Source organism: Amblyomma maculatum, chromosome 1, assembly GCF_055883805.1.
Source record: "Amblyomma maculatum isolate TAMU_Amacu chromosome 1, ASM5588380v1, whole genome shotgun sequence".
Taxonomy (NCBI): Eukaryota; Metazoa; Arthropoda; class Arachnida; order Ixodida; family Ixodidae; genus Amblyomma; species Amblyomma maculatum.
Window position 1 is genome coordinate 417338562 of NC_139344.1, and position 60948 is coordinate 417399509.

At 48.9% G+C, this 60948-nt stretch overlaps 2 protein-coding genes across 5 annotated transcripts in view; both read right to left on the reverse strand.

Annotated features, from left to right (window-relative positions):
- LOC146208999 (uncharacterized) overlaps positions 1-21756 on the reverse strand; it is a 190752-nt gene extending 168996 nt beyond the window's left edge. Inside the window, exon 1 of the mRNA XM_084579752.1 lies at positions 20952-21756. Within this exon, the coding sequence (XP_084435878.1) occupies positions 20952-21756 (805 nt within the window). The remainder of the gene's footprint in view (positions 1-20951) is intronic.
- An 8739-nt stretch (positions 21757-30495) lies between these two features.
- Positions 30496-54970, reverse strand: LOC146209000 (putative phosphorylase b kinase regulatory subunit alpha). Of its 4 annotated transcripts, none has more exons than XM_084587352.1 (6): positions 53654-54970; positions 50527-51888; positions 49133-49361; positions 48516-48538; positions 41674-41874; positions 30496-30852 (listed from the first exon to the last, which is right to left on the reverse strand). In XM_084587352.1, the coding sequence occupies exons 1-6, from the start codon at positions 54968-54970 to the stop codon at positions 30496-30498; spliced, it is 3489 nt and encodes a 1162-aa protein (XP_084443478.1). The 4 variants fall into 4 exon arrangements, with proteins under 4 accessions (XP_084443478.1, XP_084443480.1, XP_084443479.1 ...); XM_084587354.1 differs by lacking the exon at positions 48516-48538 and adding an exon at positions 43554-43563 and having other exon boundaries at positions 49123-49361; XM_084587353.1 differs by lacking the exon at positions 48516-48538 and adding an exon at positions 45418-45427 and having other exon boundaries at positions 49123-49361.
- Positions 54971-60948: the final 5978 nt, after the last annotated feature.

Consider the following 60948-nt stretch of genomic DNA (forward strand, 5'->3'; position numbering starts at 1 on the left):
ACGGTACTGTGCCACTATGTTATGCTACGTAACAATTATTTTTCTTATTTCGTTCCCATACTATACTCTATTGTCACATAGTCAGGACAATGTCGTTGGCGACAAATGAGGAGGCTTGAGATTCACTGGAACAAATTCTTTATTGGGGCTTACTTGCACCCTCAAATGAACTACGCAATCGGCGGCGGCGATGGCAACAAATGTGCTCGGCGGTCATCGATCTACAAATTCCCGTTTCGGGCGTCAGCGCTCGTTTTAAAGGCTACGAAGAAAGATCGAGATAAAACTGCAACGGGGGACTAGAAAACGCCGTAACATTGTAGAAACACACGCTAATGGCGGGAAATCTTCGAGATGTACCTCGGCGCATCTTTCGCGATACACAGAACGATAAGGGCACTTCTCGCGACAAACTAAATAAACAAAACAAAGAAACATAATCGATGCGTGCGCTGGAATCGTAGTGAAATATAAGGTCGCATGCCAGTGGCTGTAGGAAAAAGAAGAAAGTTTTGGATAGTTCACGGCATTACTCCCCCCTTAAAAAACACCACCTCGATGTTTTGAAATAAACAGACATGAGTTACCATAAACATCAGAAAGTAAACATGAATAGCCTTTAGCGCGCGTAATCTGGCTTAAGGCGTACAACATGCACAATTTCTGGGTGCACTCGGTGGCGCTGAGACACTGTCGTGCCGTCAGCAATGGCTTCGTAGTTCAATTGTCCTAGCCGACGAAGCACCTCGTTTGGGCCGAAGTATCAGCGTAAAAGCTTTTCGCTCAGTCCGCGGCGGCGAATCGGCATCCAAACCCAGACTTGATCTCCCGACTTGTACTGAGCATTCGTCTTAAGTTGTAGCGCCGGGCGTCGGTTCGTTGCTGATCTTTAATGCGTATTTAGGCGAGTCTTCAGGCTTCCTCTACACGTTGAAGATAGCAGGCGACGTCAAGGTTCTCCTCCTCGGATGCGTGCACGAGCATTGCGTAGAGCGTCGTCGTGGACTCCCTGCCGTACACAAGGCTGAACAGGATCGACTTGATTATCTCCGGGGCGGCGGTGTTATAAGCGAAGGCGACGTAAGGTATAATGGCGTCCCATTTCATGTGTTCGGCGTCGATGTACATTGCAATTGTGTCCGCAATCATTTTGTTGAGACGCTCCGTAAGTCCATTTGTTTCGGGATGGTACGCAGTAGTTCGTTGATGGCTTGTATAACTGCATTCCAGGATGGCTTGTGTCAACTCTGCCGTGAATGTCGTTCCCCTCCGTGATGAGCACTTCAGGAGGGCCGTGTCTCAAGAGAATTTGTTCGACAAAAAACTTAGCGATTCTTCCGCAGTACCATTGGGCAGTGCTTTTGCTTCGGCGTAGCGGGTGCGATAATCGGTGGCCACGATTATCCACTTGTTACCCGCAGATGAAGATGAAAAGGGGCTGAGGAGATCCATTCAAATTTGTTTAAAAGGCGCGATTGGGGGTGGTATCGGGTTCGGTAGCCCAGCTGGCCTCATCGGCGGCGTCTTGAGTTACTGGCACTCACGGCACGTTTTTACTTAATGGGCAACGTCGGCAGGCAGTCGCGGCCAGTACTACTTCTCCTGGATTCGACGCAACGTGCTTGTAAACCCGAGTTGCCCTACTTTTGGCTCGTCCTGAAACGCATGAAGAATTTCCTATATGGGGCTTTTAGGCACGACAAGAAGCTGTCCTGTCTTGTTTGGAGCGAAGTTCTTCTTTAAGGGGACGTCATTGCTTAAGGCGAACGACGACAACTGACGCCTAAACACAGCAGGAGGAGAAGCTGTCTTGCCTTCCAAGTAATCAGCTGAAGTCTTTTAGCTGAGGATCTGATCGCTTCTGTTGTGTAAAGCTGCTGGCGCTTACTGCTCACAGAAATGCGTCATCATCGTCGTCCTTCGGGGCAGCGTCGACGGGATCGCGGGATAAGCAGCCTGCATCGGAATGCTTGCGGCCTGACTTATAAGCTACAGTCATGTCAAATTCTTAAAGTCGTAAGCTCCATCGGACAAGACGACCGGAGAAGTCTTTCAAATTAGCCAGCCAGCAGAGCGCCTGGTGGTCGCTTAACCCCTTGAATGGTCGATCGTATAGGTATGGACGGAACTTAAAACTTGCCCAGATGATCACGAGGCAATCTTTCTCTGTCGTCAAGTACTTTACTTCAGCTTTTGTGAGGAACCTGCTAGCGTAGGCGATTACTTTCTCCTGTCCAGCACTGTTCTGAGCAAGAACAGATTCTATAGGCCCACACTGCTTGGGTTGGTATAAATTTTGGTATAAAACAAAGGGCCAAGGACAGAAGAGGACTGTAGGCGGCGCTTAAGTTCGTCGAAGGCTTCTCCTTGTGGCGCTTCCCATTTAAAAGGTACGTCAGCCTTTGTAAGCTGCGTCAATGGTTCAGTGGTGCGGGAAAAGTTTCCGACAAATCGTCAATAGTAAGCGCACAGTCACAGAAACCTGCGCTCAGCTTTCTTGTCGGCACGCGTGGAAATTGGTGCGATTGCAGCTGTTTTCTTCGGGTCTGGGCGAACACCATATTTGCTAACAATGTGATCTAGGAACCGCAGTCCCTCGTAGGCAAACTGGCCCTTCTCTGGCTTTAACGTTAGTCCCGACGCCTTGATGGCATCCAGCACTGCCTGCAGTTCTTTTATGTGGTCTTCAAAGTTTGACGAGAAGACAATCACGTCAGCTAAATATACAAAACAAATTTGCCACTTCACGAAAGCCAGGACTGTGCTCATTACTCGTTGAAACGTGGCTGGTGTGGAGCAGAGGCCAAATGGCATCCCCTTGAACTCGAATAGGCCGTCCGGTGTGATGAATGCGGTCTTCTTGCAATCTCTCTCGTCGACCTCAATTTGCCAGTACCCGCCCCTCAGATCCATCGATAAGACGTACCTTGCATTGCAGAGTCGGTCCAGTGTGTCATCGATGCTAGGTAGAGGATTCGCATCCTTATTCGTTATGTTGCTTAACGGCGGTAATCGACGCAGAAACGAAGAGTCCCCTCTTTCTTCTTTCAAGCGACTGGTGCCGCCCAGGGGCTTCTCGATGGCTGGATCAAGTCAGCACGCAGTATTTTCTCATCTTGATCGCGTATGACATGGTGTTCCGCGGCGATACACGACAGAGGCTTTGACGTAGCGGTCGAGCGTGTTCCTCCGTGATTATGCGATGCTTTGCTAAAGGAGTTTGCCACAGCTTCGACAGTGAAGAAAAAATACCCGCTGTAGCTTTCAAGAACAATGTGAATCTGGTCTTGTCTGTCTTGGGGTAGAGCTGCGTTGTTTCGAAAGTGGGCGGCTTTGCTCGGTTGGTTGCGTCGTCTTCATGTTGGCTGGGGAGGGCGAAGATATGTCGGGTGTCCGCTAGCTCGTCTAGAAAAGCTGTTGTGGTGGCCTTGTTCAGGTGCCGGCATTCTTCTGTGAAGTTCGTGACGAGCACTTGAGTTTGTCCATGACGAAAATGGGCGACGCCTCTTGCGATTCTCAGTCCACGCTCTAAGAGCAACTGATTGCTTCCTTCGACGACGCCTTTGGCGATTTCGAAGTCTGGATTGCCCACGCAGGCGACGACACTTGATCGGGGCGGCACGATGAAGTCTTCGTCGAGTACGTTAAGAGCGATGTGATGCCTCGATGTTGTCGTTCAATGTATGCTCTTGTCCGTCGAGTGTTTGATGCGTTTTGACCGGAGGTCGATGACCGCCCGATGCTTGTTCAGGAAATTCATGCCCGAGATCACGTCACGCGAGTATTGGTGTAGGGCGACGAAGTTAGTAGGGTAGGTACGTCCTTTAAATGTAACCCTAGCGGTGCATCGACCCGATGGCGTTATGAGGTTACCGCCATTAGTACGGATTACCGGGCCATCCCAAGTAATAATCACCTTCCCGAGCTGGGCATCGAACGCTCCACTGATGACAAAATAGTCAGCTCCGGTGTCCACTGAGGTGTTCACCATGCGACCATCGACAACAGCTTCGAGGTCACTCGTTCGCTTCGTCGTATTGCGTTTTGGCTTTGGTGTTCTATCTCTCCTTTCTCTTGTGCTGAGGTCGCGGCCGGGGCACACCGTCGTCCCGTCGCTGGGTGGTGGTGTCAGATTGGAGTCTGGTCGCGTCGTCGTGGATGTCGACGTTGTGAGTAGTGGCAGTGTCACTGTGAAGTCTGAGCAAGTCGTCACCGGCGGCGGAGGATCTTCTTAGTTCCCCGTATAGCAGCCTCACCTCCAGCGGTTGCTAACATTAGTTTACCCTACGGAGGCTTGGGGACCTTCCTCTCACATTTTCATCGTAGGTGCGGCCTATAGACGCAAAACGGACCCTCTACAATGATGGGGACTTGAACCGACGGCTTGGTGGCGCAACCTAACCATTACGCAGGTAGTTCTCGATTTCTTGCGGTCGTTCACACCAGCGGGGTCGTGGGGCGTCGACTGCAAATTCGCGGAGGTCAATTCATCGGTATGGGCAATGACATAGAATGTCGGCCGCATCGCCGTGGAAGCATAACAGCCGGTTATTCGCAGTCCTCCAGAAGTCGCACTTTGTGGGGCTTGGGAGAAGTCGCACTTCATGGGCTTGGGAGGTCATTGATAGGCTTGGCGGGCGGGGGCCAAGGGGCGGCTTTCAGGAAGAGGACGGTAGCGGTGAGGGCTGGGAAACTCACGTCGTGGCGCAGGACAACGTAATGCAGCAGTGTAGTTAATCGCTGTTGTTTCTTGAGCTGGAGCCGTTGGAGCCATCACTTGAGAAGCACCCAGCGCCTGCTGGACTTCTTCGTGGACGACGTCCGCGAGAGTCCCTACCTGAGGTTGTTGGAATGATGGCAGTGATCGGCAAAGTTCATCTCGGACGATCTCACGGATGACGTCCCGAAGCCTTTCTCTGCTCGTAGAAGCGTTGCTGTAGGGGCTTGCGCTGACCTGTTGCAGTGGTCAATCTTAGTGGCACATCCGTATATGCATCGTATTCTCGATAGTCGACGCCTCACTTTCAAATTCGTCCACAGTTTTCGGCGGATTTCGGACAAGTTCTGGAAAAAGCGACTGTTTAGCGCCTCGCATTAGCAATTTAACTTTCTCACCTTCTGTCATGTTTAGGTTGGCGGCTCGGTGGAAAACACGTTTCATTTCCTCAACATATGCGAGGATAGGTTTGTTGGGGAGCTGAGCTTTGGACTGAAGGAGCTCCGCTCTTTCGTTCCTTACCACACTACCGAACTGTTTTGAACAGCTCCTTCGTGAAGTCCTCCCACCTCGTTAGCGAAGACGCGTTGTTTTCGTACCACGTCCGAGTTCTGTCAAGAACGAAGAACACGTTTCGGAGCTTCAAGACGTCGTCCAAATTGTTTAAAGCGGCAACTCATTTGTACTAGTCTAGCCAGTCCTCTGGATCTTGACCCGGGTTGCCATTGAAATGGGGGACTGTCGGTGCTGCTGGATGACAACCGGTACCATATCCTGGGCCAATGTAAACGACAGGACTTTCTTCCGTGGTCGAACAGGATCCGACAGCAGACCGTGTTCTGGATGAAGCCCTTGAAGTCTGCGGCTAGCTCGGTGATCTGTAGGCTGATCGCCCAGGACGACAGTAACAGGCTGTGGCCTTGGCTTGAAGAGGTAACCTGTACATGAAAGGCAGCACCTCCATCATATTTAATCTAAGGGTGACAATTCCGTTGGCGACAAATGATGAGGGTTAAGAATCACTGAAACAAATCATTTTTTGAACTGGCTTGCACCCGCGAAAAGACTAAGCAATCGGCGGCTGCGACAGCAACAAACATGCTCGGCGGTCGTCGATCTACAAATGCCCGTTTCGCGCATCAGAGCTAGTTTTAAAAGTTACGAAGAAAGATCGCGATAAAACTGCAACGAGGCGCTAGCATACCCCTGAAAATTGTAGAAACACACGCGAATGGCTGCAAATTTTCTAATTATATCTCTACACCTCTTTCGCGATAAATACCGCGATAAGGCTACTTCTAGCGACAAAATAAATGAACACAACTGAGAATACATATTTGATGAGTGTGTTAAAATCGTAGTAATAAGGCCGCATGTTGGCGGCTGTAGGAAAAAGAAGAAATAAAGTTTTGAATGGTTCGCGGCACTATAGAGAAAAAGGAGCGGCCGTGGGCAGTTACAATTTCTCTCTTCTATCAGTTAGTGTCTTTTTTGTGTGTGATAGGATCATACAAGAAATAAATGGCTGCAACCCCCTTCACTGAGGGCGTCTGACCTCCCGTGTGGGACGAACGGAGCCCTGGCCAAATACAGCATGAAGGTCTTGAAACGAGAACTAGAACATAACTGAAAGCAACGCCTTTCGCAAGTTCCATGACCTATAGGGGCGTCACCAGAAATCAAATATGGCTGCCCAAAAGGCGGTCCGTTTAGTTGACGGCAGCGCTGCGCTGGCAGAGGCTGCAGTAAATATATTGTAAGGGTGTTGTATTTTGTCAACAAAGCTTTATCGATCTTTTATCGAGCAAGTTCTCACTGTTCAAGCATTCTGTGTGCTTGCATTTCAGATGTGGTAGAAACAACCCGATGCAGGGGTGACTAGTCTGGTAGGAAAGTATTCAACTACTGATGGCATGGAGCGGCAGGTGCGACTTGCAGTGAAGCAGCTGTAATTGCGGTAATTACGTTTGCAGAGGCACATTACCCCAAACCAACAGAAACACAGAAAATTTACGGCTCTTATTCTATTCGTGGTATTGGTGGACGCCCATATTCCAACATCGAGTGCACGTTCTCGATATTATAAACGTACGTTTATCCCTTGTTCAGTGGCCTCGCTTTTTCACTTGATTTAAGCCTATACGTCGTTGCCCATTGGTGCCTAGACAAGTAAAATGCACAGATTCATGGTCTGGAAGGTGCCAAAGATAGTCTACAGGACTCATTTCAGTCCATCCTAATTTCTGTTAGAGCACCAGTGGAAGGCATCGGTTTTGAATGACGTACATTGTGGATAGGCTCAGGCGAACGTATTTTTCAGCACTGATCGCTTGATAATCAGAATAATTCCAACTTATAAAGAGAATAGAGACATCTTCCTGGGTACTACAAAGGTGACTACTAATTGAGGATGTCCCCCACGTCATTGTAAACTTCCATAGAAACTCCAAATTTATTAGCTGTTGGTTGCAAGCATTGCACCTAATGAATCATGCGGGAAATATCGATTTGATTTCTTGCGAAGCACTTCTACAGTCTCTGCAATTACGGTCGTAGCTGCCGATAAGAAACGTTGTCCTCAAGGGTAGTTCCCAATTCACAGTCAAGGTCACTGCTTCCTTGTGGCGTACTATACAAATTAACTGGAGCCCAAATGCGTGCAGAACACTGTCACAGCCTAGCTACGAAGCTTTTGGATGCTAATTAGCCTTGGTTAAGCAAACACTGATTAGTAAAGGAATACGAAAACAAGCAGCTCAAGTCATGTCGTTTGCATATTTATTATTTATGTTCTTTTCACACAGCTTAAAAATTTCACGATGTCTAGAACAGGCTCGCCACCACGAATATCTGTAATTCCGCTCCTTGAAGCTATAATTTTAAGGAAAATTTGCCTTTTTAAAAAAATGTGGCACCCTCTGGGAGTGGTTGAAAATTCGTCTGCTACTGGTTGAAAACTACCTTCGCGCCAAGAAACCAAGGTGTGTGTTCTTGACATCTAACGCCATCTATCGCATATGCCTGTCAAGAATACTAACTAAACATGGCCTCCGAAATCAGCTACGGCAGCGCCGATCGCGTAGGTCAAGAACTGCGCATGCGCAGCTGGGGCTGATGGTTTGTTTTCAACCAGGGGAGAGGCGCGCATGCGCAGAGCGGCATTCTGAAAAAGGCGGATTGTGTATGCAGGTTTACGTAGTCTTTGGCCACCCAGTTAGATTGCTGTGTAGAAAAAAAATTAAACTCGACACCTGAGTTTACTGTTTACCTACATGCATTGCTGGCCGTAATAACAACGTGACTGTGCTGATGGTGAACCGCTTTCAGGGACTGCATTTTCTGACAGCTTTAAATCCCAATTCGCTGTCAGACCGAACAAAAATGCGTCGCTAAGTCTTGTTCCATATTTCCTAAAATACAATGCCTCCGATACCATATTCTTGAATCCTACAGATGAATCAGAAATGTATCACACGTTTTGGAACTTAAAGAATAGTAAATCACTTGACATTGAGAACATTCACATTAGACCTATAAACTATGTCCTCGATCTTATACATCCGTTTTTAGTCGATATTTTCGCCATCACGCTCGCATCTGGCACTTTCCTAAATGACATGAAACGTGCAAATCTTTCGGTCATATATAAAGGAGGAAACAGAAATTACTTAAACAACTGTCAATCCATGGGTGTAATTCCAATATTTTCCAATGACCCTGAGAAGAATATGCTCACGAGCCTCGGCCCCTTCTTTAGCAAGCACAATATATCAGAACGCCAGCATGGCTTTCGAATGGGTAGGCCTATAGTATCAGCCCTTCTATTGCAAAACTAGCTCATAATTAAAAACATCTAAGCTAATAAATTAATTCTGAGAGTTTTTTCTAGACTTCAGTAAAGCCTTTGATTCACTATGCCACTCACATGTTCCTAATAAACTATATCAGTATGGTGTCCGTGGGCTAACACACTCTTTTATAATCGCACTTCACCTGCCGATATTAGTGTGTTGAAGTTCACACTTTTTCAGCTTATCAAGCCGATCCATTTATTGTAGCTATTAGTTCGTTGTTCGAACTTCTATAATGGCTCGTAGTAAACAGTCTACAAAAAAAAAACGAAACAAAAATTAAATTAATTTTACGTGTTTCTAAAAGCAAGTCTCTGTCCCCTAGTCACGATCTAAAGTTAGGGCGTCATCAAATATAATGCCACCTGGTTTACCAGTTGGCAGAGAAAGAAGAAAGAACTCACCCAGTTGGGAGCTACGAGCGCTGACCACAGGGATGTCTCTGTCAACTGAGCTGTGTCTAATTTAGATATTTTTGACATATTTGGTGGAGGAGCCGGTCCAGTACTTATGTCCCTCATTCCTCCTCTCGACCTGGACTCTACCTCAGCTCTTGTTGAGACACTGATCCATGATGTTAGCCGAAGGAATCTCGGCCTGCCACCCGAACACGGACCTTTGGAGTCAATCTCAGCGCCTGCCCTCCGAGCAGCCATGCAAGGTGCGGTGCCGCAGCAACTCGAGCCGGTCGCGGCAGCTGCCCCTCAACACCCTGCGCAAGGTCCTCTTCCTTACACCCTGCACACTTCGCGAGTATCGAAGACAATCAATGGTAAACCAGAGGAAGGTTTAGAAGACTGGCTCTCCCAGTTCGAGCGAGTCGCTGCTCTTAATCACTGGTATGACACCGCGAAGCTTATATACGCCTTCTGCGTTCGCACGTGGTACGAGAACCGCGGAGCGATTTTGTCTTCCTGGTGTACGTTTCACCGTCAAACTCTCGAGGACTGCATTGGTCCAGACCTCCCAGAACTAGCTGAGCGGGCAGACCAGTTTTGTTTCCAGATGCCAAATGAAACCGCCACAAAATGTATGTTGAAGATTTGACGCGACAGCTCCGCCGTGCTGAGCCCACCATGTCGGTGGACAAGAAACTGCGCCACTTAATGCGCAGGGAAAAAGAGCAGCTGTTTGCTGGCCTTGTGCGCAGTCATCCGGCCACAGTGGCTGATTTCTTGTTAGAAGCATCGAGAATGGGGAAGGTTCATCAGCAGCAGGCCAAAGCTCACAATAGACCATATTTTGATATATATCACCTATTGAGTCCCTTCCGGCTTATGGAGGCACCGGGGAATCGTTCCGCGAACTCTCAGCGGTGCGAGATGAACTGCAATCCGGTGTGCCTCAACCGCAGACTGCTTTATTTGCTGATATCGTTCACGATGAGGTACGTCAAACCATCAGACCTCAGTGACTGGGTGATGACCCAGCAGAGTGCCGAGCAGAGTGCCGAGTTCCAACATACGCGGATGTTTTGGGACGTTCTGTCCCATCATCAGCGCCACTTGTCCCTGTACGACAAGCTTCAACAGAGCCTTTGTCTACTGTACCAGCTCCGGCGTCGATTTCTCCTGTATCTCAACATCCTCTGTCATGCGTGCAGCCGGCATAGTACACTTCAAGTCAACGACCGCCTCGGCTAAGATCAGACATCTGGCGTACTCCCGATCGAAGTCCCCTCTGTTATCACTGTGGCGAGCCTGGTCATCTCTTTCGACAGTGCACCTGTCGTGAACTAGGCCTACAAGATTTTTCCCCACCGCGCGACGACCACCCTACGATCAATGACCCAGGGAAATCGAATAGTAAGTCGCTGAACAGCGTCTGTCTTCTCAGCGGCGACTGTCACGCTCTCCTTCTCGCCGCCTCTCCGCATCATCCCAGACTCTCTCACCTGGGGCACCTGAACAATCCCCTAGCCCCCGCCAGGGAAACTAAAGATCGCGAAAAAAACATAATATTCGAGGTGTGGCATTCTCAACGCAGCTGGTAGTAACCCAGTCACACAGCAGAGTTCTGCTCCTCATATTACCTAATTAACTCGTATATCTCAGAAGAGGTATGATCTATAGCGATCACCCTGCATGAATAGAGCTAAAAACAAATAACTATGCTATACAACAAACACTAACGCACACTTGTTTTCAAAATGCGCACGCATATGTTTTTGGAACCTTGCAGCGTTCTTGATCTTTGGTGATTGATCTTCTTGATCTTTGGTTTTTGATATTTGGCAGTGTGATTGATCTTTGGCATTATGCAATCTGACAGGTCCTGATACACCAGCATGCCGTGTTTTAACCGCTGCACAGTAGCTGGCAAGATTTGTCATGATAGTACAAATGTCATAACTCCGACGCAAAATAAGTACGAAGCGGTGCGATGCTTTCCAAGTACGTTTTCTACTGCGACAACCTCAGAGGTGCAAATATATTAAAGCATTTTCTTCATGCCATGATCATAGCGGCATAATCTCCAGCGCTTATCAGTTTCGTGCTTCGCGCTGCAAACGAATCCACATTTAAGAAGCAAATTACTAAACACACACACGCGCGCGCACATACACACACACACACACACACACACACACACACACACACCGCGCCGCGCCGCAATATCTGAGAAAACTACCCCAACGATCTCACTTCTTGATAGCTTTTGTTGTAATGTCAAGTAACACACCTCAAAAAAAAATGCCTCAGCGACCGCGTAGAACCGCTATAATTACACCCAACATTAATGATCCTCAATCTAACCCTTAGTCGAACACCGCTCAGACAATTAACTCACTTGCCAGTCATCATAGACTCGCCTTTGCTTATTTGTAACGATAGGCCAGATCCTGCAACGGTTATAGACCGCAGCATGCCATGGATGGAAAAACTTTATTTTCGTCAGAGAGCATGTATGGATGGTTCCGTGTTAGATGGCCATCAACCCATGGCTGACGGCGACCTGGGTGGCCCGCTCCACGGCCCTGGTCTGGACGACCGGGTCTGAGCTGGCCAACACGGCCTCCCACTGCTCGAGGGAAGGATCACGCATAATATCCGCCGGTGGCGGTGCTATGCTACAGCTCCATAATATGTGGTCATAGGTTGCCAATTCCTGACACCATTTGCACTCCGGCTGAATGTCCGGGTAGATTTTGCTCAACACGTATGGGTTGAAGAAACATCTAGTCTGCAATCGTCGCCAGACGCATTCCTGCGCCTTCACCAATTGCTTGTCCTGGGGAGGGTAAATCCTCCGCTCAAGTCTGAAATGATTAGTAATGCCATGAAAGGATACCAGCCCATCTCTCGTGGACCTTCCCGGAACGTCCGGCTCACCTACTCGGCTGACGAAACCTCGAGCATTCATGTGAGCCGTCTCTTTCCCAGGATTCCCAGAGTGTGCTGGTACCCAGACAATTTCTGCCTCCGTAGTCCCTCACCCCGTGGCCCGATTCAGCAATCGCGCCGCTGTGACAGATATTCTGCCCCTCGCCAAATTTCGGATGGCTGTTTTGGAATCGCTGAAGATCAAGTCAGCATTGCTACTAGTAATAGCTAGTGCTATCGCCGCTTCCTCTGCAGTTTCTGGGGAGCGGGTTTTGACTGATCCGGAGGCGATTAAGCGTCCCCGCCCTTCCACCACCACAATTGCAAATGCGTCCTTGTCCCTATACTCGGCGACATCTACATAGACTGCCCCGTTGTACTTCCCGTACTTAACATGTAAAGCATTGGCTCTTGCCTTCCTGCGATCCTCGTGATGTATTGGATGCATGTTCTTGGGGAAAGGTTTTATGTACAAGCCCTTGTGCATTTCCCGCCTAATCTTTATTTTAGTGTCACCAGCTGGAGCGTCAACTCCAATGCCGATCCTTTCCAATATGTCCCTTCCTGCTTTTGTTTTTGAAAGCCTACCGAGCTGCATCACCAAGTGCGCCTCCCGTAGTTCTTCTAGGGTGTTGTGCACCCCTAATCCCAGCAGCCTTTCGGTAGACGCATTGTGAGGCAACCCAAGGGCCGCTTTATATGCCTGCCTAATCATAGCCTCCACCTTGCCTTTTTCCGTCGCGTCCAACTTCAAATAAGGCGTCGCATACACTATTCTACTGAGCACAAACGCCTGCACCAGCTTACACAAGTCCTTTTCCATAACACCTCTCTTACGATTAGCGATTCTGCTGATTAGCCTCACGGTAGCATTGACTGTATATTTAAGCCTTTTCAAGGACTCGCTATTTTTCCTGTTAGTCTGCAGATACATACCCAGGATCCTGATCGTTTGGACCTCAGCGACCGATACGCCCCCCACTTTGACCTCTAAAGGCGGTGACGGCACATAGTGCCTCGCATGTATCCCTCTTGGCTTGTCCCTCAGCACAAAAACCTCGGACTTGGGCTGAGAGCACGAGAGTCCTGCTTCCCCTGCTAGCTCCTCAACAATATCCACCGCGTGCTGTAGAGTTTCTTCCAAATGTGCGTCACTGCCTCTTGTTACCCAAAGAGTAATGTCATCCGCATAAAATGTATTGTTTAAGTCCCGATATCCCTTGCAGCCTGGGTGGTATCTTGATCAATGCGAGATTAAATAGGAACGGCGATAATACCGACCCTTGCGGTGTCCCCCTGCCCCCCAATGGTAGGGATCCGATTTCATTTCTCCGACTATAATCTCCGCAGTCCTACCCTCCAGAAACGATCTGGTGTACCGGAAGGTTCTACCCCCCGGTCTTATGTCCGATAGGTTCCTCAATATTGCCTCATGGGTAACATTGTCAAAGGCCTTAGTTAGGTCGAGCCCCAAGATAGCCTTGGTGCCCGTGCCGTACCCAGGATCAACCACGTCTTTTTTTAGCTGTATCATGACGTCTTGCGTTGATAAATTAGCCCTGAAACCAATCATTGTTTCAGGTATCAACTCCTTGTTCTCTACATAACCCTGAAGCCTGTTCAGGACCACATGCTCCATCAATTTGGCTAAACACGACGTTAGCGAGATGGGACGCAGATTCTCAATGCAGAGCTTCTTCCCTGCTTTAGGAATAAATGTAATCCTAGCATGCTTCCACACTGGCGGAATCTCCCCGGCCACCCAAAATTTATTCATCAAATTCGTGAGTGCCCCTACTGACTTGAAATCCAGATTCCTCAGCATCTTATTAGTAACCCCGTCCGGACCCGCTGCTGACGTGGTACGAAGCTGACCCATTGCAAACTCCACCTCCGCCACCGTAAAGTCTGCATCTAATTCAAGGTTTTCCTCTCCCGAGTAATCCGGCAAGCAACCGCCCGCCTCTGCGTTTATGTAACGTCTTCGGAGTTCATGTATAAACTCCCCAGTCGTGCCTTGATACCGATGCACTAACATAGCCATTTGCCCCTTCTGCGCAGATTTGGTTGCCGTCGGGTCTGAAAGGTGCCTCAACAACTTCCATGTTTTTTTTTGCATCCGAATTGCCCATTCATCCGGTCACAAATCTGCCCCCACTGTTTGCACTGCAACTCCAATGTGTACGTTTCGATTTCTCGTTCTAACTTGGCCATCTTTCTACGGAGCACACCATTATGCCTTTGTTTCCTCCACCTCCGAAGGAGACTCGCATGTGCTTCCCACATGTGTAACAATCTGGAGTCAGCCGTAGAGCCCTCCTCCTCCGCTGGAACCTCTTTTGTGGTACTCTTCATGGCCTGCTTGAATGCCTCAACCCAGGCTCCTAAGTCCTCGATTTCCCCGGTCACTGTATCATTTCTGACTTCCCGAAATCGGTCCCAGTCCGTCACTCGAGTTCCTTTCACCTTGTCTTTGTGCTTAGCAGCACTAAATATCGTGGAAAGGATGTAGTGATCACTTCCCAGTGGCTGTCCCGTGTTTACCCACTTTGCATCCCTGATACCATTCACAAATGTGAGGTCTGGAGAGGTGTCTATGCTCACGCTGTTGCCTATCCTTGTATGATCTAGCGGGTTGTTCAAGATCGTCCATCGCAGGTCCTGGACAACCTGCCAAAGTTTATTTCCCTTCGGGCTGGCTCGGATGTAGCCCCACTCCGGATGAGGTGCATTGAAATCCCCCACCACGATGAGTTGAGACCTGGCCGCTAGCCGTTGCGTCTTTATCAGGAGGTCTGGCAAGCCCACCCCCTTATCTTTTGGAGAAGAGTATACATTAAGAGCAAAGAGACTCTTATCGCCTTTTCTTTTGGGTAAAATCTCTAGCAGGACGTAGTCCTCCCTGCTGCTATCTATGGTATGCTGAATCACTGTGGTGTTACGATGGACTAGCATGGCCGTAAAGACGCTCGATACGCCCCCTCGATCAATCTCTGGTGGTGTAAATGTCTTAAATCCCGGTAATTTAACCGAGCCGCTAGCCTCCTGCAAAGCTATAATGTCCGGCTTACTATCTAGATTTTGTATGTGCAACTGCAGGTTCCCCCGCTTGCGACCGAAGCCCCTGTAGTTCCACTGCCAAACCTCAATTTGCTGGCGAGGGGCCATGGTGAGGCACTAGGTTCACTAACATCGGCTCCTGGCCGACTACGGGAGGCAATCTAGCCTCTAGCATAGCATTTAGGTGTTTAAACATACCCATTACTTGGGTCTGGAAACCCCTTAAGTCATTGGTGAAGGCGTCAAGACGCTCCTCAATCTTGCCAAGTCTGGCTTCGATCTTGTCGACCCGACCTTCCAACCTATCCTGTCTTTCTTCCAGTTTTCCTACTCTCTCCGCAAGGGTAAGCATGTCCCTCCTAAGACTAGTGACTTTAACTACTGGCTGCGGCGTGTCCGCCACCGATGTTTCTGCTATTCTCTTTGCATGAGCTCCCTCATCTGCCGGTGGCGGCCTTTTGACCGTCCCCCGATTCTCCACTTCCACAGCTGTACAGTTATTGTCCACGCTAGAAGCGTTCGCCTGCGCCGCTTTCTGTGGGGCCTGGGCCAGCGGCGTCTGTACCCTTTCTACTCTGCCGGTTTTAAGCTCACGTTCCATCTCTGCCATCCTAGCTTCCATCTTTTTGATAGTTTCGGCTTGCTGCAACACCTGCCTTTGTAGCTCCTTCTCTCGAGCAGTCTCATTTTGGGAGCCCGCGTTTGGCCAGCTCACCTTTTTCCTTATGGCACTTGGACTTCTTTCATGACCAGAACCTTGCCCTCCTCCTTTGCCAGGCTCGTGTCCGGGCAGTGACGGGAAGGAAGCTGACCGTTCCCTTCTCTTGCTATCGCCTCTCGCACCGCTAGATGACCGCTTCCTGGGCCTCGAACGCCGCTCTTCCTTGCCAGTTTGGCTCTTGTCCTCGTTGCTGTGCTGCGAACGCCGCTCTTCCTTGCCAGTTTGGCTCTTGTCCTCGTTGCTGTGCTGCGGACCCGTCGGCTGCTGACGGGCTAGACGAAACTTGCAGTTGCGGCTTCCCGTGCTGTGCGCCCCATGGCACACGATGCAGTCCGGCGTGCAGGTCAGCGACTCTCCGTCCGGTGGTGCAGGATGTTCCTTCCCGCAACGGCGACACAGATTAGTCTTCGGACGATAGCAAACGTCCGCCCGAGGTCCCACTCATCTGCAGTTATAGCAGGTCTCGACTAACTCTCTATACGGGATCACAACGTACAGACAGTTCCAATAAATAACTTGCCGGGGAACGCGCTTCCCGCCGAAAGTGATCTGAATCGCCTTTGACTTGCCCAAAGGTCTGGCATCCAAAATGTCCATGTCTTCATTCTTCTTCATGAATCCTGCGCGAACTTTTGCCAATGGGCATCCGTTGTACGCATTGTAAATTACTCCGCGCACAGAGTTCTCCGGCGCCGCCACGTACGCCGAAACCTCAAGGTCACGACCGCCCAGCTTGAGCGTCTTTACGTTCGCATATGCCCCACTACGATTCATACACGGCGTGCTCACCGTCATCGTGTTGTTTGTCTCATTGACCCGCACCAGGTCTCCTTCCACCGCAGTCGCGTTCGTCAGCTCCGCTGCCGCTCTCAAGGCACATCCGAGCTCCCTCGGCGTCACTATACTCAAGTCCCAATTCTTGGGCCGGCACAAAGCCTTGAAATCCTTGGCTGGCATCTTCAGAAACGGTCCTCGTTTCTTCCACACCGGCGCTTTCCCCCGCTTGACTTGGGCTGCTCCGTGCGTCTGGCGCCCGTCGCTGCCCGCCTGTTTCTCGGTAAGCCTACTCTCGGAGTGATCCCCGTACACAGACTTCTTGAATCGATCTTGCGCCTTCAAAACCCAGGTCCATTCTCCTGCCTCGAACTCTTCGGGCGTTATAGATTCTCCCCCAACGGAGTACTCCATTGTCTTCAGCCTCGCAAAGGCCCACAACCACAAGTCACAGCCCCGGAGCCCGGTGCCGCAGGCGTCGGCTCGGCCTAATGATTAGGCCTGATTTGCCGCACCGTGGTCGAGTACAAATCGTGAAAAAAACCCTAAAAGGGGGGAACACTTGCCAAAATATGGTGTCCACAGGTACAGGGCAACTGCCTGCAGACGATTCCACAAAAAGCAAGTCCAAGGCACAGCGCGTTCCGCCGAAAATCGGTCTCAAGGCGGGAGCTCATGCGGAACACGTCCGCACAGCGTCCGCTCTACAACAGATCTCCCAAGACGTCGCATGAAATGGCGCTCGGGTCAGAACCAAAAGCCTCCAACTACATTGTTATGTCTGCCGTCAGCGCTGCCTCAACTGCACGAGTCCCACTTAATGACTGGTCGCTCGAACGGATAGACACGATTAACACTTTAAAGGACAACTCCGCATTTTTCCACCTCCTAGGATTATAATGACATTTTCCAGGTATATGCATCGTTCCCGCTCATTTACAGCAATCTTTGCAGCGGTTCGGTCTTTTAATGCAAAATAAATCATTGTTATAATTTTTCAATTTCACGGTCTCAGTCGCGGAGATTCCTACGGGGAAGTTTAATCGTGACACCGGATGCGCTGCTCTCTATATTCGCTCTGCGTTTGCTACAAGCCTAAATTCAGGTATTGCTTTCCTCCATTTCAGACAGAGGCCGCAGCTCAACGGATACCCCGGCTGGTCAAACTACCTTGGCTGCCAGTCAACGCACCACCGGCATAGAAGGTAAGGGCTGCCACTGATAAGCTAGCTTCTGTTTATCCAACTCGAGCCTTGCAGCAATCCTTCAGGGTGCATATCAGACCAACAACAGTGCAGACCAACAGTGCAGATTTATATCACAAAGATACCCATCAGAACTATGCATACAGTGATAGTCGCAACACTTGCTACCATAGGTTAGCAGGGGTTTGTAAGCCACACGGCATCTAACGCTGTCACAGTGCATTTAGCCACACTTGTAGATGCACGCAAAATGAGCACAGTAACAAAGATTCCAGTCACTGCAGAGGAGTATCTTCCTGTCCAGACTTGCGTCACGTCCAAACACTCAGTGCTGTGTTATATATGACCTAGGCCTACAAGATTCCCCGAAGACGGTAGCCAGAGACCTCAAATCAGGAATACATACTGTGTTAGCCGCACGTCATAAGGGAAACAGAACTTTTCTGATCACATTACAGGGACCAGACACTCTTCTGGCCAGATTCTACTATAACGGCCGAACAGTGCGACTCAAAATGTACAAACCTAGGCCTCTGCAATTTAACAGGTGCTACAGAGACGGTCATATGCAAAAATGTTGTCCATATAGAGTTAACCTAGTGTCGCCCGTTAATAATTATGAGGATTATTAACGATGCGCCCTTAACGGTGCGCACACTCCCAGACACCCTTCGACTGAGTGGGGGTCCCGGTCGCAAAGGAGATGCCCTCGACCTGCGTGGCAAGCTCAGCCGCAGTTCAGCTTGCCCTTAAGGGCTCGTATGTCGTCTATGAACAAACCGGGGTTATTGCTTTCCACATCGATTAGACGCTGTAGATTCACGTGAAGGGACCTTTCTTCGGCCCTTTCTTGTCTGGCTATAGCGCTCGATCTTTCCAATGCTGTCATTTTGACATTCTGTTTAAAAACCTCCCATTTAGCCCCTAACTTTGTTACGCCTTTGTCATTCATATTTGCTATATGCCTTTCAACGTCGGCTTGGAAACTGTCATCAGATAATAATTTTGAGTTTAACTTCCACATTTGCCAGTCAAATCCTTGACTTTTAGTTTTGTTCCCAGCGATAGTGACGATGACCAAGCAGTGATCGCTGAACGATACTGGCTTAACGTGGTATTCGTGGCATACAGGCACCAGATCAAGAGATATGTACATCCTATCGAGTCGAGCGTGGCTAGAGGCCTGGAAATGAGTGAACTGAGCAGCTCGTCCACCCTCCAGACATCCAGCCACATCAACAAGGTTAAACTCATTTACCAATTCTGCGAGAACACAGGTGCTGGCATCACTATGCGGCCTTCTACTCGTTTTATCTGATGCGGAGAGTACACAATTGAAGTCTCCCATTATCACAGTTAGCCTTTCAGAGTTGCGATACTGACGAATACCTTCAAAGAAATCGCGCCTTTCGCCAACGCTGTTCGGTGCATAAACACAAATGATGCGCCATTCGTATGAATACAGCACGAGATCGCAAACAACGAAGCGGCCATACGCACAAGTCGTGACAGCTTGAATTGTGACACCAAGGCACTGACGCACAAACAGCACAAAACCAGCCGCTGCTCCAACTGCATGACTTACAACGGCATTAATTAAGGGGAAATGAGGGTGCTCGTTATAATACATGAAGGAAAGAAGCCAACAGTCGGCGAGGCCAAGGAAAGCGTTGGGGATGGTACTTTATGTCTTTTTTTTTAATGTTTACTTGGATAATTACAGATATTAGTAATGTAATCTGTTTAGGGGAAAGATAATTAAACACAAAGTAGAAGAAAAAACAACGTACCGATGGTGAGATCCGAACCCACGTCCTCCGAATAACGCGTTCGGTGCTCTTCCAACTGAGCTACATCGGCCGCTGTCCCCCCTGCTACTTTCTTGGGTATTTATGTTGTCTGTATACGAACCTTGAGAGTGTTCACCAGCGCCACCCTCAGCCAAGGCGGCGGACGTGGAACGTCCTTTGTTACCGCCAGCGTCACGTAGAACGTGACCAAGAGCGAGGGCGGAAGCTGCGCTAGAACCCTCTTACGCTACCTATGGCTTCAAGACTGCCAGAACCGAGACCCCCGTAAGCTACAAGCAGATCAATTAATGGGAAATGAGGGTGCTCGTTATAATACATGAAGGAAAGAAGCCAACAGTCGGCGAGGCCAAGGAAAGCGTTGGGGATGGTACTTTGTCTTTTTTTTAATGTTTACTTGGATAATTACAGATATTAGTAATGTAATCTGTTTAGGGGAAAGATAATTGAACACAAAGTAGAAGAAAAAACAACGTACCGATGGTGGGATCCGAACCCACGTCCTCCGAATAACGCGTCCGGTGCTCTTCCAACTGAGCTACATCGGCCGCTGTCCCCCCTGCTACTTTCTTGGGTATTTATGTTGTCTGTATACGAACCTTGAGAGTGTTCACCAGCGCCACCCTCAGCCAAGGCGGCGGACGTAAAACGTCCTTTGTTACCGCCAGCGTCACGTAGAACGTGATCAAGAGCGAGGGCGAAAGCTGTGCTAGAACCCTCTTACGCTACCTATGGCTTCAAGACTGCCAGAACCGAGACCCCCGTAAGCTACAAGCAGATCAATTAAGGGGCCTCGCCGACTGTTGGCTTCTTTTCTTACAACGGCATTGTATCTTGAAGTAAAAAGGCTAACCATTCTCCCGGTTTCTTCTTCACCATCAACTTTAGTTTCCTGAATCGCGATGACGTCCAGCTCCAGCTCGCTAACCAAACGAAACAGTTGACCTTGCTTGCGCCTTGCTGCGAGTCCTAGAACATTAATAGTCGCGAATCTAATGGCTTTGTCTAGACAAATCATTGCTGATGAACGAATACTCGGGAGCATGGTCATACCTTTAGTGATGTCTGTGGCCGAGCACCCCTCCATGGTGGCAGGTGTTAAGTCTGAGGTAGGAGCGGTGCAGCCACCCCTCTTTTCTCTAACAAGTTCGGCCTAGGCCGAAAGGACGCCCGCCGTACCGCCGCGGAAGTCTTTGTCGGCGGTCATCGACGTCTGCGTTCTCGTGACCTGGTGTTCGGTCCTCCGTGTCGTCGTGTGTCCGCTTCGCTACCGCTGCCGAGTTCGCTGCCTCAGATTCGACCATGCTGTCTGTCTCGTGAATGAACACTGTGTTGTGACTGACCTCCTTGTCCCCAGTTGAGTTGCTGCTGCTGGCCACCTTAGCGGCCGCGACGCCGACGGAACACGCTTGCAAATTCTTGACACCCTGCTCCTTGACCTCGTCCGCGTTTGGGGAGGGGGGAGTGACCGTTGTTTTTGCTGAGCTGGTGCCTGTCTCCTTAGCTGCTTCTTCCGCATCCGCCTCGTCCATGAGATGTTCCGACATGTCGTCGTTCCTCACGGGCCCTGCGACGTTTGCATACGTCTTTACACACTGCGGTTCATCGTGGCCGAAACGACGACAACGAGCGCAGCGCGGAACCTGGCACTTCTTCCGGATGTGACCCGTCGTCTTGCAGCGAAGGCACAGAGGAGCCCTGCCCGGAACGACGACGAGCGCTGGCTCACCGGCAACTCTCAGCTGGTGTGGGATGTCGTCAATTTTCACCCCTGTCTTCAGCTTTAGGGACACGGTGCGCGTAGTTGACCCTTTGTCGGTGACGCCTTGTGCGCGCCACATTTCTCTTGCGATGTCAGACACCGTCCCATACGGCAACAGTGCGGCTCGCACGTCTTCGTCAGGAACGCCATGCAACAGCCAGTGAATATTTAATCGGACGCCCTGGTCGTTGGGGTCGACGATTACACAGCGATGGTCCTTCATTTTCACATCATTGACAGCGAGCAGCTTACGTGTGGCCTCGGCGTCTTTAAACGTCACTGCCCAAACGTGGTTCATTTGGTACGCCCCTAGGGCGACCACCTCTGGGAGCAATCCAAGACGAACCAACGCGTCCCTGAAGTCTTCAACTCGGTACGGTCGCGCCTTCACATCACCATGCATGAAAACAGTATTAAGCACAATGCGCCCGGTTGGCAAACTTGGCAGAATCACCTGATACTCGTCAGCCGAAGCGTCAAAAAACCTGTTTCGGCGGCCGGCCTGGGCCGCAAACGCCGCTCCGCCGGAGCTCATGCTTCTGCGTCCGTACACGCCGGTGGCCGGAACTAGAAGTGAGCACTCAGCCACGAGTTCGATGCTTGAAAGCGGTACAAAAGCGCTTCTAGTGAATGCGGTGTTGCCTTAGAAACGTCCCGTAGAACGTTATACTGCGGTGTATATCGGTAATTATGAGCATGTTACTTAAGGCCCGTTTACACTAGGCCGACGCGACGCCGATGCCGATGCGACGCCGACGTCGGTGGTCGGCGGGTCGGTCGGCCGATCCCGTCGTTGATGCACCGGTCAGTCCCACTAGGCCGACAACGACGCCAGCACGACCAACGACCGCCTGTCGTCGTAGTGTGACAAGTTCCCAGACCAGCGACGCCGACGAAACGCATCGGCCGGCGGTCGCCCGATCAGTCCTCGGCAGATCGTCGAGCAAGCTAAAATGAAAGGCCGACGAGCGACATACTGTGCGCGGCTGCGCTTCCCTGTGTCATATACATTCTAAAATATAGGCAATGAAGGATGGCGGTTCATATTATCACACTTCCACACTCGCGGGTGTGCTTTTTTCGTTGAACATGAGTCGACGCCAGCCCCGTTGAAGGCGAGTAGGCCTAGCGAGCCCGCAGGAATCGTGTGTGTGATTTCGACGATCGTGGGGAGTAAACTATAATGTTTTAACGAGTGCAAATGATCATCGAGGGTAGGTTTGGTTATAGTGACCTAAGACTGACGTTTGCTTTTATCACGGGACGCCGGTACAGAAAGCGTAAAGCGCCGGCGTAATCCGGTCTGCCGAGCAAAGTTGAGGGCGGCTGGTAGTAGTCGGCGGCACTCGCGGGACGCAAATAACACCATTTTAATTCATGAAAATGGTTGCCGAGCATACTTCCGGTTAAAAGGAATCAGAATCGAGCACTGATGGCATCTAAGAAAGCAAATACAATTAGCAGGAAGCGCCGCTCTCGTGCGATGTCAACAACCAAATCTCAAACATTTCTCATGCGGTATATCGCCTCATCGGTGGTTCTTGCGGAGTTATCGCATTGCGTAAATGCGTAATGTGCAGCCATAGCACGGGAAGAGAAAATACCCGAGTAAAGTATAGCCCGGCAGGCTGTTTATTGAAATGAAAACGAGCAGCGTGTGTGTATGCACACATATGTAAACTGCAGCAGCGATGGCATGCACTCGTCGTCATCGGCGCATTCCCGTTAAAATTTCTAGCTCACACGGGAAATGGCAAAGCGTTTACTATTATCATGAAGTATTCATTTAGCGAATGCGCGCGCTTTTTGGTGAACAAGTAGTAAAAAGCGAGAAGCAGGTATCGAAATCAGTAGCCTCGGGGTCTGCAGCAGACAAGAGACGCGGCTGTGGGCGGGGCGAGGTGAAGGCAGCGAATGCTATTGGTCGGCGCGGGTAGTGAGGCATCGCGTCGTCGTGTGACTAGGAAATCGGCCGACGGCAGCCCGATCGCTTCGCTCTCGGCGTCGGCCAACCAACATCCCCGTCGGTCGGCCATCGGCGCGCTGTCGGCGTCGGCGCCGTGTGACAAGCACGACGACCACGCAAAAAACGCGCCTGGCGATGGTCGGCCGACGTAGATCGGCCTAGTGTAAACAGGCCTTTACAGAAGTCGCAGTTACACGAGTAGCGAAGTACGTTTCCGCTACATTTCTTCTGCGCTCTGCGCACATGCAGAGCCATCTTGCGGCAAACACAGAACCCCTCCTCGCAATGTGCAGCGCTGCCCCGACACGTGGCGCGCCACTCGCCCCTGACGTTTCGCCGTGCACCCTCACGGGTTGTAGAATCAAGCGTCTTTCCTTTCTTTAGATCACTATCTTCGCTCACCCGCTTCTCCCCTTCGGGCCGCGCGGGTACCGGTGCGAGGATGCCCCAATACCCTTGCGTTTAATAAGTTTTCTCGCTCTCTCCCCTTCAAACATCCAGCGTGCGTCACTCGAACAGTGGTGTTTAGGCGACGCGGCTCCTCTTTCCGCTCACAGCGCGATTGCTAGGTGCAGCGTCTGATGCTGGACGCCTCTGACGTGATCACTGCGCCGTAGCGCTTCTGCTGGGAAAGCGTCCCCTGCGATGTGTGCCGAGCTGCTTCCGAGGAATCATGCTTCTGCGTGGTGCTCCCAAGCGAGATAGAGGACGATCCCATCAAGGCGTCAGCCCCATGATCGCGTCCGCCTTCATGGCGCGTCGCTTCCCGGCTTTCGCCCTCCGACATACTCAGTGCTTGTGAACGCTAAAGGTACACGGGAGCAAGAAACGTTGTAGTGTGCACAACACAGTGCGATAATGTAGATTGTGAGAAGCACTTGTTTGAACAAATAATTAGAAAAAAGTTGTACAGTGCACCTAGAAGTGTTGAGTATGAAAACTATGTCTTTGTGTGACTCAAGAGCATACCGAGCGAATGAGTGGGCGGTGCGAACGAGGTGCAAAACGCTATCGCGTTCCACACTTGAAGGCGAAGCTTAAGCGTCCTCCAAATTTTTCTCCAACTTTGTGGAACCGTCCATGCGGCGCCGCGGGGGCCTCGCGCCGCGCCGGCTTGATAAAAATGTGCGCCGATTTCGTGACACCTAGAATGCATAGCTGAATCGGGAGAGGTGAAATTCAAATGCGGCCTATGCAAATCTGATGATCACGATATAGCTTCCGCTCAGTGTCCGACAAAAACCAGAAAGCTTGAATTAGCAAGGGATGGGCGACGGAAACAAAGTGTGCCGGTTGTGATTAAAAACCTTTTTTCAGCTCTGGCCCAAGAACTGTTTCATAATCCTGCTGAAGAAGAAGAGCCTGTTGCGGTGGTTGCACAGAACAGTGCATCTTTTTCTTCTACGCTGAACAATAGACGACACATAAAACGGAGCACAATGGCAATCACTGCTGATGAATTTCCGTACCTTGAAGACTGCACAAGCCAGCAAGGTGCAATATAAAAAGAAATTGCGATGCTTTCCGCACAAATTGCACAGCTGCGACAAAAGAAAGCGGATATAGCCCAACGCTGAAAGAAGAGTTCCGAAAAACAGAAAGAAACGCTTGCAGGCAGTAAGACAGCCTGGTTGATGGATTCTCCGAATTGTAAACCTGCTTCTAACACAACAATATGGGAGGCGGTACTGGACATACTTACGCAACTGACACACCTCATTCAGAGCAGCATACATCATGGATAGAAATAGCCGAAACAAATAGCAAGAGATTACCCAATGGAACTGCAGAGGGCTCTCTAATAAAGTTTGGGAAATCAAAACAAAATTATTGTACAGCAAGCTGCATTCATGACCGTTCTTGATGTAGGAACATAATAGGTTATATTCAAGTAGCAGGATATTTAGGGTACCAGTGTCCTATCTCTGATAAACGTGCAAGACCAGAGACCGAACGCCAGGAAAAGCTGCCGTCTATATTGTTGCAAACGCCAGCGGCCGGCGTTCGCCTGCCAACGGGTCGGCGGCGGCGAACCCGTTAGAGCCCAACGAGACTGATGGCTGGGGCAGAAAGAACTGGGTTTATTGTGTGGCTTGGGTTTTTATACCAAGCCAAAGAAAAAGAAGAACGAAAGGAAAGCTGCAAGCAGAGGCTGCCGTGACGCTTGGTGATGACGAGCAGAGCGGAGGCGGGCACACGTGGCGCTGACGAAGCATTTAGCAGTTCGCAGCATATATTAGCGCCAACGTTCCTCAAACGTCACTTGACTTGAGCAAGTGGTGCAACATACAGCAGGAAGTAACTGCTGTACTCACGCGTCCAAAGAAAACGCCTTTGATATTAGTGTCCGTGTACGTACGTACAAGAAACACAGTACTTAATCTTGGATGGGTTAAGATATTCGTCATTCATATCCTGAAATTGCGATACTAATCGGTGAAAATTTTAACGTTCCGCACACTATATGAGGATACGATTATGATTCTAAAAAGAGTGATAAAGTTCACAGTGCCTTCCCAGAAATGACATTTACACTGCTAAATCATCCATGAGTCGAGACATTACCTGAACACAAACACGCTCACCAGATTTGACGTGATGGAAGGGCCCTGGTGCACCACAGTGACAGGCGGAATTAGATGCGCGGGGTAATGACCATGCCCCCTTTAGTATTGGTCTTAATTTGGGACATATGAAAATTCGAAAGGAACCTTGCGACAGGTAACTCTGACTCATTCAGTTAGTCCGAATAAACTTATTACCGCCCTTCAAACGGTACTCAAGCATCACACAATTACAACTACAGTGAACGAAGATCAGCCAACTCCCAACCTTCACCAACTAAAACTTTGAGCACGGTTAAAACGGGCCGACATACAGGCTGGTCGGCATACTGAAGACGTGCAAAAAGAAATTGAGGTATAAAAAGTGACGGCACAGGTACGCCGATATAAAAGACAGCTGGCTTATAAGAAATGCAGTTGAGCCTATAGTAGGGAACATCAATTACGGCATAGAAAAAATAACAACGCAGGGCCAAACCATAATCTTTTGCTGGGTTCCTAGCCATGTTGGGATAGATGGTAACGAAGTAGCCGACTCATGTGCTGCACAAGCTCGAACAAAGAAAATAAAGAAAATACCAATTCCCTACAAGGATTGTATTAAGGTAGTAAAAAGAAGCCTGATAGATAAATGGCAGAAAAAATGGAATAACGAAGAGCAAAATAAACTACACACAGTAAAACCCAAAGTAGGAGAATGGAAATCATGTACACAGAACAAACGCTTCAGTGAGGTGATTTTGTGCCGTCTTCGAATCGGACATACACACTTGACACACAATTTCTTACTGAGAAAAGAGCAAAAACCATTATGCGAAGAATGTGGAGTTGAGTTCACCGTGAACCACATTTTGATCTCGTGCACAGAACTTGAACAGTTAAGGAAAAAAAATTTACTCCATTCTATAATGAACGCATCCCATTCCACCCCTGTTTACTATTAGGAGACAACCCGCTTGTTGAAATTTCAGCTGTTTTTAGTTTTCTTAAAGAGTTAGGGATTCTAAATCAGCTGTAATTTTCTAAACTTTTCATTTTCACTCATAAAGAAGCTCAGCAACCTAGTGTTTGGCGCATGATGGCCATAGTTGCCTATGTGCCAAAAAAAAACCCAACCCAACCAACATAGGAAATTGAATGACTGGTGCAGTCGCTTGGGCTCAGGAACGACCAACAAGGCCCTCTGGAGGACTTTACAAGGCATGAAAAAGAGGCGGCAGGTCAAAGATCATGCGGAAAGTCTTAGAATCGCATTACAGCTCACACCAGAGAAGTTTACAGGTCAGGCTGCTACCCTTTTCTTCCCGAACGGTGCACTTTATCCGGCGACTTAACCGACAGTGGATGAGGTAGATAAAACAGGAATAACATCACCATTTACCAAATTGGAGTTATTGGCTGCTATAGAAGAAGCGAATGGCAAAACTGCGCCTGGACATGACAATGTTTCTTATGAAAGGAACCGCAGGTGACAGCTTGTTGGATGCGATAAATGAGGTATAGCAAGGAGGAGAGATTCCACTCGGCTCAGTGGTAGTCCCAATACTACCAAAGACTGGGAAACCTCCCACAAGCCTAGAATATTTCCGGCCTATCTCGCTAACACCCACAATTTGCAAGATTTATGAAAAGATTGTAATTGTAGTTGTAAAGATTGTAGTTGTAATTGTGTGATGCTTGAGTACCGTTTGAAGGGCGGTAATAAGTTTATTCGGACTAACTGAACGAGTTAGTTACCTGTCACAAGGTTCCTTTCGAATTTTCTTCATATGTCCCAAATTAAGACCAATACTAAAGGGGGCATGGTCATTACCCGCCTGTCACGGTGGTTGGAAAGTAATAAAAAATACCATGCTCGACAAATTGGCTTCCGATCAAACCATAGCACAGACAATGAACTGGCTATGCTGGCTGAAGAGGTCACACATGTGTCGCCTTATAGCCACCTTGTGCGCACTGTAGTGGCTACCGACGTGGCGAAGGCATATTACAACGTGTTACATGTCACGATTCTTAGCAACATGGAATGTATTAGCATCCCTTGCAGGTCATAAGCAGTACATAATCTGCTGAAGGGCAGGACGTTTTCTATCCGGATAAACTGAAAATAAAATTCGCAATTATACCTCGAACAGAGGCGTGCCACATGGGTCAGTGTTTGCACCTTCGCTATTTAATATCGCACTGATACCTTTGGCATGGAAATTAGCTAAAATATCAGACCTGCGGTTCATGGTATACGAAGAATCTGTATCTGCAAGAAGCTTTAAATACCATAGCTGAGTAGGTCCAAGATGCAGGTCTGAAATTGTCACCTCAAAAGTGCAGCTACATTCATGTTGCAAACAAGAATGGAACAAAACAATCGAATTGGCAGCGTAAAGAGTCACCATAAAGATTAAATATCAGGCCTTGCAAGAGGTGGATGAGTTGAGAGTTCTTGGCCTAGAAATTCAGAAATCCGGCAAAGGAAGACAATGGCTCCATAAGGTGAAAAAAGGTACCTGCGACTTCCTTAAACTTAATAAAACGAATTTCATCTAGGAGAGGAGGAGCTCGAGCGGCCAAGCCAAGACGTCTTGTACAAGCGGTGTTACAGCAGAGGATACTATACCAGGGCCAATTCCAAAGACTCATGAAGCGGAAGTGGGTGAAAATGGGAACAATAAATAGAAATGCAATGCGCGCAATCACGGTCTTACCAAAGAAAACCGCTATCCCTATTATCCGAGCATTTGCACAGCTGAATACGTTGACAGCATTAATTGAACAACGAAAGGCAACAAGGAATATGAAGCGAAAGTACGTTACGCCCATAGCATCCTTGTCTGACGAAGTGACAGCGCGAACACCAACAATGGCTGACCCCCCTCCGTGGGAATTCACGACTATTACGACAAACAAAACTACTCGGCTTCGTCATAAAGAAAAGCTGGCAGCTCGACCTCTGGTTGATGTACTTTCAGGTACCTGTATAGCATATACGGACGCATCGATTACAGAAAATGGCAATATAACAGCAGCTACTAGCCAAACACACAGTGAACTAAAAGTGCGTAATGAATATGTATCGAATACCCGGACCCGCTCGTGATGGAACTGTATGCAATCCGCGATGCTATAGACACCATAATTAAAATAAATTCCATAACAGAAACCCACATCTGTACAGACTCCTTAGCCGCCATAAAACAACTGAAGAAAGTGACATAGACGCTATGTGTACCCCAGTACATCCACGCACTCAAAAACATAATTTTGCATCCAGATACATTGGACAAAAGGTGATGCTGAGAACGCTGAGCAGAGAACAGTTGACCACCTCAAACACGAAGTTCCAAACACTAATGCACCCCCACCAGACTTCCTTTTGATGCCGCTCTTAACGATGTCATCCAAGAGTCTGGACCTGCTGCAAAAACAGTTAAATACGGATGCCAGGCTGCGTCTGCACAACCTGCCGACATTACTTGCCAAGCGGAACTTCTGTAAAGCGACCCGCTAAACAAGTAGACACCATACGAGAATGAAGTGCAGTTGGGCAAACAGGGAAATTATCATTAAAACGCCTAGATAGGCAGAGTTCTGCGGCATCTACGAGTGCATCAGCTGTGGGATTCAGCACGACTAATCGAGTGTCTGCAGCTTTCGCTCGTGTCATTAGAAATAGCAAAGCTAAACCTAGTTAATTTTTTATTCATTTTTCTTTCGGACGCCAGCGTGGATTGTGCTATTGTGGCTGTACAAAGAACGAAAAGAAAATGCACGGGCTTGCTACTGGCTCTGTAGCTGAGCCACCTCCGCTTCCTCGTACAGACAGAAGAGAAAATGGAAAAGAAACAAAAAAGAAAGAAGGAGAGAAAGACGCGCGCTGCAACAATGGCCGTCGTCCTCCACCGAAGCAGTGGCGGGTGCAATGACGGCCTGCAACAAATAAATATTCGGTGGCAGGCTAGCCCCCTCCGCAAGCGGCGGTGACCAACCTGTCCCAGCCCCATCAGAGGAGTGCATACCACATCACGTGGATTGTGTTTAGGGAGGAAACAGAAGCATTATTTTGATCACCAATATCTTCGGTGCTGTGAAACCAAGTTAAACGGTTTAGCATGGGGGAGTAGAGGAGCATTGCGATTGCTGGAATATTTTCGTCGTACCTTTACCCTGACTACTAACCTTCAACAGTTTTTGACTTTTAGATGTCCTGCAGTGTGAGTCACTGTGAAGATAATAATGGGCAATAATATCACATACAGAAAATTCCACATGGTTTCTTTTAGCGTCCTCGATGCATAAAACTCTAGAAACGCCATCGAACCACATATAGGAAACAAAATTCTCTTAGGCTGTTAGTCACGTTGGGATTAGGGATAATGAGGGCAGACGCATTGGCCTCACAAGCCAGGACAACAAGTTAGCGGAGAGTGGAGTAGAGCGAAGCACTTTCTTCGAAGCATATCATTCACAAAGCCACGTTCACGATTTGTAAAAACCGCGAACACCGCGGAACCCCGGTATGACATTTTCGAGATAAGGCGGATATACAGAAGGCGCAAGAAGCGGTCAGAGTTTGTAGAGAATGACTGTTCAAGGGACCGCATGAAGCAGCTAGAAAAATACGTTTATTCGAAGGCATCCCGTATGGAGCATGGTAGGAGCTGAATCACTTGAACCCAGTTCCTGCCAAGTCCAAACTAAGCAACGGGGAAGGAAAGAAGACATCAAAAGATTTACATAAAATACGAATTCACGTGAGCACGCAGTCCAGCGAGGTGACATTGACATCCGGCATGCAGTAGGCGACCGAGCGCATCAGGTAGGTCATCGTGCCGTACGGGCCGCTGGGTGCCGTGTCGTAGAAGTGCTCACAGATGCCCACGGAACTCTGGCAGGGCGACGGGCATGGCCGCGTGAAGCTGGCGCAGCACAACGTTGCATCGCCCCTGCACTGACGCTGGTCTTCGAGGAACAGCCCATTGGCCCGCTGCACCAGCGACTCTAGGTCGATGGGCATCTTGAACTCGGACACAACGTCGTGCTCCACCGCCAAGCTGACCACCATCAATGCCTCGACCAGTAGCTGCCGGTATTCGGGCTCAGGCACCTGGGACGGCAAGGATTTATTGATGAATTTGAGCAGTTTCATCATCAAATTGTCTTCCACTTTTTATTACAAATGATAGCAGTGCAAGGTAATTAATCTAACGTGGTCAAAATTTTCGGAGCCCTTCATTACGGTGTCTCATAGCCTGAGTCGCTTTGGGCGTTAAACGTGACAACCGTAACCATAAATGCTTCCTTTTCTCAAAACATTTTGCTTTTGCGAAGTTTTGTAAACCAGAATATATACTACAAGCTTCCGCCGGGCTTTCAGTAAGGGGCTAACGCTTTTAAAGAACGACACTTGCCATAAGCATTCCGCATGCTTGAACACCAAATGCGCCCGTAAGAGATAGAAAACTCGAGGCAGCAGTTTTGGTGCCACATTTTAGTAGAAGATGCGTTTTAAGTTTGGCGAAGGTCTTCCAAAGCTGCGCTTCAATGCCTGCTGGGCTACAATTCATTGTCTCCTAAAACTTCCACAGACTACCTGAAATTACGCCGGCGAATGCGCCTTGTCTCATACGCACGCCGGTATCACTCGACTGAGCCGCTTAATGCCTTTAGTGTTCACTAAGCGCTTCTGTTAACTGTTTCTGAATAATTTTGCGCTAACAGCAAGTCAATTTATGGTTGACCGGTAGTTCTTGACAGCCCCTGTATATTTTTGCACATTTTAGTTACGGATGTCGACCTCTTTATCCTTCCTCCCATTACAATCTCTTCCGTCCCTCTACTTCTGCTTGGAAGTAGCCGAGCTACGAAACTTCGAGAGCGTGAAGGTATGTACATTGACCGGCCGCATTGTTCTACCTAAAGATACAATATCGGTGAATCAAGACTGCTTTTAAATTGAAACAGGCTTTGCTTTAACAGTAACCGGAACATCTCGAAAGCCCTATTGAGGTGCATTTGGGCACTATATTCTCCGCGATGAAGGCATCATCTAGGACGAGTATCCCTAATGTTTTTGACACAATTTGTGATCCCATCTGCGGATTCAATCGCAAGAAAACCTCGCAGGACCGTTACCACAATTAGCGCAAATTCTGATTACAGATAAAGATCGTAAGCGCATCGGGTTTCATGATCACCCACATGCTGCTCCAACGAGCATGACTTCAGGGCTGTCAGACAGAATGTGCTCTCATCATGGCTAAATACAACGCTACCACATCGTCCACTTGATCTAGCATCCTCAGCGCTTGCTGAAATTCGCGTTAACGAGCTAAACCATCTCACGAAGTCGGAAGTCTTACTATAGCCTCGTTATGCTAGAATACGTCTGGAAATGTCGTGGTACGATTGTTAACAAACAACGGTAACATTGCAGATTATGTCGCCGTATAGTGCATCACTAACGGACCGCCATGTGGGGCCTATATTTGCTCTCTTTCGTTTTAAAATTGTGACGGAACCGCTTTTCATGCAGCTTACCGGTAGTTTCAAACCATTTCGCTTCTCATTTCAGCTGAATCTACAAGCCTAGTTGATCGCTAGTTCTGCCCAAAAGTTGTACGAACCGATGAAATATGCAGTGCAATTGTATAACCTTAATCAACCTAGCACACCGCGTGACCTAGCTCAGTGGCCACCGTCAAATATAGAGGATAAGTAGAGAGGGCGTAGTCAGACACGCAAAAGATACAGTGGTCATCTAGCTACCGGTCACGTGGCGGCACGCACCACAGGAAGAAGCGTGTGGAGCGGCCATCGTGGCAGTGCATCACACAAAATAGTATGCGTGTTATTAGGCGCTACATTATTATTATTAGGCGCTACATATGTTATTAGCACTACAGCTCCCATTTACCGATTTCGTCGGCATTTGTGTCTTTATTTTGAGTCGCTGGCAGGACTAGCAAACTTATCCCGCACTTTTGAGGACAAAAATTAATAGAATTGATCGGCTCCTCCCTTGGATACCAAGCCAGGAACGCTGCTCCTCGGCGTGTAAATGGTGGAGGGACAGGACAAGTTTAATTGGAGAGATATGGGAGATGTCTGTGCACCGCAGTAGATATAGCCCGGCAGATGATGATGATCATTGGACTCAGTCACCCTCCTCACTACCAGTGTCACTACCGACACCATTGGTAAATGGCAGTTAACACGCGACGGGGCGTGGCAAGGAATGGCCTTCGATTTGTGTGGCGTCTCCGGACCATCTGAAATTGCGAGAGCTACCGACATGGCTAGCCCACGACCCTTACATCTCGAGCCAGACTGGCTGCTTCTAGACCATACACGCACATTCGTGTACAGTTGGGCTTCATAATATTACGGGGAAGATCCACAGTCCGAGAGCTGTCCACACAACTAAAGTAAATGATGGCACCGATCTCACTACCCTCAGCGTCTTCTTCTTCTGGGAGTCTCTCACACATAATCATCCTCAGCACGACCAGCGAATACCGCTAGGTAACAGTATCCCCCTTGGGAAAACACAGTCCCGGTGCGTTCTACGTTAGCGAAATAGGAAGTGCATAATAAGGCTCCAGACGGGAGACATGCACTATTTCGTAGTATGGCGCTGTGGACGAGGACTTCGGATACACAGATTCAATTTCGTATGTTACGTCGGTTACGGGGCGCAAAAAACGGTAAGGGCCTGTGTAACGGGGTAAAAGATTTTTACACAAGCCCACAGGCCGAGAGATCCAGGAGTGTAGTGGACATCACGATGGCAACTGTCGTACTGTAACTTTGGGAGTCTTGGGATGCAGAAAGCCCTGCACGAGCTATCCGGCGGGCATCATGAGCGCGGGTGATGGCATCACTGGCGCAAGTACTGGCGGCGTATGCCGCGGGTAGTGAGGTTCGAAGGACAGTAACGGGTGTCGGCCAAAATACTAATAAAATGGAGAGTACCCAGCGGTAGAATGGACAGATGTATTGTAGGAGAATGTCACAAAGGGTAGATGAATGTCCCAATATCGGTGGTCGTCAGACATGCATTGCCAGCATGTCTGTGAGGGTACGGTTTAGACGTTCCGTGAGGCCGTTAGTCTGGGGTGATAGGCGGTGGTGAATTTGTGGCGGACGGAGCACGAACGGAAAATTTCATCAACCACTCGCGACAGGAAGCAGCGGCCACGGTCAGTTAGCCCCTCGTTATCTAAGTTCACGAGAGGAATCATGATGAAGAATCACGTTTCCTAGAAGGAAGTCAGCGACGTCTGTGGTGCAGCGGGTCGGGATCGGTGGCGACGGCGATCCATTTGTTCCCAGAAGTGGAAACTGGGAAAGTGCCAATAAGGTCAACACCTACACGGGAAAATGGGTCAGTCGATATGGGGATCGGCTGCAAATGACCTGAAGGCAACATTGTGGGCTTCTTTCTACGCTGACACCGTTCACATTTGGTGGCTCCATGTGGCTCCAATCGAATCAAAGGTGTCAACACACACTTATCCGCTCAAGACCTCGACCCAGCAGGTCGCCCGAATGATAGCACGGGTGACCAGCGAAAAGATGGGGATGAAGGAGCCCGACACACTCAAACTTGTCCGGAGCCTCGTTATTAGCAGAGTAGCGTATGTTCTACCCTACTTAAATATGACCAAAGGAGAGGAAGACAGAGCGGACGCCATCATCAAAATGGCGATCAAGACCGCACTCAAGCTCCCCAGGAACACACCGAACCACAAGCTAGCAGCTCTGGGTCTGCACAATACAATACAAGAATTAGCAGAGGCCCAAATCCAGTCACAGCTAAACAGACGTCCACAAACGAGGACGGGAAGACGGGTGTTGGAAAGACTGGGGTATAGCACACACCTACAGGCTCATAACAAGACAAGAGAGGTATCGCGGGAAGCCAGAAATTGGTACCGAATTCGGCCCGTACCAAGAAACATGGACCCCCGCCTACACCCGCGAAGGAGGCTGGCAAGGGCAGAGTATTGTGAAAAAACATTCGGCCAACAAGACACGTCCGACGCAGCCTTATACGAAACCAACGCAAAGAGGGCGATAGCCACGGTCGCAGACTGCGAAGGCCGGGAGGTAGTTAGCGCCTCGATCCAAAACTGTACAGTCACGGAGGCAGAGGAAGTGGCTATCGCACTGGTCATTAGGCAAGGAAGAGAAACTGGAGAGAGTCTGACGATACTGTCGGACTCTCAATCCGCGTGCAGACATTTTCAACGGGATAAATTATCTAAGGTAGCGCACCAAATCCTTACTTCCACAAGCGAGCCAACAAAACGACTAAAACACTAGTGTGGATTCCGGGGAATGCAGGGATCACGGGGAATTTGAACGCAGACAGGGTAGCCCGAGGACATGCAACTTACCGTGCGCCCAACAGTCTCGCGACAGAGGACCTGATTCCGCTTGACCCTGACTACACCACAATACTACAACACTACAGAGGCTTGCGGAAAGTATATCCGGAGCCGAATAAAAAGCTCAGCAACAAGGAGGCCGTAGATCTGAGGCAGCTACAGACGGGCACCTTCATTAATTTACACATATTACACATGATGCATCCCACGACATTCAGAGACGAGTGCATGTGGTGCGGGAAGACCCCTACCCTGTACCACATAACATGGGAATGCAGCTCACATCAACTACAAAAAATTGAAAACCCAAGCTCTGACCCGGAGGATCAGCCCTACCTGGTCACAAGAGCTCGCAAACTGGCGAAAGCCAGTGGTGCCCTGGACTGGGGGCGCCAACCGCTCGTCAGCCTCGGTTGAAGAGGCGAAGAAAAAGATCCCCGAGCAGTTCATAAAGTTCACTTACTCACTCTGAGTTTAGTTGAAGTTAGGAACATGAACGTTTGAGTAGTGGGGCCGTGCTGGGGCCCAGGGGCACGCATGCCCCAAACTCCTCTATTTTAATAACGTTATTACGACCAGGTACCGGCGCGGCGAAGAAGCGCAAGGATTGTAGAAAAGCGAAGGAGATGGCTGTCAAATGTAGAGGAGAAAACAATTACATCGTCAAGATAACACAAACAAATGGTCCACATGAAGCCTCTGTGCAAATAGTGATACATAGATCTCGTCTAAACGTGGCTTTCACGCGCAAGTACTTACATTTAATTGGACAGATGGACTCACCGGAATGTTCAACTTATGGCATCCCAGAGACTGTGGACCATCTATTATTGGTATGCCCAGAGTATGCGAACGAAAGAAATGTGCTAGCTGCTCCCTTGAAGCGTTTAGACAAGAGGCCTGTGTCGGAGGAACTGCTGCTGGGCGCTTGGCAGGACAAGGGGAAGGGCGTCCAGGCAGTGCGTGCTCTTTGCCGTTATTTGAGCGCCAGCGGACTTGATTCGCGCTTGTAAAGCAAGGTGCTGTGTCTGTATATATATTTCATATGCCTTCTCCCACATCGCCATCCATCATGGCCTTCTTTCTTCTCTCCTTCCCCTTCCCCAGTGCAGAGTAGCAGGCCAGATTTGAATTATTCGGGCCAACCTCTCTGCCTTTTCCTTTCAATAAATCCATCTATCTGTGCAAATAGTCATCACGCGTTGGAAGGTGGCTGGGGCATTGCAAGGCAAAGGTCAAAAGGCATTATTTTAAACTGATAGAGGCCATCCAGGATGACGAACACTGGTTTTGCATGATCTCTCTCGTCGACGGAGTTCTGCCAGTAGCCGGAACGAAGGTTGATGGACGAAAAGTAGCTGGCTCCATGCAAACTATCAAGCGCGTCATCAATACGCGGAAGGGGATAGACATATCCTTTTTAGTTATCTTTCTTCTTGACCAACACGACAGGAGATGCCCAGAGACTACTGGAAGGATCGATTACGACGTTCCTTAACATCTTCTCGACCTCCGTTTGAATGACGCATCGCTTGGCAAGCGAAACACGATAGGGCCACCTGAAAATGCGATTGGCGTCACCGGTGTCAGTGCGGTGGCTGACAACTGTAGTTTGACCAAATGGGCGGATATCGAAGTCAAAAAGGTCCCTGTAGGTGAGTAAAGGCTTCTGTAACTCAGCGGCAAATTCAGGTTGGAGATCAGCTGTAATCATGCTGTTAAGAGGATCAGGGGCTGATGTGGAGGACGAGGGAATGGTTGAAGGTACGGCAGTTGGGTGATTTGTAGTCAGAGCAGAAATGGCACAATTGGTCATCGGGGACAGCGCAGCTAGTGAAATTCCCTCGAGCAGAATTGGAGTTGACAAGCTGAAGTTAAGAACAGTGATTCACCGCGATAACACGTACCTAGAACGACAAGGAAAGACACAGATCACGAACTAACAACAGGTTTTAATAGAAGAAACGGAAGTCATTTTATACACAAAAATGTGATCGTCATCAGAGGAACAAATATACCAGGAAACCTGAACAAAATCAATCTTCGTAGGCATCAAAAGCATATAGCTGGACACACTCATCACGATAGCCTAAGCAGATCAACTTCGTTCGCAGGCAACGACAGCGATACATTGCTGATACACATATTGGCACCGGCGGATTTTATTTCAAACCCTTCTGTGATTTTTCTTTCTGTTTTGTTATCAAAATGCGACACCGCTATAAATACCCACCTAGGCCCAATTCTCGCCATTTTATCTGAAGCTAAGGTCAGGGAGAGTGGTGCGGTTCTGGAAGATGTGCACAATTATGTGCCGCTGCAGCATGACATCAGTAAAGAGACACGCGAGATAGTCGACGTCTGAGACGGGGGGGGGGGGGGTTAATTACGACATATATCCGGATGTAAACGGCAGTTTCAGAAGGAAGGCGGCAGGTCTGTGCAGATTGAAGGCGGGGTGAGCAAGGGGGGTCTCCAAAGCAGCGCTGAAGGTCCAAGCGAAGTATGCCGGTAGAGCAGTCAATGAGGGCAGAGTCGGCTGTTAAAAGTCAATGGCAAGGATGACGTCTTGGGGGAATTCATGTAGGACCGTGAACACTGGGGAATGACGGCCAGCAATGGTAACTAGCGCCGTACACATGCCAACCACGGCAGCAAGGCTACCATCGCTGACGCGAACTGTGGATGAGACGGCTTGTGTAAGGACTTTCCTGAAGCGACGGTGAAATGAGGAGCTGAGAACAGACTGTTGGGCGCCTGTATCAATGAGAGTAGAAACGGGAACTCCATTCACAAGGACGTCGATACGGTTATTTTGTAGGAGGGGTCTGCAGAGGTTCTTCGGTCCGGGTCATAAATGTGGAATCACCTTAGAAAGCTGCATTGGCTAGTTTTCCGGTCAAGTGGCCAGAATAAGACGGTGAGAACTGCGGCAAGGAAGAGGAGAACGCTAATGTGTTGTTTGTGTTGATGGTGAAAGGTTGGAAGCAGGGATAATGGCACCGGGGTCAACATGGGTCTGGTAGGGGCGAGGTGAGGAATAGCTAGAGTCATAGTCTCAGCGGCGGTCGAAGTAGGTGAACTGACGAGATAGCGTGTTGATCTATGGCAGTGACGGGAAATGTGGCCTACGCGAGAACTAGTGAAACAGATGGGGCGATTGTCATGGGCACGACGTTCATTTGGATTGCGCTACCAATATCGGGGCGAGAAACCGGCTTTGGATGAGGCAGCAGCAATCACTGGAGGGGCAGGTCTGGAAACCGCAGTGTCCGTGGCGCTGGCAGAAAGGAGGCCCATATTCGCAACCTCTTGGCGAACAACAGCCCGAATGAGTGATATAGCAGCCAGGGTGTTGTCGGACGTATGCTATAGTGAGGCTGCGGGATTGATTGCCTCAAGCTCTTGTCGGACGATGAGTGTCAAATTACTGTCGTTAGGCATCGGAAGATCGATACAGGAGGAGCTAGCAGCCGTGTCCGGTCGAAGCTGTGAGATATGCGCCTCTGTTTCGCTTGCTCGAAACGTCGGCACACCTGCAGCACAGAGTCCACGGTGGAACAATCCCTGCCCAACAAGAGGTTGAAACCATCGTCGGCAATGCCTTTTACTACATGGCCGACTTTACCCTCCTTTGGCATGCCTTGGTCGACTTTACGGCATAGCGATAGGACGTCTTGCATGTGAGATAACACTCTTTAGACATTTGGGCGTGAGAGGCGAGCGCTTTCTTGGCGGCGAGGTGGCTGCCAATAGGCTTTCTGAACAGGTCGTAGAGCTTCTGCTTGCAGATATCCCAAGATGTTAGGTCATCTTCATGGGTTTCAAACCACACCAGCGCGGTCCCAGTCAAGTAAAAGGTGGGATCCCACGTTGTGCTTGCTCACGCACTCGTATAGAGCTAGCCCATCGCCTACATCAACATCGTCGGTCCCGCAGGTTCCGGGGTCACGGGGGTAGGTCATGACAACAGCAGGTCCGGCGGCCGTCGAGGTAGCGGCGTCTGTAGTCATTGTGGTGGTACCGACATGGTGACCGCTGCGGAGATTCAGCTTGTCACAGCGGATCGAATGGATTCACACAGTCCTATCTATAGCTGTCCACACAACTAATATTGATGACGGCACTGATCTCGCCACCCTCAGCGTCGTCTTCTTCTGGCAGTTTGTCGCACTTCATCCTCAGCACGACTAGCGAATACCGCTAAGTAACAATATCAATATCGGGTGGTCTTTCGTATAAGATAGCGGATTAAGATTGCAATGTAGTGACTCGTGAGTATCGTGCAACCTGGAAGCGAAAGCGAAGTAAAAACCATAATATTGAGGCATCTAATTCACGCTTGGCTTAAGCACGCTAAAGGCGCGCTCATTTTGTCCATTCTAGTGAAGTTCTGAATGTAGCGCTTCGTCACCATATCTAACCATGTCCTGAAGCTAATGCACTGCAGTGGAGCCCTAACTTAGACGTAACGGCAGCGCAGGAGCAGCTGCAACTGTCTGCTCCTCTCGCTTTCCTCTCTAGATGTGGCGACGGCGTACGCTTAACGTTTCTGGATTGGTTTTTCCGTCTGTGTTGGCCCAAAAGCAGTTGCAACATATAAAACTGTACATGCACTGTGCAGAAGTTAACACGGTCACGCTGTGTAGACCTATCCTGCTCCTTAAAATTCATTGATTCACTTATCGTTCCTCGTGCTCTGCGCTATTTCGTTGTGTTCGAATTAAATGTTTTTTAAACAAGAACATCCCCTATCAAAGTTTTTCTCTCCTTTTATTTAAAGCATTTGAAAACAGCACCATTTAAACCGCATGTTGGCACCCATCTACATAGAGTGTATTTTTTTCTTACACTGAGCAGAGCGGCGAAAGCTTTGAGATTCCGCACTCGTTTTCCCGAGGAACGCATAGGTTCAAATACGCACACACGCAAGTTTATGAACACGACTGCATGCACTGCGCAGAGCACAAGTGTATAGAGTAACGCGCCTAAGACATGCGCTGGTATTAAGGAACAGAATAACATCACAAAATTAATCGTCCGTTGCTAGAGCTGCCAGATTCAGCACTCGTTTTCAAGAGGAATGCATAGCTTCAAATCCGCATACACGCAAGTTGAAGAATACGACTCCATGCACTGAGCAGAGCACGGGAGTATAGAGTAAAGCTCCTAACACATGCACTGCTATTTAGGAACACAACAGCACCACGAAATTAATCGTCCGTGGCCAGGGCTGCCAGATTCAGCACTCGTTTTCGCTAGGAATGTATAGGTTCAAATCCGCACACACGCAAGTTGATGAACACGACTGCATGCACTGAGCAGAGCACGAGAGTATAGAGTAAAGCGCCTAACACATGCGCTGTTAAGGAACAGAACGACATCACGAAATTAATCGTCTGCGGCGAGAGCTGCGAGTTGCCGCATTCGTTTTAACCCGAGGACTTCATAGGTTCAAATCCGCTCTATTCCGACGATTTGTTTCCCCAAGAGCTCAGCAGAGGCTTGAAGAAGGATTCGCGGTTGTTTTGATTGTACCTTTAACCGCAATTATAAAGCTGTTTCTTGTTCGAAAACACTAAAAACGTTGAACATTTGCGCATTAAAGCCAATTTCTGGGGCCTGTTAGAATCAAGTGGCCAGTGAGCTGCCTCCCGCCTGTAAGAAGACTATGGCGTCCTCTTTTCTATGTCAGGGTACGTTCTCAGTAAGGTATCCTGACAAAGAAGAAATTTAAGCTTGAAATGAAAGAATAATCACAAATTAATCGAGGCTTTGGGAATTAGGGCGGAAAGTTTAGTACGACTCACAACACGTCTCACAGCGTGAGCTGTAACCTAAAATTTGCAGTTTCGCTTTTAATTCGCTATTCTAAATATTTAGATCCTGTCCAAAAGCACGATGTGCGCAATTTGACGTATCGCGATATCAGCAGTAATTTCCTTCTGTTTCGATTGTTGCTGGACAGTGAACTCTTCGGACTGCATACGCTGTCGCTTACTCTGCCGTACAAATTAAGATGGTTATTTCAATTTCGTCACCCGACTCCTGGTAAGCATAACTGTTACTGTACATTTGTATCGCAGGAAAAGGTACATCTTGCAACAAGCTAACTTTGCTAGTACATCCAATAAGCTTTGTATGTAAAGCATTAAACAAGCGCTAAGAAAGGAAAATACGGAACGTCACCGCCACCCCATTACTTAGTTTTCAAAAAGACCAAATTCAAAAACCCTCTCCGCGGTAAGGCGAAAGTACGGGTCAAACATCGCCTGGGCGTATGTTTTCATTCAAGACGAGCTTATTTATTCTTCCAAGCACCTTAAATGTCTTTTTCTTTGTGTTCGTGCATTTAACTGGATTCTGGAAAGCGAGTCCGCGAAGCTCTTATTGATTTTTGTAATAAAACAAGGCACCGAATGTGGAAAAAAAGATAGTACTTCAAGTAACCATCCACTTCTACCCTTGCTCACCCCCAGCTATTCCACCCTATCAGGCTAAGAATATATAGCAGTGGTAGTTGCAGCCGTGCCAACCTTGTTCAGCATTTCCTCGACTCGCTGCGAGAACTTGATTTCGCCGGGCGTCATCTCCTTGGTAAGCGCCTGGGGAACGCAGTAGCCGCGTACCCAGACCCCAGGGCAGCGCTCCAGAATAGCCCAGACGAACGAGTAGAAATCGATGGGCACTCGGTTCAGGGCGCCGTCCAGCTTCCGACGACGCAGCCACAGTCCGACCTGAGAAGAAGCCATGCAGACGCTCTCAAAAAGCGAGACACTAAAGCTGCACATACCAAGCAAGAACAGCACCTCCACCATCGCATAAACCATCAACGTTTTAGCTTTGTTACGTATTTAAACCTACACGTCTTCGAACTGTAAGCATGCGCCCTGTCATGTCGGCGCATGCCCATGTGGTACCGAGTGCGCATGCTCGTTATTATCATCATCATCATTAGCCTGACTATACGCACTGCAGGATGAAGGCCTCTTCCATATTTCTCCAATTAACCCGGTTCTGTGCTAGCTGCATCCACTTGACCTCTGCGAACTTCTTAACCTCATGCGCCCACCTGATTTTCTGCCGCCCGCTGCTACGCGTTCCTTCCCTTATAATCCAGTTTGTTACCCTAAGCGACCATCGATTATCCTCTCTTCACACTACATGTCCTGCCCATGCCCATTTCTTCTTTATTTCCACTAGAACGTCAGTAACTTGAGTTATTTCTCTGACCCACTCTGCACGCTTCCTATCTCTTAGTGTTACCCCTACCATTGTTCTTACCATAGCCCTGTGCGTTGTCCTCAACTTAAGTAGAGCCCTCTTGGTTAGCCTCCACGTTACAGCCCCATAGATGAGTACACGTAAGATGCAACTATTGTATACTTTCCTCTTTAGCGATACCGCGGTAAGCTGCTAGTCACAATCTGCGAGTGCTTACCAAATGCGCTCCATCCCAATCTTATTCTTGTTATTTCCTTTTCATGGTCTGGATCTGTGGTTAGTACTTGTTCTAAGTAGACATTATCGCCTACTACTTAAGGTCTATTCACACTTGCGACTAGATGAGGTCGCGCGACTGGTAGTCGCGCGACCAGAGGAGAGGAGCTATGTTCACACTTGCGACTGTCGCCTTCTCGAAAAACGAGTTGGGAGTAGGAAAGCTGCAGGGCGATGACAGCGAACGTCGGCAGTAGCCGCTTGCCAGACACTTCAGCTTTTTCAGGCGAGAACGCCGACGACGAATAGACGGTGTCAATATAAAATGTTGCGCCTGCGTGAAAAACCCATTTCTCAAAAGTTCATAGTACTTACCGGATAGTCCGAATATCTTTCCAATCTCCTCCCAGGCCATATCCTTCTCCCTGCCTTTAAATTCCGGATGCCGTTTGTTGAAAAGGTGGGGGTATTCTTTAATTGCATTGAGAAGGTGCTCGATCGAGCACTCCTGGACCTCGCTGATTGGTGAAATGGTTTGCGACTAGTAGTCGCGCGACTAGAAATTCGAGCAGTGCCCGATCGGCCCGCGGCAGTCGCTTTTCGACCGATGCGACCATTTGCGACTGTCGCTTTTCGACCAAAACGGTCGCGCGACAGCTGCTAGTCGCAAGTGTGAACGGGCCTTTAAAGTGTTTCGCTACCCAACATAAACTGCTGTTCCTTCCCGAGGCTGTTTAACATTACCTTAGTCTTCTGCATATTGATTTTCAAGCCTAAGTTTCTACTTTTCCTGTCTAGGTCAGCAATTATTCTTTGCAGGTCATCTCCTGAGCTATATAGCAGGGCAATGTCATCAGCAAATCGCTGATTACTGAGGTATTTTCCATCTACCCTTATCCCTAACTGCTTCCAGTCCAAGTATCTGAATACTTCCTCTAAGCAAGCTGTGAATAGTACCTCCGTACTATTATAGTACATCGTGTCTCCTTGCCTAACATATTTCTTTATGAAAATTTTGTTACTTTCTTTATGCAGAACTATGGTTGCTGCGCAGTCCCTATATATATCCTCCAGCACTTTCACGAACGGCTCGTCGACCCCCTGATTTCGCAATGCCTGCATCATCGCCGTGGTTTCTATTGAGTCAAATGCTTTTTCGTAATCAATGAATGCTACGTATAAGGGCTGGCTATATTCCTAGCATTTTTCTATCACCTGGTTGATGGTATGGATATGATCGATAGTAGAGTTCCGTTTCCGAAAACCTGCTTGATTGCAGTCTAAGGTTGTCCTGATTCTATTAGCGATTACCTTAGTAAATACCTTATACGTAACAGACAGTAAGCTGATCGATATGTAATTTTAAGGTCCTTAGCGTTCCCTTTCTTATGAATGAGGATAAAGTTTGCGTTCTTCCATGGTTCCGGTACCGTCGATGACACCAGGCACTATGTATACAGTGTGGTCAGTTTTTCTAGCACGATATCCCCCCGTCCTTCAACAAATCTATAGTTAACTTATCGTCTCCAGCTACTTTCCCCCTTTTAATAGTTTCTATTGCTTTCTTAACCTCATCCTTCGTCACTGGTGGAAAGTCTCACTGTTTTTCCCTACCGCCAATCTTTTCGATGGAGGCGAAAGCAAGGCGCCCGTGTGCTGTGCGATGTCAGTGCACGTTAAAGAACCCCAGTTGGTCGAAGTTTCTGGAGTCCTCCACTACGGCGTCTCTCATAGCCTGAGTCGCTTTGCGACGTTAAACCCCACAAACCAACCCTACCGCCAATCTCATTACGGTCCTGATTACTTTGGCTACTGTAGAGATCAGTATAGAACTCCTCAGCTACTTTGACTATCTTGTCCATATTCGTGATGACGTTGCCCGCCTTGTCCCTTAGCGCATACATCTGATTTTTCCTTATGCCAAATTTCTTTTTTACCGCTTTAAGGCTTCCCCTCTTCTTGACATCATACTCAATTTTCTCCATGTTATGCTTCCTTATATCGGCCACTTTGCGCTTATTTATTAGCTTTTATATATCTGCCAATTCTGTCTTGTCTGTTGGATTGGAAGCTTTCATACTCTGGCGTTTTTTAATACAATCTTTCGTCTCCTTAGACAGCTTACCAGTATCTTCTTTAACTATCCGACCGCCTACTTCTACAATTTCATACTCTGGCGTTTTTTAATACAAACCTTCGTCTCCTTAGACAGCTTACCTGTATCCTCTCTAACTATCCGACCGCCTACTTCTACAGCGCACTCAGGAATGATATCTGTGAAAATATTTACTGTACCAGCCATTATAAAAGCAGCCCCTTGTCTGATAATAAAAGCACTTTGTGCACTGCCTCCCGGCCGTTCACATCATGTCAGAAGTGGAGCGCCGACGTGGTTCGAGCACAGAATGGCCAGAAATTGAGAACAAAGTTTCATATGCTCTTCGTCCATATTGGTGCCACCGTGGCGAGTTGCATGTCGCGCGAAGGCCTGTTGCTAATGAGCATTAGAAAAGTTATCCCTCCAGCCAAGTAACCTGACAATCTCTGCATGCTACACAGTGTACATGGAGGACAAGAAACAATGAAGATCCAGAGAGGTGATGCTTTGGCCCGGCATGATCGCAGATGTCTAAGCTATAGCTAAGTCATGTTCCGCGTTCTAGGGATCCTACCAGACGAGAAGGATGATGCAAACAGGGGTGTATGTAGCTGGCGCGACTTCCTAGTCGAGCCACATGATTTTGGCAGTATAGAAAGAAAAAGTAAGCATATGTTTGGGCCCATCGGAAATGCAAGCTATTTCTCCAAGAGCACTACTACATGCCGACTTTAGAGGATACCCTACCGAGGCTGCATTGGAGCGAACTTCTACCCTGGATGCATCGCCAGGATTCTGGCAGATAAAGTTGGATAACCCGAGCTCCCTCTTATGCACAATGAGGACTTTCTATGGGCGATACAAGTTCCTGCGCATGCATTTCCACATCGCTTCCGCGCTGGAAATTTTTCAGAAGGTGATGCACAAGGTAAGGTCTCGAATGCCGTTGTTGTCATAATGAATAACAGTTTGGTTTAGGGACAGTCGCAAAAGCAACACTATGGAAATTTGCTAACTTTGCTGTCACAATGTACAGAGCGCAATTTGAGAATCAATAAGAACAAGTGCAATTTCCTACAGCCCAAAGTCCGTTACATAGGCCAAGTTTTCACACCGGAAGGAATGTGTCTGGACCCCAGCAGACCAGAAACTAAGAACCAAGTTCTACGTGATCTTCGTCGATATTGGTGCTACTGCGACGAGCTGCATGTCGAGGAAATCCTGTTACTCAGGAGCAACTAAATAGTTATCCCTCTAGCGAAACTACCCAAAATTCTCCGCTTGCAGTACAGTGCACGTGGAGGACACGAAAAATGAAGAGATCCAGAAAGGAGAATTTTTGGCACGGCATAAACGCAGACATCTCAGCTACAGCTAAATGATGCGCTGCGTGCGAAAAGTACAAGCACATAAACTCTAGACTGCCAATATTGATCCACAAAATACCAGGTCTGTCATGGCAAGTCTTCGGCCTCGATATTGTTTACCACGATGACCAATCTTTATCTAATCTTGGTGGATTTCTAATCATTGATTTTCAAGATTCTATCCCCGCTCTCTATCACCGGGTGGCCGTAGAGCAGCCCTCTCGCATAAACATGAAAGATAGCTTGATTTCATACAACGAGATCACGGAAAATTATAGGCTGAGCAGGAGGGTCTATCCGCCGCCCGACTGTTCCCTCGAAAACGAGGAGGCAATTGCGTGGAGAAGATTACAAGGGGGAAATCATATAAGCCCCTTATGGGTATACGTGAAAATTTATAAAGATGAGGAAGACCAGTATTAACATAACATGCGGGGAGAGGGGCACTCTAGACCACGTAATTTGGGAATGTGCTGGCAGCCCGGGCGCCGAGCAAAATATAGATAGAGAAGCCTGGGAGACCTACCTGCGGAGCGAGAACCGCGCTCAACGGCAACAAGCCAGACAGAGGCCGTGAAGCAACAATATATCACCAGACCTTAGTTTGCGAGGCTCTTGAGTAGGGCTCCCTTAGGCCTGCGTGCCGGGGGGTCCAAAAAGGAGTCTCATTTTGGTGGAAATAAAATGTTTTGTTGATGATGATGTGAGCAGTGCGTGCATGCTCGTGTTCGCGACTCACGAAATCCCGGAGAAGCTGTGCAGCGATAACGACCCATCTTTCAACATCGCATGCTTCTGGTATTTTGCGGCTTAAAACGGGATCACTAGCAGCCTGGTAACAATATGGCGGAGCGCGTCATGCATGAGGAAAAAAAAATGCTTGCCAAGTGTCCTTTCGCAACCTCTGAATTTTGCAGCGCCCTGTCGGAGCGTAGAAACATGCCAAACAAAGGACGACCAACCAAAATAACTCATTCAAAAACTGATGGACCGCCAAACCAGGACGCAGTCGCCGGTTCTTCCCCAGCACCTCAATCCGCAGACTGTGCCATCACAATCCGTTTGCAATCGGCCCAAATATACAAGAGAGAAATATCTTCTACAACCGGATGGCCCAGCATCTACATCAGCTTCAAAGCTGGTCTCCAGTGTCTGTTTACGACGCTATATGCGGAACCTGGTCTGCAGCTGTGGTCATAGGCCCTGCAGGCACACTTCAGTCGTACAACCTAGTTGCAGACCGCGAACAGTTGCGGCGTACCGGGGAGCATCTCAGCTCCAAAGAAATGCAACATACGCCCTACCTTGAGGTGACCGTTTCTGCGGAGATGGTATCCCAGCGTGACGAGATGCCTAATCAACAACCTGAGGGTATATATACCCTTCGGAGAAGCAACAGTCTGCGTAGACTACCACAGCGTTATCTCCTGCCAGAAAGACCAGACCGTTAGTACCCTTACCTTATGAGCCAGCGCAATTGCGTAAAATCACAGCGTAAGTGTAATCTCCACTGCCTCATACCCAGCCAAACATTCTTAACGCTTTTCTTTCCTCAAGCGGGCCTCGTACGGAGCTCTCATCTGAATTATTCTCCGACCCCTGAAATTTGCGCCGAAACGCCGGCAGCTCGGATGGTCCAGCTACTGTCCCTCTGAATGATGACAGACGGCGCTACGAGCGTGTTATGCTTGTCAGGTTCTGTGGGCAGCTGATCCCGTCCTCGCGACGTGGCCGGCAGGGTGTAACTATTTGACAGTGCTTGTGCGCTAAGTGGCATTGTCATCCCGCTGCTTTCAAAAACTTTGTGGCAGAACAGCACAGAACGGTGCACAACATGCTCAAGCTGCTTCGCTGGCTTTCAAGGGGGAAGGGGGAAGGGGGGGGGGGAGATCAGTGACATCCCCGTAAGGTAAAGCACAACATGATTTCGGCCTATCGACAGGCAACCGTGGTCGTATTCGGGCTTGCGTGGGCAATTCTCCACCGCAGTACACTGTGGTCACAGGGTGAAGCCATGCCATGCTTTTGCTTAGCCCACCGTGCTCGAGCGCCGTGCTAAAGAGCCAACAAAACCGGTGCTTGCAAACGAATCGCCGCCACGCGTCCACTTTTACAGCAGCCTGCATCGGCATTCAGTCTCTAGAGATTGGGGATAAATATCGGGCAGAATGGGTCTCTCTGTTTTCGGTGAGATTGTCCTCACAAGCTAAACATTAGTTCAAGCTATTTGGTGAACAGACATCGTAAATTGAACACAACGGCGCAGGAAAACGAAGACGAGAACATCGCAAGGAGCCTGTACCGTTCTTTGCGTGCTGTCGTCCTCGTTTTGTTCCTTTTTGGGATTACTGTTTATGATTTACGATATTTAAGATTTACCAGATTTACATCTTTCAAAAGAATCAGGAGGGTGTGGATTGGGCTAGCGGGCTCATAAACGCCATTTTCAGAAGCGCCGGAATCAACTCGGAACCATGTCGAGAGAGACAGAGGGCTGTAGTTTCAGCTCAAGCAGCACTTTTCCTTGGTTTTCTTCTTCTCTATTCACGTTGATTGCAGCGCTTTCAATAACCACTCTATAAAGTATGCATTCATTCTATGCTCTGAAACCTATGCGAACCGCGGAAGAATTGGGTGCACGTTACTAAAACCGATGCATTCGGTAGCTTCCCTAATTGCACACTCTATTCCAGTGAAGTTGCAGCACAAATGAGCAGTATTCTTATTGTCAGCTACGTTGTCTTCGGCTAATATGAGGGTGTGTGAGAGTGCTGTCATACCAGGGGTGTGGACAAACCTGTTATCTACAGTGCAAGCATATAGCGGCGCCCCTTCGAATTCATTATAGCGAAGTTAAACAGTATGTTCACTTTTCCACTAATAGTACAGCAAACTTGCGCCTGCATGGCTTCACTGAACGCAATCTCTGCAGGGTGTCCTTGCAACTCAACCTGTACCGAGCTCTCCGACTTCCTAGTCTCTGCGGCATAACTGAAATCCCACACGCATCGGCCACCCGCTCCACGTCCCCGGTGTCGCACAACAAGGAGTACTGACGTACCGGGCGATCGGGCATGAGCGTCGTCGAATCCTCGTATTCGCTCTGGTGAACGAAGGCGTCCGCCTCGCTCCTCTTGTTCAGCGGCAGACTCAGGACGGGGCCCGTAAGCGTGCGTATGCTGTGGTCCTCCTGCCGCTCCTTGCCAGTGATGACGTCTATCAGCAACGACTGCATGTCGTAGGGGCTCAAGCCGAGCAGCGCGTCGGCCGCGTCGTCAATGCCGCACCTGGACCTACGCGCTACCTCCGCGACCATAACCTGCGGGTTTTCGCGGCAGGTTATGGTCACACATTTCACACATTCACACATTCACACATTTAGGCAGGTTATGGTCACACATTTTGAACTCATTGACGAATGGGAAACAAGGGTTATCACGCATTCAATTTCGTTATGCTTCCTGCAGCCTCGATCGTTATCCGCAAGCCAAGAGTCAGAACCTCGGAAAGAGGTCTCGGAAAAACTTTGGGCACTTATGCTCCACTTTAATTGTACGACGCGGCAGCGTTATTTCCATTAAGCGTTTTATACAATTTTCTTTATCTGCATTACTACATCCAACCTCACACAACACTCTCCGCACTCCTTAACACCTCCCGGACCCTAGTACCTCAGCCAACTAAACCGGTAGTGGGCCTGCATGGCGACCCAAATATCTTGCGATGAAATATGATTAAACCATGAACACTTTTTCATACATAAACCAATGACTTCACAAATCGAGACATAGGACGAGCCTTATAAACCGAGCTAACAGCTCGTATGACGTTTTGCGGAAACAGCGCGTAACACAGCGGACAAGAAAGAAGATGGAACGAGCGCTGACTTTCAACTGAATGTATGTGTGTTTTCTCGAATAAGTTCAGTTGATACCCAACGAACGTGTCATCTTTCCTGTCCGCTGTGTTTTGCGCTGTTTCCGCGAAATGTTTGTAAGATAACAGAAGCACAAATTAATGGCCAAGGTCGGATTAAGCGACTAGCAAGTGCGCGTATGCAAACAAATATTCGCAGACCGTTGACGCTGTCTCGTCACCATACATTCAGGACGTAACCACCTCAAAATTTCTATACGAAAGCATTCCTAAACCGCTAAAGCTGAGCAAAAAAATTGGTTTTTCCTCGATTGTTTCCAGAGCAACTATTACGCCTATGCTAAGCCTACCCTAGCCATGGGTGATTGCTGTCACGTCTAGCAATGTAACATGTAGTACCAGTAACGTTGCCACAATGATGATCCCTTGACCTCTTACCATTTACCCTTGGCGTTTAAAACTTTTCCATACTTCCTGCCAGTATCTTAAGACTAAGCAGGCAACCAAAACCATGCCACAGAGTCCTTTCACACGTCATTACCCAGCTATTTTGCGAATATTGCTTTTCATATGCTGTAGCTGACATGCAGGAGAGCAGCACTGCAAACCTGAATCAGGGGTCCGAGGCGCAGGCGCTGCATCTCGCGAAAGAAGATTGGACTCTCCCGGATGAGCATGGCCAGGTACGTGAGCAACTCTTGGGTTAGCATAGCGATGCTCTGGTCACCCTTGTGCACGCGTGTGATGATCGCGCGCATCTCCTTGGTGGAGAGGGGCCTCGTGATCACTTCTTCGCTGAGCGACGGCATGCCTACCGTGACCTGCTTCTGGCGCACCAGCAAAGCGGTGACGGATTTGGCCAGATCGGCGACCCGCTTTCCGAGCGAACTGGCGAAGTGGCGCACCAGTGCCCACTTACGCTCTTCGCAAGCGCGCTCGTAGAACTCCAGGAAGAGGTCCTTCACCGTAATCACGGAGTATGGATGGCCAAGACCGGTGTCCCAGGAAAGTCCCTTGCGTAAAGACAGGTAGTGTAGGATGTCCCCTTGCTCCTCGAGCCACGGTGTCTCCCGCAGTGTGATGAGCAGCTCTTGTTCGGCCACTTGGTCAAGATGCAGCTCAGCGGCGGTGACGTATTGTGTCTCTTCGTCGATCGAGGTCCGGCGGGACATGGTTGGGGAAGTTGGCGCTGAATATATGCTCATAGAACCACCCGTGCCATCCTGCGTTGCCGCTGATTCATGGCCCCCAATTGAACGGCTGCGTCTGATGAGTCCGGCGACGACGGACTTACGGCGCCCCGCGGCGCTCGATGCACCGGACAAGATCTGCTTCTGGGGAAGACCTGACCGGAACAGAGCGGGGTGGCGCATCTGGTGGTCGAGGTACTCCTTGATGAGAGGAGGCAGCACGTCTGGTTCACCGTCTTCGAAGTTGCCCAGGAAGTCGAGACTGGCAATGCAGGAGGTACTGAGAAAGTCGTCAAGCCTTCCGAGGCAAATCCGAGCGTTGTTTATGTAGCCATGCTTGAGCTTTACTATTGTCTGTCGCAGTGAGGACGGCAACTCGCCGAACACCAGGTGTCGCTCTCTCAATATGACGACCATTGTGGGCCGGCCCAGGATGTGCCAATGTGAACGTAGTACGGCGAGATCCGAGCGAAGCGTGCTGACAAACAGATCGACGTCATTGACGAGGTGGAACTCCTCGCTATCTAGGTTCTGGGGCGTGAAGACAAACAGGCTGTCGCCGAGGCTGTAAATTTTGCTAGTGGCCAAAAGGCCGACATCACTACACGCACGTCCAGTGAGGCCCAGCTTTCGGTTCTCGCCCAGGTGCGAGAAGAGTTTGCCCAAAACCCTCGCAGGGTGCACTTGGAACTTGTGACGTACTTCAGTCAGCTTCTGGATGTCCGGAAAAATGCCGGAAAGCTTGTCCCGCAGCAACGAGTTCTCTGCCAGAAGAACCACCTGGGTAGAATGAAAGTGCACATCCTTACTCAGTACGCTCGCTGTAATACGCGTCACAACGCGGCGTTCACTTAGCCCTCGTCATTTGATAGTTGGCCGACGTAAAAGCCGCTGTTCAGCAGGAAGATCGTAATGTGACCGTGAACCGACTTCAGTATCAGGTGTCGAATCCACGAAACCCTCCGCCATTTACTCTTTGGCCGAAGGCAACAAAGCAGTAAATGTAAAATGAATGAAGTGAAAATCAAAAGGTTAAGCGACGTACCTGCTCTAGCATACGCGGCATCCGAATTTCGCAAGCGCTTCATACTGCTTTCTTCCCACTACCACTATGAGCACGAACGACAATGTTCCTCAGCCTTTCCCCGAGTTGATCTTGTAGAAACGCAGCACAATAAAACCCAGAGGTAAAGTTGTCGGCGCTTGAATTTGTGCACCGCGGAGAAGCTGAGCAGGAATTCCCGGAAAATGAATTCGTATTTCGCTTGGTAGTTGTTCGGGCACAAAACGGGGATCCATCCACAACACTATAGGCTTGGTTTGTTTTATGGGATTTAACATCCCAAAGTGACTCAGGCTATGAGAGACGCCGTAGTGGAGTGGATGGCTCCGGAAATTTCGACCATCTGGGGTTCTTTAACGTGCATTGATATCGCACACAGTTAGGGCGACAACACTACAACACTATAGCTTTATCAGCTTAACAAAGTGTGCTCTTCCATTCCATACCGGCGAAATACTTGCGTTGATCCATTGAAAACCGGAAAAACGCAATACCAAAGTAATTTATTTGGCGCAAAGAGACGAGCACCATGACGCTGCTCTTCACGATTTTATGCAGAATCTACTCTTTCAGCCCAGAATGGGCAAACTAAATACGAAAACTTGTCTTCCCGCATTTCCTGTGCTTGATAAAGCCAATTTTCTAGAACCTCGCACAGATTGTAGCGTCACTACATCTGCGTAATAATGAGAATTTCAATGGCATAAATGACAACCGTGGAAACCGGCAGCTAGCTTGTTGCGCGCACACGCGTAGTCCATGTTGTCGAGAGACGCTATCGGTAGCTGCTCTGCATGCAAATTTTGCACCCCACGAAATCAGATTGTACCTGCGGAATTTGTGTACTCGTGTTTCCAACGCTCTTTTTTTTTTTTTTGCAGAGCAGAACAGTTTTCGCCGTCTTGCATAAGGCGCATATTCCGGCAAAATGGAACGAAACGTTCTCAGCGTCGTCATCAACCTAAACCCATGTAGAGCAAGGGCCTCTCCCACATCCCCTGCAATCAGCCCTGTCCTGTGTTATCTGCACCAGTCTGATCCCTGCACATTTTCGAATCTCCTCCACATACCTAGATTTCAGCCGTCTTCCGCTGCACTTGCCTCCCCTATGAGGAAGTCACATTGAGCGAAGATCGGTTATCTTGCGTTCACATTAATGCTCCTTTCGTCTTCTTTATTGTGACTATTTAAACAGCATTAACTCGCACTTATTCCCTGACCCACTCTAGTACGCTTCCCGTGTCCTACCTACACGCCTATATTATTCCGCTCCATAGCTCTCTGAATTGTCCTAAACATGAACCTTTTTCGACAGCCTCCATGTTTTTGCTCCATAGGTAGTTACCGTTAAGATACAAATGCTTATATACTTTCCCTCTCAGCGTTCTCAGCTTATATACAGCTTACTTACGAAACAGACCGCGCATACTTATCTACTTAATTCTACAGTTACTGCCGCTAAGACAACACTGCTCAGCGTACCTGGACGACAACATGCGGCCGCTCGATCAAGCCCAGCCGGCGGTTTAGGGGATCCAGTTCGCCTGGAGAGATGAACTCGTCCTGGAGGAGGCGGGCCACAATGTACAAGGACTGGGCCCACTTGAACGGAATCTCGCCGATGGGCAGGCGGGGCTGGCTGTTCGGCGTTGCCCTCTCCTTGTTGACCCTGTCAGCTTGCACGGCGTACATTTGCGGTACGAGGCGCAGCCCTTCGTCAGTACGAATGCAGATTCGTTCCAAGTGTTCTCCGTACTCATCCATAGTATTTCGATCTTCGCGGAAGCAGGCCTCAATCATCATGTAGCAGAAGAACAGCGGCCACTCACACTCGATATTCTCGAAGCCTTGCAGTTCCCACGACTCGTAGTAGAGGCGAGTTTTGTCCTCGAGGACGGTTTTGTACCCATCGCGTAGGAAGCGCTTGCAACCGTACTGGCCCTGTAGCTTAGAGACAATGGCTTCACGTGTATTATTTATCAAATCCGGCTCGGAAACTGCGAAGGCGGGGAATCCTATGATCGAGATGAGCGCGGCGTCCACTTCCTTGGAGCTGGACTCCCGCGGAAGCATAGATGCCAGCACGGCGGCGCACTCCTGGGCCTCGTCGGAGAGGACGTGGATGACCGACGACGCACCGCCGCGGCCTCCGAACAGGTCCAACTCGTTCATGGCTTCCAGCGCAGCCTTGGCCATGCCCACGGAGCTCGAATTGAGCTCGCGTATGCCGCAGTTGGTCTTGTCGCCGCGCTCCCACATACCGAAGTCCGGAGTGCAGTAGGCTTCCTCGATATAGAACACGAGGTTCTGCAAAAAATCCACTTCGTCAAGGTTGAAGACAACTTGAATGCCAGAGGCAGTCATCTGGGCCAATACAAGCAGGTACAGGGACGTTGCGTCGAGCTGCAAGTGGCCCCACTCCTCGTCGCCCACGCATACAGCTCCAGATGTCGAGTTGAACTTAGCGTGCAACGCTTCGGTAGGGCTGCGCGTCTCCTTGAAGCTCTCCAGCTTGTCCATCTGCTGCATCATGGCCATCAGCAGGCCCCGCATCAGTTTGACACAGCACTGCTCCAGCTCGTAGGTGCGGGCTCGATCCTCATCCAGTTCAGTGTTCTTGCGGTAGGCCAGCGACAGAGCCCAGATGGACAACGCGCAATAGACGTTGTCGCGTACCCAAGCGTGGTTATCGTACTTCTGCGAGGGTATCAATCCCGTCACGGGGTCCTGAGTATCCAGAATTGTTTTCTGCAGGAGGCGATAGTAGTAACTGAGCCGCGGACTGCACCGCGTCGCCATTGCGCTGCTGCTGCTTGTGAAGTAAGCCTGCAGTTTTAACATTCATAAGACAAACGTTAACCACCACTTATCGTAGAGGCATCGCACGCATCTCACAGATCAAACAATTCCGAGAGCACTTCAGAATCTTCAGTGGTAAAACGCACAAGCCTGAGCGTTGCTGTTTCAAGCGGTACATCACCCGCCCCTTGTTGAACACAACCAGCGTTCCGCTGAAAAGTGTTCACTGACCTTTTATAATTGGTTTACATGAAAGGAAAGGCTCAGTATCTGTCATTCGCGGAATCCTGCTACTCGCCGTAGACAAGGAGAATCATGGAGCGCGCTTCAAAATCCCGGGCGCGGCGCAGTTGGTTAAAGCGCTCGGCTGGTGATCCAAGGGATGCAAGTTCGAGTCCCGGTGAAGACCGAGTTTTTATTTTTCAGATGAGGTCATCAGAATGATTGATAAGGGGAATCCCGCGGTATTCCTCGGCGTCTCGCGAAGTTGGGACCCTTCTCGCGGACGCATGGACGGACACGCTGGCGAATCATGAGTAATAACCACGAGGTTGACCCGCGTCTTTGTGCTCAGCAGTCGGGCGCCCTAACCACTGAACGCGGCGAATTATCGGGAGCATGGCTCGTTGCCATAGCATAGGTAGCCATGCATGGGTCTCTTGCATTGTTCTACTTATTAACGCGAAAGCGTTACTTCGCTATGTTCACAGATTTCTGCCCGCAAACCGTGTTCGCAGACCGCGTCCGCAAAATCGTGTCCGCAGCAGTTGCGGGTAATTGAGAAGTGGTAGAGGTTAATGAGTGGTGTCAGCGATAGAGGCTGGCGTAATGTTGCTGCAGAAAAAATAATTAGGCCAATAAGTTAAACAGGTAATTAATTAAAAACACTGGTTCACAAGTAGTATCTGCCACACTTCTGTGGACACCTAACCGCACCATAAAGGAAGGGAGGAAGGGGGGGGGGGGGGGGGGGGTGAAAGCGGAAAAAGAGAAACACGGGTGCCGTAGTGGATATGACGTGAAGGATGTGACGTCACGCAACCGGAAGTAGAGCCGAAAAAAAGGCATATGAAGGGATTGACGCGCAATTTGAAAGTACCAAAGACTAAAGCAAACAAGAAGTGAATAAGCTACTAGGGGCAACCAGAAGCAACCAACAGCAGCATCCGTGCTTTCGCATTACTCCAATGTAGATTCTGCAGTGCTCTTTAATTTTTTTACTGCTTGTTGCTAACTGCTTTTGCTCAAGCCTACGCGCACCAGCAGTAGCAGAGTTCCAACTACTCCACTGCTGTCCTGGCACCGCACTCTTCCATTCCTACGGCAACCGGCACCGTCTTCACGTACACTTACTGGTTTCCTGCTCGCGCATTTGCTGTGGTCGCTTTGTAGGATACGACTCCAGGCACATAGGTTGCCAGTTCAATTTTCGTTCATCTACGTAATTATTTCTGTTTCATTTGTTTTACTTTCATCGCTCCTCAAACGGCAAGCGACAAAGGAGTTCTAAATGAAAGCTTTACAGGCCTAGCATAAACCAGGATCATCAGCGGGCCAAATTTGACATTCAAGCGGAGGAGTGTTGTTAGTGGCTTTGCGGCTCAGCTGTTCATGAAGAAAAAGTTACAGGTGCTATACCCTTTTTATAAACCAGTATGCAATGCCAACGTGGGCTAGGAATAAACCTTCAAGGAGGCAGAGCAAAAAATGTGGCTGTGAGTATACTGCGCCGTCTGTCCCCGAGAGCCTCCGGCTTCTTGGCCTTAGTGTGACCTTGACGTGATTAAGTTTATCACCATTTTTTTTTGTGGTGTCCACCAGAAGGTATGCTGTGCTTTCTTTTGCCTAGACCTAACTCTTGTGTCCCGCACTAATTTCAGTTTTGCGCTCCCGACGGCCTGTACCATAATAAGCACTTTCTCTTCTCTCGAACCCACACGCTCACACACACTGTTGGAAATAGTCTAATCAGAGCTGCCGTCTGCGCCTGCTCGTCCCCTCCGTCCAGATACCGGACACCACAGAATGGCGACGAGGATTCGAGCATAGTTTCCCATTCAGACCCTACTTTCGTAATCATGTCGGCCGGATGATTCTCGCCGCCCCCATCGTTCCTGCCTACGACAGGCGAAGTTGCTGCACCTTGGCAACACTAGAAGCCGGCGTAACTTTCTGGAAGCGATTGGAGGCGACGGGCGATAGCCCAAGCCTCGCAAGGCAATACTCCTCAACTCCCTCGGAGTCTAACCCCATCGCATGTACCACCGTCTCGACGCAACAAGGAGCACCACAGATCCTTGGGCAAGTGTCATGTGAAATGCTGACGAAGGCCCGTTAAATGCCGCTGGCGTAACGCTGGATGCTCACTTCGCAATACAACAAACAACCTGGTGAAACGTCACCGGTTCCGACCGCACAAACTACCCGGTGAGAAGTTTCAAGCTCCCGTAAACGGTGTTCGAGAACTTTCCGCTACGCGCAGTTTCGGAACTTCACAAAAGATACAACAGCGCTTACTTTTCCAGGGATCGTCTCTCACTCTTCAACACGCAGTTGACATTGGAAAGCAGATCAATCAAGCAGAAAAGCAATTAAAGAATTCCCTGTTAGCGCTTCGGTTAACCGCGTTCCTGAAAAAACATAAGCATTCAACTCTTCGCATGGTACCTGCTAGTTTGCTACCGTTGGGTTTCCGGTTGGCAACTCGCAAAAAAAAATGCGCAAATATTGGACATTTTGGCAAGCGTATAAGTCAAAGAAAATGAAAACTGCGAAAAGAAGAGCACCATGTCAGAAAGCTGAGATAGCCAAGGCGATCGGGATCGCCTGCCGAAAGAAATTCGTGCCACAGTAATGACGGGGCAACGACATTGCCGACACTGGCGCAACAAGTCTCTCTAATGAGCGAAGAACATTACCGCAGATTCTTCGCGGATGTCTATGCGTTGTGCGTTTCCCCCCTCCGCAACTACTCAGGAGAAGAGATAAAAGTCGGATGCTTTCGAGCCAAAGGACACATGGCGAAACCACCGCCAGTGTGCTGTTCCACAACCAAATGCACGTCCTTCCTGCGGTTTCACGCCGTACGCAGTCTAGGCATAAACATCGTCGGTTCAACGTTGACTTGCCGCCCCCTCGCTCCCCGCTGATGTGCGAAAACTTATCCTGCAACTTTAGAATCAGTTTTCGCACCTCTTAAAGACGAACCTCAGGTGCGTAAAGAACTACGTGCACCACACCAGCGTCTGCCGTCCATGCGCCGGTTTCTGTAAACTACGGTGCCTACTCCCGACTGCGTGTCCGCGTAGGAATGGTGTAAGAGAAAGATAGCTAGCTGCGATTTTGCGTGGACCTACAAAGCTGTCATCTCCGGCGTATTTCTCCCGCACACCGAAGACCTCCTCCGTCAACTAGCAGGTGCGGCGTGTTTTTAAAGCGAAAGCCTTGAATTCCTCACACTGTCGTTAGCAAATGTGTCCGCGTTTCGGGTGCATGTCTTATATGGGCATATGCCAATCACCATTGAATCGATACTTAAGCAATAGCAATCGGATGATATCGGAACATGATTTAGGGCATTTTCAGTATAATTTCATGATAATTTACGACTTTAATAAAACAGTTAAAAGCAGATGTCCATAGGAACCCATGCATTTGGAGGTCATCGTAACTATCACTAACCATCACGTACTAGTTAAGAGGTGTTCAACTAACACTAACCAGACATTACCTATTACTTAGAAAGGCCTTATCATGGTTATATCACTAACCAATAGTAATGGTTAGACGTTTCGAGACGTCCATACCCGTCACATGGTGACGTCATCGGCCGTGACGTCATGACTGGCCGGGCGTTCGATCCAGGCATCCGTACGGCACCTTTCATTTGACGCTTCCTCGAACGCCGCACCACAGAGCATATATAGAAATAGACGCAGTACAGCAGACATCAGCGGCGTTTAAACTTGATTGACAGCAAAGAAAAGTAACAGTATCTGTCACAATTCTAGTTAATCACAACGATCTTGCAGTCAATGCCTAACCAGCTCGGCGGGCAAGGCTTCCGCCTTGAAACACTTTAGTGAGCCAAAGTGCCTCCTAGTATTTTTCGACTTGGCGTCTGCGTACTATCAAATTCAAATTACACCTGTGAGCCGCGACTTAGCTTTTATTACTCGTGATCAGTGGTTTCTATTCTAGGACATGCGAGGAGCATAATGAAAATTTGAAACAGGTACTTCAACGTAAGTGTTGTCACAACTGCCGCCTGCTAAACCTGATAGTGAATAGGGTCTATACCCCGATTTGCTGCTCTGGCCGAACCGTTGAGAAACCTTTTGTGCTCAAATTAACGTTTGTTTGGAATGAAAGGTCAACGCAGTTTTAATGTCGTCAAAACCGCCTTATCAGCTTTTCTCATCATTCAGATGTTCACCCAGATATGGATGCAATTGTCACAACAGATGCTTCGAAAAAGGGTTTGGGTGCTGTGCTGTACAACAGAGCAATGCTGAAGAGATGCGCATCGTTGCATTTGCATCGATAATCTTGACCGCCGAGAAACGGAGATACTCTGTGGGTGACCGAGAGGCTTTGGCTCGTCTGTCTTCCAGCGAGCATTGGCATGTCTACTTTGGAGAAGTTTGGGTTGTGCACAGACCACCCAGCTTCGACTGGCTTGTCACCTGCGAAGCTCTTACACGGTCGTCAACCCACAATATGGCTTAATATTTCTGTAACGCCCTATAGGAAGGTACACTACACGGCTGCGCTGAAACCAGTTCACGAGAGGGTGCAAGCTAAGTAGTGATGCACCCAACAGTAGACGGGTAGGAGACGCGGGACTAGTTCCCCTAAATTTTGAAACAGTGACCCCGTTCGGATTGTTTATGATTGTTTATTGCTTATGCACAACCTCTTAACACACAAATTAAACATACCTCGCCCTGAAATTCTTAAACAGTTGTCGCGCAGGACACATCATTCAAGAAGTAACCTGCTCGAACCCATTTTTGCAAGGACTAACTCTTTCAAGAACAGTTATTTTCCACGGACCATTTCTGACTGGAACTGTCTTCCTGAGGCCATTCTCCAGTCTTCCAATTTCATTAAAGCTCTAGAGTGGCATTTTTTTGAATGATACAGTGTTGTATTTTGTTGACTTGTTCATTTACTCTAATCCCGTGTTTTGATTTTTATTTTTATTTGTTGTTTTAATGCCTTGTATATCCACTCCTGCCTGGGCCAAAATATTGGCCTGCAGTATTTTGAAATAAATAAATAAATAAGAATTCCTACGGCTGGAGGCAAGGCATTGCTTCCATGCATGGGTCATTTAAAGCAGTCAGAAATAAGGCCGAAATTCATTTCTTCTAAGTGAAGGTCTCATCTGGAATGTATCTAAATTCAAGAAAATGTTGTGACGAAAAAATGCCCTAGGCACTGCCCCCAAACAATGAGCTGACTACTGAAAAGACATCTTAACCGCATTCTACTGTTCCAGTAGATGAAGCAACTTCACTCCTCCGTAAAGCAACGACATCAGACAAGCGCTGCGTCATAGAGCTAGAGAACGTCGCCCATAGACTCTCTGTAGTAAATAGTAAACACCACCTATAGACTAAAAGGTATCCGCACTCTCTGAGTGATGTCATGGCAACGATGCCTTGCAGCCAGATGACTCTTGAGAGGCATGCGTGCTTTTTTGTTTTCTGCGCGAGAATAGAAACAACAGATTTCAACACCTGAAGCTTGTTTTACTATATTATAGGCGCCACTAAGATATTACCCAGGTGTAAAACATTTTATCCGCTAAGGCCTTTCGCAGTAATTTTTGTGTATGTGCAGAGAAAAATAACGCATCTCTTGACATGTAGTGATATTTTACTTCATTAAAAGTGTTGCGGCTTTTATTTAGTTTTATCATTAGCGCCGGCGACGTTGCTGTTCCAGCTTGGGAATTAAGTTCCTGAACAAAA

Coding starts and splice junctions, on each gene's coding strand:
- LOC146209000 (XM_084587351.1), bottom strand. CDS start 54,970: ATGGCGACGCGGTGCAGTCCGCGGCTCAGTTACTACTATCGCCTCCTG. Junction 51,889..53,653: donor GGCCGCATGTTGTCGTCCAG/GTACGCTGAGCA, acceptor CATTCTACCCAG/GTGGTTCTTCTGGCAGAGAA. Junction 49,362..50,526: donor GCCTCGGACCCCTGATTCAG/GTTTGCAGTGCT, acceptor GAAAACCCGCAG/GTTATGGTCGCGGAGGTAGC.